The 72,089-nt window shown below is 46.5% G+C and overlaps 2 protein-coding genes across 2 annotated transcripts; both read left to right on the top strand.

Moving 5' to 3' along the window:
- Positions 1-28,975: 28,975 nt before the first annotated feature.
- On the top strand, positions 28,976-32,721 carry nfil3-6 (nuclear factor, interleukin 3 regulated, member 6). Its single transcript, XM_083648762.1, has 2 exons — positions 28,976-29,171; positions 30,137-32,721. Exon 2 carries the CDS (start codon positions 30,285-30,287, stop codon positions 31,434-31,436), a length of 1,152 nt encoding a protein of 383 aa, XP_083504888.1. The 5' UTR covers positions 28,976-29,171; positions 30,137-30,284; the 3' UTR covers positions 31,437-32,721.
- An 11,589-nt stretch (positions 32,722-44,310) lies between these two features.
- Positions 44,311-55,804, top strand: nfil3-2 (nuclear factor, interleukin 3 regulated, member 2). The gene is made up of 2 exons (XM_083649761.1): positions 44,311-44,441; positions 51,677-55,804. The coding sequence occupies exon 2, from the start codon at positions 51,902-51,904 to the stop codon at positions 53,663-53,665; it is 1,764 nt and encodes a 587-aa protein (XP_083505887.1). The 5' UTR covers positions 44,311-44,441; positions 51,677-51,901; the 3' UTR covers positions 53,666-55,804.
- Positions 55,805-72,089: the final 16,285 nt, after the last annotated feature.

Below are 72,089 nucleotides of genomic sequence, written 5' to 3'. Positions count from 1 at the left end.
GCATCTCCACAAAGGAGAGAGCATCATCATGCGTCTGTGCTGGAGGTGGACGATGGAGGTGGGTCAGAAACTCTGAGAGCCCCTGCGTCTTGTGGAGATGATGCTGGTGGTGGTGGTGCACCTGATGAGGACTGCTGGTTTTTGTACATGCTGCTGGGTCACAGCTGTGCTCCTCTTCAGGAACTTGCTCTTGTCCTCCCAGCCTTACAGGGAGACCACACCATATTGGAGACGAGAGGCTGAAGAAGACCATGCCATTGCCCAGGTTCATGGGGCTGAAATACAGCAACACTGACATACCAGCGTTCAGGAGAGAGTGGATTAGTCTGCCATGGAATCCAAAGTAGAGGGCCACTCTCTCCCCCAATGTAATCCCTTATCTGCTCCAGCCATCGTAGATGCTCATTCATTGTTGCTGAAAGTTTTGAGGCGCACACCAGCTAGCCTTTAAAGTATGCTGCCTGGAAGCCTTGTGAAGTGGGTAGCTGTCAGTGATGAGAGTGACACCATGGCAGCACAGAATAGCAATCACAGCATCTCCTGGAGGGAGATATGTGTATGTGTCTGTATGCTGGAACACCTGCACTTCCTCCCCACACACAGTGGATTCAGAATCCTTTGTAGCAGGGTCACACACAGCTGACAGTATTACACTCAGTCCATCAGTGTGGTGGTATCTGTCTCTTCAACCACCTACTGAGGGGGTCGTACAGCGAAGCCTGGGCCTGAAGAGTTCTTCAACTAATGTTACTTCCAAGAGCAGCCTCTCAAGAATTACTCCTAACACCCCCATTAGTGGAGCAGATTAAATGCACTTTTAATGTAAAATTGTTCACATCTGGAAATAAGTACCAAAATTGGCACAAATACTCCTTTTGATAAAAACCTATTATTAGCTACACAAAAATCAAGATTTTTCCAATATGGCCACCATTTCACCCCGGAAATACTGTTTTGGGGGCAACTTTGTGTAGAATTGTTCAATATGAATGCTCTTGTGATCAAACCATGGATTTATGACCACAGAGAAGCCAGATGTATTCCACGGAAATTTCAAAATGGCTGCCATTTTGAAAGATGCTGCCATTTCAGCCATTTCTACCATAGAATTTAACTGTCAACGGTGATTTTGATTATCCAAATGACAGGTTTTTAACTATGGAAGATTCAAAATTATACATCAGAAATAACTTTATATCTCCTGCCATTTACTCTGCCTATTGAAACAAAAAAAAATTGTTTCAAGTAATGTAAAAAACATGCATAAACATGTTATCAGTCATATTATACACCTCACGGTGCAACCTGGACACATCATCAGTGAAGGACCTGGTGTCATGGGGTGTTTCGGGTCTTATCTTCAGACACCCTCTTCCAGGCGACCCGGCCGGGGGTGATTGGTCCCCGACCTGTGTCCAGGTAGCTAACTGCGCCACTCGTCACCCCTCTTAATCCAGAGCCACCGGAAGCCTTTTCAGCGGCTTCTAGGATGTTCTTGGTGGCTCGTTGTCTCTGCTGCCCACAGATTCCTAAGAGTCCCAGGACCCGGTGTAAAGATCAATGACATCTGTAACCTTAATAATCTGACCATTCGAGGATCAACAGTTATGTTATAGAAAATGTGCATGTATAATCCTATGCTCTGGGTTGAAACGGCGCGTAATCTTCACATCTGCAGCTACACAGTGCTGTGCAATCAAGACCAAAGCTGTAGCATTTGCACCTTCCACGGCATTCAAATCTGCATGCACACTTGGTCAGTTGTTGGCAACTCTCTGCAATGGGGGGAGATCAGTCCACAAGATCTGACACATATCACCTTTCTTGATCCATCCCCAGTCGGAAAGACTTTGTGCTTCTGGTTGACACATTAACGATTGAGCCCATATGCATCCAGCCTGGTAGGCAGCAGGCTTTACATGCTGGAGTGGAGCAGCTTGAGTAGGAGGGATGGCTTCATATGGCCTCTGCTTCTGAGCAAACATGTCCAGCCTTGCATCATCAACAGCATCAGCTGTACTGGACCTGTCATACATCATGACCTTAACGTTTTCCAAGATCTTTATGTTGGCATCATCTATTGTTGGTAGATACTGGCTGAGTTTACTGAATACATTGGAAACCTCATTATAAATGTCCCAAGTTTGCCATGCAGTCTTCGGTAAATAAAACCACAAATGCCATAAACTGACAGCCCTTCTAGTCAGTTTTGGTAGAGCACAAAGTCCTTCATCACTTGTGTTAGTGGTAGGGAGTGGACTTGGTTCAGGCGATGTATGCCCAGCGCTTGGCGTATCCGGATCCGACACATGTGGGCCAGACTGTGAGAACATCTCTTGGCCTCCAGAAAGACCCTGAGAGCGTCAGGATCTGCCCTCTTCTGCAGCTGTGCCTGCTTCAAGGTCACCAGGGCCGGGTCGGCGCCGTAGTCCAGGAGCAGCTGGACGAAGGTTGCGTCGCACCTGCGCCCCAGCACCTCATGCAGCAGGCGAGAAGCCACGTCACGGGTCAGAACACCAGCGGCCTGGAGCAGCAGGCGTAAGCAGCCCAGGTGGTGGCGGGCGGCGCTGATGTATAGAGGATACCTCATGATGTCTATCTCAAAAGGAAGGGCAGGACGGAACCTGATGAGTTCCTGCAGTATGTCCAGCCTTCCATCCCGGGCAGCCCAGTAGACCGGGGTGTATAGGCGGTGTCCCCTTCCTTTGGGGTTGGCCCCGGCTTCCAGGAGGATCCGGACGCAGTCCAGGTGACCATGGTACACGGCCCAGTGGAGAGGTGTGTAGTCTAAGGCATCAATTAGGTCTACCTGGGCTCCCTGGGTGATCAGGTAGGCCACACAGGCAGCACGACCCGCCCTGGCTGCGAGCACCAGAGGGGCGCCACCCCACACGCTGTTGTAGTCATTGATCCGCCTTCTGGCGTGGTCTTCCTGCAGCAGCGTCCTCAGTTTGTCCATGTCTCCTGCCGAGGCGGCATCGTGGAGCAGCCAGTCACGATGCCATGCTTGAGCAGCCATTCCTTCAGGGAAGGCTTTATGAAGGGAACTGAAGTGTGTGTTGACATCTTAACATTATGACATCGCTCATGACATCACTCACTGGTGACATCACAATCACTCGAGTTACATCACAGATGACATCACAATTGCTCGAGTGACATCACAGCTCGAGTGACATCACTGATGACATCACAATTGCTCGAGTGACATCATTTGTCCTCAGAATCAGTCCGTCTTCCAAGTGATGTCACTCGAGCATTTGAGCATTGTCAGTGAGTAAGTCGAGCATTTTGTTAGTCAGCTTCCTTTCAACCTTCAGACAGAGCCAGATGTAGGCCGGCAGCCAGCTGCCTGAGTAAATGGCAGAAGATATATAAAAGGATTTCTGATGTATAATTTTGAAACTTCCATAAAAACCTGTCATTTGACACCAGAATCATCAAAATCACCCTGGACAGTGAAATTGTATGTCAAAGAATGGCAGAAATGTCAGCCATTTTGAAATTTACATGGAATAAATCTGATTTCTATGTGGTCATAAATCTGTGGTTTGATAGCAAGATCATTCATATTGGACAATTCTACACAAAGTTGTGTAGCATGGTTAATAGGTTTAATCCACAAGGAGAATTTGTGCAAATTTTGGTGCTTTACACTTGTGAATGATTTTTCTTTAATCTGCTCCACTACATGGGCCTTCCTGCCTGACTGAGTCCGGCCAATCACCATACCCCATGTCAGCTCCTCCTAGGATTTCCGATGCTAGAAATTTCCCAAGGATCCAGTCCACTGTGTCTGCCTCCACCTCTGGGGGGAGCTCCAACAAAACAAATCATTAAGCCAAATCAATGGCAACACAGAGGCAGCAATGTTTGTGTTGAGTAGGTCTTTCCTCCATTTGTTCCCTCCTCCTGAATGTGTCATCCCTGATGGAGACCATCAGCAGATATGTCCTCTCCTTTCTACCAGGCTGAAATAGACACAGGGATGTGTGTCATGGTCACCAGACCCCTGGTGTTTTCTCTGGACCAACTGTGTTTCAGGTTTTGTAAGGATAACAGCACAGTGGAACTCTGTCACTGTGGCATCATATAGCATCAGAAGGTCATAGTGAGCTCCATGCCATTTTAAATCAGTATGTCATCAACTTAACATGTTGGCGTGATATTGGAAATATTACATTATTCACATGTGAACAGACACCGGGAATTTTACATCAGTGGCAAAGGTTAACAAACAAATATCGGTTCTAAATAAAGGCTTTCAATTATTTAGCTTGAAGAAATGAATTGGAATATACGGCTTCATTTAGAATTTGGAGATGTGATGGTATCTTCTTCCAGAAGAGGGCAATGTTGTCATAATAAGGAAACAGGAGCGTTTACTGTATAGAGTCAAATGGTAAAGTGAGAATGGGGTGGGGGTGGGGGGTATCTTACCTTGTTAGCTTATCTTCCATGCCATAATATACACGTATGTTAAATTTAATTGACATTTACAAAACTAAAATCCATTTATGTTTCCTTCCTGGAAAACAGTGCATCCTTAACGGTTAATGATTAACTCATGCTCTAATCCACCCTCTAATCAAATAACACTGTCTTTATCTCCCTAACTGACATCCCATGAGTTTACACTTTTATCCCCCCCCCCCCACCCCCCACCACCACCACATTAGGTCATTATCCTATTTCATCGGTAGGCCTACATCAAAATGAGGATGCGAAATACTTTCAAAATGCTGTTTCATCGTGACTTTAAAGATAAAATCAAGCAAACATAGCTTAAGACATGATTCTGGATATTCCATTACTCGTTGAATTAGAGTAGCCAATGTAGCTACATTATTGTGAGCATTATTATGAATAAATAATATATTTTTTTTTTAATTTTTAAATCCTCCTGCTACCAACAGCCCTCAGACCTCTTTTCCACAACATCTGGGCCTTGAGTGAAACATATCACTTGATCCAGACAAATGTCTTCATGTTCACTTTTTAAAATGTATAAATTCTTCAAAGGCCACCATCTATATTGCTTATACAGTATGAAGTAAGAAGATGTAAGAAGAAGATGTAAGAAGATGTAAGAAGAAGAAGAAGAAGAAGTAGAAGAAGAAGTAGAAGAAGAAGAAGAAGAAGTAGAAGAAGAAGAAGAAGAAGAAGAAGAAAGGGATCGTAACTTATTCATCCCATGATGAGTTTACTTACAGGATTTCACGCACAGAGTCCGCGGCACCATGCATCATCATCCAATCTACTGTACACCATGTTGAGGAAATAAAAAGTTACTCAAGAGTACACCTGCGTCATTTTCGCCAGTGACAGGTGTGCGTTCATTGTTCATTTCTTCATAACACTCTGAGTCATACATGAGGACTGTCATGTGCAAAGCACTGTGGGGCTCTTTAAGGCTGTGGCGGTCTGAAAAACATCAGAAAACACTGCATGGGAACCAGCAGCCCAGTAAATGTAGAAATGGATAATTGGATATGGTCCTCCTTTCTAAGAAATGAGGCAGACAAGGGGACTGAATCAACTTTCTCTGAGTATACGCAGTCATTTCAACCGCTGGCAAGAAGATTCAAGGGGGAGAAAATAAATGTGTTCTGGGTGGATATTCAGGACCACGTAATGTTCCAACATTTCTTGGAAACTCCAAGTTGATTTTCGTTGCTTCAGTCCGGCCTTTTGGCAACGTTAATATGCACCCCTCCAGCCAGAAAATAGCCGAGGTAGAAAAAAACAAACAGTGGTTGGTAGCTGAGAAAGAAATGGGAAAATAGGACTAAACACGGCTTAAAGTATAGAGAGACAGCAGGCTAAAGGAAGACAGTACACTCCATTCATTGCTATTATTGCATTCCACCCTGCCCTGAGTGCACAAATACGAAGAGCTTTGTGAGTGGGTGCTGATCAGAGAGTAGAGCAGTGACAGCTCTGACATCACCTCTCCCTCGGTGCTGTGAGATGGTGCTGTTCACCAGCAGCAGTAACCTCGGTGCTGTGAGATGGGGCTGTTCACCAGCAGCAGTAACCTCGGTGCTGTGAGATGGGGCTGTTCACCAGCAGCAGTAACCTCGGTGCTGTGAGATGGGGCTGTTCACCAGCAGCAGTAACCTCGGTGCTGTGAGATGGTGCTGTTCACCAGCAGCAGTAACCTCGATGCTGTGAGATGGGGCTGTTCACCAGCAGCAGTAACCTCGGTGCTGTGAGATGGTGCTGTTCACCAGCAGCAGCAGTAACCTCGGTGCTGTGAGATGGGGCTGTTCACCAGCAGCAGTAACCTTTGTGCTGTGAGATGGGGCTGTTCACCAGCAGCAGCAGTAACCTCGGTGCTGTGAGATGGGGCTGTTCACCAGCAGCAGCAGTAACCTCGGTGCTGTGAGATGGGGCTGTTCACCAGCAGCAGCAGTAACCTCGGTGCTGTGAGATGGGGCTGTTCACCAGCAGCAGTAACCTCGGTGCTGTGAGATGGGGCTGTTCACCAGCAGCAGCAGTAACCTTGGTGCTGTGAGATGGGGCTGTTCACCAGCAGCAGTAACCTCGGTGCTGTGAGATGGGGCTGTTCACCAGCAGCAGCAGTAACCTCGGTGCTGTGAGATGGGGCTGTTCACCAGCAGCAGCAGTAACCTCGGTGCTGTGAGATGGGGCTGTTCACCAGCAGCAGCAGTAACCTCGGTGCTGTGAGATGGGGCTGTTCACCAGCAGCAGTAACCTCGGTGCTGTGAGATGGGGCTGTTCACCAGCAGCAGCAGTAACCTCGGTGCTGTGAGATGGGGCTGTTCACCAGCAGCAGTAACCTCGGTGCTGTGAGATGGGGCTGTTCACCAGCAGCAGCAGTAACCTCGGTGCTGTGAGATGGGGCTGTTCACCAGCAGCAGTAACCTCGGTGCTGTGAGATGAGGCTGTTCACCAGCAGCAGCAGTAACCTCGGTGCTGTGAGATGGGGCTGTTCACCAGCAGCAGCAGTAACCTCGGTGCTGTGAGATGGGGCTGTTCACCAGCAGCAGTAACCTCGGTGCTGTGAGATGGGGCTGTTCACCAGCAGCAGCAGTAACCTCGGTGCTGTGAGATGGGGCTGTTCACCAGCAGCAGTAACCTCGGTGCTGTGAGATGGGGCTGTTCACCAGCAGCAGCAGTAACCTCGGTGCTGTGAGATGGGGCTGTTCACCAGCAGCAGCAGTAACCTCGGTGCTGTGAGATGGGGCTGTTCACCAGCAGCAGCAGTAACCTCGGTGCTGTGAGATGGGGCTGTTCACCAGCAGCAGCAGTAACCTCGGTGCTGTGAGATGGGGTTGGGCACCGGCAGCAGATACCTAACCCAGTGGATGGATGATGGTTGACTCATTGCTTCCTCCCACACTGCTTCCCATCATCAGGATCCCGTCATCAAGGAACTCTCAGTGGACTCAATATGAAATCCTTCCACATGCAACACTGTCTTTTTTTCCTTTCTATGTTCACTTGTGAGTTTTTTTTAGGGTGAGGTCAAACACATAGTCGAGGGGTTAGGGTGGGGATGGGTGATATGGACCAAAAATCATATCTCGCCATTTTTAGGCTGAATGGCGATACACGATATATATCTCGGTGACTCCCACGGCGTTGATTTGCGCCTCTTTGTCAGTACCCTTTGGCTTTGTATTTGGACACACAGCACAGTACCCTGACACCCTTTGTATTTGGACACACAGCACAGTACCCTTTGGCTTTGTATTTGGACACACAGCATAGTACCCTGACACCCTTTGTATTTGGACACACAGCACAGTACCCTGACACCCTTTGTATTTGGACACACAGCACAGTACCCTTTGGCTTTGTATTTGGACACACAGCACAGTACCCTGGCACCCTTTGTATTTGGACACACAGCACAGTACCCTGACACCCTTTGTATTTGGACACACAGCACAGTACCCTGGCACCCTTTGTATTTGGACACACAGCACAGTACCCTGGCACCCTTTGTATTTGGACACACAGCACAGTACCCTGACACCCTTTGTATTTGGACACACAGCACAGTACCCTGACACCCTTTGTATTTGGACACACAGCACAGTACCCTGGCACCCTTTGTATTTGGACACACAGCACAGTACCCTGACACCCTTTGTATTTGGACACACAGCACAGTACCCTGACACCCTTGGACTGAGGCACCGGGACCGGCTTCCACCCCTTCCACCGCCTCCTGTTTGCCTCGGTTTAATCTAACCTCGACCCACATCCGAACCCCGACCACAACCAAGTGACTTTCCTTGCCTAACCCAAACCCAACCGCATGCGTCCAAATACAAAGCCAAAGTTACGTGACAAAGCCGCGGAATTCAACGCCATGTGAGTGAGCATCTGTTGCGATATTACAATATCCCAAATCTAAGACGATATCTAGTCTCATCATATCACGATATATCGATATGATATTGATATATTGCCCAGCCTTAGGTTAGACTTAGAGGGTTAGACTTTTAAATAAATGGGACATATTCCAAACATCAATATTGACCAACTCACAAGATCATTCCTTTGTCCTATTTGAGGGTGAGCATCTAGGGAACTCCTGCTTGGATTTTGAAGAGAATTAGGAATGACATTTTTATCACATTTGCTAATCCCGCAGAGGGAAGTGTTGGGATTGTTGAACTTGCCTGTGTTTATTTTTGAATGACTGAAATGAGTTGAATGGATAAACATTGGCGAGCAGGAGCATGAGGTCAGGACGTAATAAGCAGACCTCAGATGGCCCGGCGAGCCATTGTCCCGGCCATAGACCCTTCTCACAGGGGCCATTTTGTGTCGAAAAGGCAGGGTAAACACAGGTGCAAGCAAAACACTAATGAGGGTTTCCAACTTCCATGATTGGAATTTGCCTGCACAAAATGGCCCCCGTGAAAAGGGTCTATTGTCCCGGCTGAGTCGACAAACCCAGGGCCGCTGGAAGTCACTTTAAGCAGGGGGTGCTGGGAGGAAGGGACTCTCAGTGGGGCCCGCAAGGTTTTTTTTTACATTTTTTTGCCATATTTAGAGGAATATCTAGGGGGGAAGGGGGGGTAAAAAAATAATCTCGCCACTAGGGGGTGCTGCAGCACCTGCAGCACCCGTACTTCCCGCGGCCCTGGACAAACCATTTACAAAAAAGTAAATCGTCTAAATCCACGATCGCATAATATACAGAGCTAATAAGATGTAATGTATTCATAATGTAATGTATTATGTATAATATAGAGCTAATAAGATGTAATGTATTCATGTCATGTATTATGAATAATATACAGAGTGTGTTTGTTCTGTGCTGTCTCCCTCTTTCTCATTTTTCACCATGCCTTGGGATATTTGACCTGTTTTCAAAGCTCCTCTTTTGTAAAAATGATATAATGAGGAAATAGCTACGGTTACCTATTTCCTCCTGTCGCCTACAGTGAGACATCTGCTTGAGATGTCAACAGTCTTCTAAGTGTTGCTGCTGTGCACTGTGTGATATCGGAGTTAGGGCCGTCATGCATTTTAATTGTAGATCTAGCCAAGCATAATGTTTGATTTATCAGCTGCATAACAAGTCTGCACTGTTATAATATAGGTGGCAGTGTGACCCAGTGATTAGGGAGACCTTTCTGTGTCCTGTCAAAGCGCCCTGCAGCAAAACAACAACTCTATTAACTCACTCAGCTCATTCTCTGCATAACAGCGATACCTCAAATGGCTGCTGTGGAAATGCAACAAAATACTGTACAGCGCTAATAAGATCATTTGCATAATAATGCAGGAAAACAATAGTTGTAGTTAGTGTGGGTGGGCGATCAGTAGGGGTGGGAATCACCAGATGCCCCACGATACGGTATTATCACCATACTTGAGTCACGAGCCGATAGTATTGCGATTACCTTTTTCCACTGCAAATTATGTCCCAAAAAGAAAACTTTTGTCAACATCTGTTTTACCTAAGATAAAGTTTCCAGTCTGATCATCTCACTACAATCACTTTTTGCAGCAAAATTGTCAGGTAGACAGACTGACCAACGCTGTCATAAAAAACCTCTCATAAATGTTGCATGCACCTTATAATAAAAATATTGTGATATTGGCATTTGCGCAATACAACATATTAATTGCATGAGGAAAAAGTCAGTGGGTGAGCGATGTGGTCACACAAACCTCAGAGCTCATTCAAGGACAAATCCTCCTATTGACCAATCAAATGATGATCTCTGTAGTTTTTTCTTAGTATTGACCAATCAAATGATGCTCTCTGTAGTTTCTCCCTGCATCCTTGGCCGCTGGCCTGGGTGGTTGGCTCTGAACGTCAGAGGGCACTTTGGGTTAAGCTCTTTCCGCCAACTGTTCAAAGCCCTTTTTACACTGACTGTTCCTCTCGGGTGGCTGCTGCTGATCTGCCTCTGCTTTATTTTATTCTTACTCGACTCTCTCGATAAGAAAATCCTCTCAATCCAGTGTATATGGAACACCAGTGGGATTAGAATGCAGTCAGCATTACATACAAACAACAAAAATGTTTGAAGTGAAAAGATGGATATCACGTACTCCCTCCTTACCTCACCATATGTATCTGCACAACAAAGATGGGAGAGAGAGAGATGGGAGATAGATGTGGAGAGAGAGAGAGGCACTCAGGACAGCTACACATTGTACTTGTCTCTGCTCTCTGAGTCACTGTCCGTTTCTAGGAACTTAGGAGGAATTCTTTGATAAGTGTGTCATAACTCATAATCATGAATGATGCTCCATGCTGCTCTGATTAAGGACCTCTTTATTTCTGTCTCTTTCACAATTATAAACAGCTTTTTAAGAGTCCTATAAGAGCTCCATATTAAGCCCGAGTGGGTCTAGGATTTTGTGCAAAAATGATTTCTGGAAACCTGCCGGCCCTAATTGGTAACCACAGTCACCACTCTTGATCCACCATGTTATGCAACATAATAATCGGCTCTTCTTAGAACCAATTTTGCTGATTATATAAGTGATTAAATTAGGGGCGTGGCCACAGCAAGAGATACATAACTTTTCCAAAGAGGTTACAAAAGAAAGGAGCAGCCACATCATTTGGTCCAGTGTTTCACAAAGTAATCAGGACTAAAATGGGTCGTAGGAAAGTGTCTGAACATTTGTTTAGAGTTAGACTGTCATGTTGTCACAGCCTTTCAAACTGCCTGCAATGTGAAGAAATACAGTACTGAATAACTTGGAATCAGTGATCAGATGTAATTTTGATAAAGAAAAAAACTTGTGACCTTGTAACTATGAGGCTCAGTCTGACATTATTGTCAGAAATGAGAATTTCACTCTCATTCAAAGCTTTATTCGTCTCAGTAAAAATGTATTATGCTGTACTTCCTCAAAGTTACATCTGTGATCACATCAGGGGGAAATCTAGGTCACTAAACAAAAACTCACTCTGAACTGTGAACCGTTTTCATTCATTCCTTATGGGCTTACAACTGGCATTTCTGCTGCACATCGTGCATTCAAACAAAACCAATCTTTCAGACTAATCAGCCCTTAATTCATACGAACAAAACTAGCAGTTGTATGATTTCTTTCATGTTATACCATGGTCTGGGTGAATACTCATTTCTGATTGGCCGGCAGGTGTGCATAAAAAAGAATTGTGTAATATAATGTGTATAATACGAATATCGGCCGATATATCGATATCGGAAATGTTTTGCTCGCTAATATCGGTATCGGCCTCAAAAATCCAGGATCGGTCTGGCTCTAGATATTGGCAAGAAATCCAATATCGGAAATGTTACAAAAGATGAGGAATAGAAGGGAAAGACAAAGAAAGGGAAAATATCAGTAACAAATATCAGTAACAACACACTCTCATGTTGCGTGTGGACTTCAGATGTAATCTGTGGTGTGACATGGCTCAGAGCGCTTGCGGTGTCGTCGCTGTATTCATCCAGGGGAACAGACAGGTTCCTGTGACTGTTTCAAGATGGAGTTGACGGGGGAAAAGAAGTAGGTCAGGACTACTGGCATGAGGGAAACTCGACTGTATCGACGACACGGTTCAGCAGCGTCGAACCCGCTGCCAGGCCGCCTCGGGTGAACTTGAGCACCCGGGACACTGTTTCACTGTCAAGCTGGGATGAACAATGGAAAGTAGGTCATTTATATCGGTGCTACCCTCCCATTATGAAGGCGTTACGTAACCGCACAGCAGGCTTTATATAACCACAGTCATGCAACTGACGCTTTCTCTGTACACTCTCTGTTCGCCAATTCAACTATTCAATTACCCCCCCAACACCCCACCCCCCCCCAATCAGATTCCTCTTCCCAAACTCATCCTCAGCCAGGGATTTGTTATGAAATGAAGCTCTCATCCCTGATGACTGCAGCCATATTATGAGCATGTGTTATGTAAGCCTCTGCCTTGAGTATTACAGGTCGTTACACAACACATACAGGCCGTTACACAACACATACAGGCCGTTACACAACACATACAGGCCGTTACAGGACACATACAGGCCGTTACAGGACACATACAGGTCGTTACACAACACATACAGGTCGTTACACAACACATACAGGCCGTTACACAACACATACAGGTCGTTACACAACACATACAGGCCGTTACAGGACACATACAGGCCGTTACACAACACATACAGGCCGTTACAGGACACATACAGGCCGTTACACGACACATACAGGTCGTTACACAACACATACAGGCCGTTACACGACACATACAGGCCGTTACACAACACATACAGGTCGTTACACAACACATACAGGCCGTTACACAACACATACAGGCCGTTACACAACACATACAGGCCGTTACAGGACACATACAGGCCGTTACAGGACACATACAGGCCATTACACAACACATACAGGTCGTTACACAACACATACAGGCCGTTACACAACACATACAGGTCGTTACACAACACATACAGGCCGTTACAGGACACATACAGGCCGTTACACAACACATACAGGCCGTTACAGGACACATACAGGCCGTTACACAACACATACAGGCCGTTACACGACACATACAGGCCGTTACAGGACACATACAGGCCGTTACAGAACACATACAGGTCGTTACACAACACATACAGGCCGTTACACAACACATACAGGCCGTTACACAACACATACAGGCCGTTACACAACACATACAGGCTGTTACACAACACATACAGGCCGTTACACAACACATACAGGCCGTTACACAACACATACAGGCCGTTACACAACACATACAGGCCGTTACACAACACATACAGGTCGTTACACAACACATACAGGCCGTTACACAACACATACAGGCCGTTACAGAACACATACAGGCCGTTACAGAACACATACAGGCCATTACACAACACATACAGGCCGTTACACAACACATACAGGTCGTTACACAACACATACAGGCCGTTACACAACACATACAGGCCGTTACACAACACATACAGGCCGTTACACAACACATACAGGCCGTTACACAACACATACAGGCCGTTACACAACACATACAGGCCGTTACACAACACATACAGGCCGTTACACAACACATACAGGCCGTTACAGGACACATACAGGCCGTTACACAACACATACAGGCCGTTACACAACACATACAGGCCGTTACACAACACATAGGACAGTTACACAAATCAAAACAGCACTCTTCTGGGATGACTGGCATTTCTCGATTATACACTCAGCTGTCGTTAATGATTGATACCAATGTTCTCGGCTAAAAGTGTCTGTGTTTATCTGCCAGTGGGAAATAAAAGTAGGGGAACTGTGTGTTCTTCTCAGCAACGCGCTCGAACGGAGCCCAGTCTGAATTCTAGGTCAGCAGCAGAAAACCACTCCTCAGCGGATCATTAGTGTGTCACATGGTCACTGGCTCCTGGCCTAACCCTATAACGCCATGACAGGATGTTATACAGCTTGACCGATTCCTATAGTGTCAGATGTCGTGAGCGCCTATGGGACGACCTTGGGGCTGACCTAGAACAAGAGATGAGGAGAAGCTGCGCTTTGAGCTAACAGTCCAATAACTCTCCATGCGTGTGCGACATTAGCAAAAAGGCCGGAGAAACAGGCCGATTTGGATCAGTCCCTTCCGCAGACGTTTGCATGTCATTTGGATTGGCCTGTCATTTTGATTAATCCTTCCTCATTCTGCCGTGACTCTGTCCCCTGTAATCTATCTGATTTGTTTTATGAGCATTTCATAATGCCCCCCCCCCTCCGCCCCGCCCCCGCCCCTGAACTCCCCGCTCCCCCATTCGCCCCTCCCCTCCCCTCCCCTCCCCTCCCCTCCCCTCCCCTCCCCTCCCCTCACTCCTCGGTGGTTGCTTTGGAAACCGCGTGACGTATCTCAGAGTCCAAGAATAGCAGGCAGTATAAGGAAGGAAGAGCCTCTGAGGCTGTTGGCTTCTGAGTGTATTTTTCAACTCTTTTTCCTGTGATGTGTGTCACAGGCTAATGCTCAAACAGGCTCAGATGTTTGCCTCGGGACAGAGCCGACAGCAGGAGCATGTTTGCCTCGTAACAGAGCCGACAGCAGGAGCTTTTTCCCCATTGGGCTAATTTAGGGGTAACAACGTGGACTGATGGGTGCTCTCTGGAGGTTAGAGGTCACGCTTGATAAAGTGAACTCAGGATGGATTGAAACAGTGAGTTTGAGAGGTAACGGCCGGGGACACAAGCGCCTGCACCAGCAGCGTCATCATCAACGCACGCGCGGATGAGCACAGACGTGCGCGCGCACACTCTCTCTCACACACACACACACACACACACACACACACACACACACACACACACACACACACACACACACACACACACACACACACACACACACACACACACACACACACACACACACACACACACACACACACACACACACACACACGCACGCACCTCTCCTGGTTATGAAACAGCCCCCCCAAGTCAAACCCAGTGAGTCATAGCCTATTTATAGCTGCCGCAATACATCACATGCATATTGGAACGGGGGCTCGTCTGTCTGTGATGAGCTATTACATAAATGTGTTTCTGTATGCAAAGTCTCAGGGGGGTAATGATTCATAATATGAACTTACTCTCCATTTAACTGCATTTTTCTGAGTCATCATGCAGACAAAATGGTGAAGAAGAAGAAGAAGAAGAAGACTATGGCTAAATTTGGTGTTGGAGCAGAATGTTTTCTGCAGGGAACTTCCTCTTAGATGGATTTAGAAGCTGAGCAGAGCAGTTTCTGGGCTAAACTTTCATTTGTGCTCACTTATCACCACGCAGTGCAATTCTATAGGCGTCTCCGAGGTGGCATCCTGGTTACAACGTGTTCCATCCCAGTTAGGTTACAAGGTGTTTCCAAGACGGTAATGCAGGCACAGGCCGGAGGAGCAGGGATGCACCCATACCATAACCCATATTAACATTGCTGTCATGGCCAATAACCGATATATTTACCGATGTCGATATGATCGGTATAAAAACACGTTTCTTTGATCATCAAATTTTGTACATACCTGAAAAACACATGCAAACACTGTGAATTTGAAAAAGTAATGTCTTTCTTTATTTCCCAAGCATTTGGAAAAGCCCATAAATCATACTTTTACTACATTGTTTCCGCTCAATAATCCTATTTTGGCCTATGCGATAACTGATATTAACATTGCTGTTATTTTGCTCATCGTACCGATACCGATATATAAAAAAATGACTAACATCGGCCGATACCGATATGATTGCTGATATATTGTGCATCCCTACAGAGTGTGAGAATGTGTCTCTCAAAGCAGAGCTTGATTTGAAGTGGTAAACATGCAGGAGAAAGAGCTGTGTCAATTATACTGGTGGAATTTCACTCTCTGTGTGGACAGACAGTAACAGCGATGACTAGTTTCCATAATGCTGGCTGTGCTAGAATAGGATGTTACCACTTTAGACGATATCAAAAGCTGAAATGGGGTCAGTCTGTCAGTTCATTTGCAGCAGTGTGGTGCCTTCGTGGTGGTGCAGCACTTCCGTAGCACAATGTGACAATGTGTCCCTACAGAAAATAATGTGTCGCTTGTGAGGCACGCAACAATGCAACAACAACAAAACAGCAACATCCAAACACAGGAATAAATCCCTTTTCACAGCAACCGTTTTTGATGTGGTAAAGCTGGAAGTAAAGCAGGTGTAACCAATAACATTAATGAGGGCCCCGGCCACTGGAACACCTAAATGGAATGGAATCATCATTTAGTGTTATTGGTTACACCCGCTTTACTTCCTGCTTTACCACAATGGGTCAAGAGCAAAGAGGAAGAGCTGCTTTGATGAGCATCAACCCACTGAAGGTGAAGGACGTCTGCCTTGAGCAGTGGTTCTCAAACGTATTCACACCAAGGACGCCTAAACTCACACAAATTAGACCACGAACCCTCCATTTGATACGACTTTGTCTCAGGGGCCCCATCTGAAGATATTGTAGCTTCTGTGACGAGCCTCCCACTCTCCTGGCCCTGTCTGGTCTTGCAGGAGTCTGGTGTTGGGGTCGGTAGGCTGGTTGGGTGCACCTGGCCCTGGTGCACTCATGGGCTTACTGTAAGAAGACCTTCAGACCATTCAGTCTCTCTCCCTCCTCACAGATGCACCTTTTGTTCTGTTTGTAGTTTGTGTTGTCTTAGTTGTGTTCGTTTTAGTTAATAAATTATTGTTTGAACTTTTACTTTGGCATATGACTCCCTTAATTTGTTACTTCCTGGTTGTAACAATGAGGGGAGGCATACTGTACTGTACTCCTGCAAGACAGGGCCAGGAGAGTGGGAGGATCGTCACACTTTTAGACTTTTATTAGAGAAAGTGTATTACCCATGACCAAAATAGTCATACATTATTATGCCATTGTGTTACTTATGATTGGAATTCTAGTGAAAATAAATCATTGCCCTTTTTTGCTGGGGACCCCCTGGAACCCCCTCATGGACTCCTGGGGGTCCCTGGACCCCACTTTGAGAACCACTGGTCTAAGTGACCTCCTTGCTGCCACAGCTAACTGTGTCAGCGGCATGACGGCAGGCCTCCTCCCGTTCCGTGTCCTCCTCCCTGGACGCCCCCTGTGGTGTGTGGACTCCCTGTGGTGTGTGCTCAGCGGTGTATTTTAAGCTCGTCCCCGTCGGCGCCCCCTGCAGGGAGCCTTACATAATGTGCCTTTGTTTGGCCCTTGACTCTCGCTAACACCTCCCAGCTCGCCTCCCCGCCTCCCAGCGGTTGTTTCCGTAGAGAGCCGGTCAGCCGGTAAACAGTCTCGCTGTGAAGCGCGTCTGTGCCGCCCACTTGGCAAGAGCCAGGCGCCGGTATTTATACACACGCTGCTGCCCACCATCGCTGCTGCTGCTGCTGCTGCTGCTGCTGCTGCTCTGCTGCTGCTGCTGCTGCTGCTCTGCTGCTGCTGCTGCTCTGCTGCTGCTGCTCTGCTGCTGCTGCTCTGCTGCTGCTGCTCTGCTGCTGCTGCTGCTCTGCTGCTGCTGCTCTGCTGCTGCTGCTCTGCTGCTGCTGCTGCTCTGCTGCTGCTGCTCTGCTGCTGCTGCTCTGCTGCTGCTGCTGCTCTGCTGCTGCTGCTCTGCTGCTGCTGCTCTGTGTGTAATGAGCTGATGAATTGTGAAGTTGTGAAAAAGAAAGGCAGGATGCAGGAATGATGCTGTCTGTATGGGGCTGTGAAGTAACACTGAGAATGATGCTGTGTGTGTGTGTGTGTGTGTGTGTGTGTGTGTGTGTGTGTGTGTGTGTGTGTGTGTGTGTGTGTGTGTATGTGTGTGTGTGTGTGTGTGGGGGGGGGGGGCTGTGAAGTAACACTGAGAATGATGCTGTGTGTGTGGGGCTGTGAAGTAACACTGAGAATAATGCTGTGTGTGTGTGTGTGTGTGTGTGTGTGTGTGTGTGTGTGTGTGTGGGTGTGGGGCTGTGAAGTATGAAGTAACACTGAGAATAATGCTGTGTGTGTGTGTGTGTGGGGGGGGGGGGGCTGTGAAGTATGAAGTAACACTGAGAATAATGCTGTGTGTGTGTGTGTGTGTGTGTGTGTGTGTATGTGTATGTGTGTGGGGCTGTGAAGTCACACTGAGAATGATGCTGTGTGTGTGTGTGTGTGTGTGTGTGTGTGCGTGTGTGTGTGTGTGTGTGTGTGTGTGTGTGTGTGTGTGTGTGTGTGTGTGTGTGTGGGGCTGTGAAGTCACACTGAGAATGATGCTGTGTGTGTGGAGCTGTGAAGTAACACTGAGAATGCTGTTGGTGAATGTTCCTGTTAGGATTTTACAGTTGCTACAATGCTAACTCAAATAAAGTGAGTCTCCTCCAAATGACAGTGGAACTACAGAAAGTCTGTGGATGTGAAGACAGACTGAGCTGTCTTCAGGAAAACGGGGTTTTATAACTTCCACTATTAATACTATTAAATACTACTAAATAATATTATTAATACTAAAAGGAGGAGAGGAAGGAGATGCAGAAGGAATACATACATCCATTTGATTTGATTGTCAACAGAAAAGTGACAATTTAGTCTCCGTTTGTTTTGACAGCCTGTCAAAGGCCCACATCTTTATCTGAGCAGCATCTCTGCATTGCAGAACATCTGACTCATCCTTGCCTCCGCCTGTGATTGGTCATCTGTAGAGCCGTTAATTCAGCCTGTGATTGGTCATCTGTAGAGCCGTTAATTCAGCCTGTGATTGGTCATCTGTAGAGCCGTTAATTCAGCCTGTGGTAAATGGTAAATGGTAAATGGCCTGCATTTATATAGCGCTTTTATCCAAAGCGCTTTACAATCAGTAGGTACATTCACCCATTCATACACCGATGGCGGCAGGTTACCACGCAGGGTGCTGGCACACCATCAGGAGCAATTTGGGGTTCAGTATCTTGCCCAAGGACACTTCGACAGGCAGACTGGAGGAGGCGGGAATCGTACCACCGATCTCTTTTATCCAAAGCGATTAGTGGACGACCCGCTCTACCTCCTGAGCTACAGCCGCCTGTGATTGGTCATCTGTACAGCCGTTAATTCAGCCTGTGATTGGTCATCTGTACAGCCGTTAATTCAGCCTGTGATTGGTCATCTGTAGAGCTGTTAATTCAGCCTGTGATTGGTCATCTGTAGAGCCGTTAATTCAGCCTGTGATTGGTCATCTGTAGAGCCGTTAATTCAGCCTGTGATTGGTCATCTGTAGAGCCGTTAATTCAGCCTGTGATTGGTCATCTGTAGAGCCGTTAATTCAGCCTGTGATTGGTCATCTGTAGAGCTGTTAATTCAGCCTGTGATTGGTCATCTGTAGAGCTGTTAATTCAGCCTGTGATTGGTCATCTGTAGAGCTGTTAATTCAGCCTGTGATTGGTCATCTGTAGAGCCGTTAATTCAGCCTGTGATTGGTCATCTGTAGAGCTGTTAATTCTGGAAGATAACACGATCGTCTCTTACATGCGTGAGCGTGTTTGTCTATGCAGAATTCCATGCATCTATATGCTGGGCAGCGGGCAACATGTGTGTGTGTGTGTGTGTGTGTGTGTGTGTGTGTGTGTGTGTGTGTGTGTGTGTGTGTGTGCTGAAGGCCTCAATTCACCCCAGCTGACATGAACACTTGTGTGTCTCTGCCCGAGTACAGGAGAGCATGGACTGAATGTACTGGATCATATCAGGCATGGAAAGCCTTCTGAGCAAACCTGATCCAGTTGACAGTGAGATACACTCTGAGCCCCCTGCCCCCTATCATGTTTGGACACCATTGCTTTCTGATCGTTCTGACAAACACACAGAGAGGCCAGTGTCCTTAGACTGTACAGTCACAGATATGGAACCCATAGTACAGTAGCTAAACACACACAAACACACAGGCATGTGCACACACACACACACCCACACAGACACACAGAGACACACAGAGACACACACACACACACACACACACACACACACACACACACACACACACACACACACACACACACACACACACACACACACACACACACACATACAGACACACACACACACACACACACACACACACACACACACACACACACACACACACACACACACACACACACACACACACACACACGCAGAGGCTTCAAAGCCTGAACTGCAGGCCTCCCCTCGGCCCTCGGTCAAAGCATGGAGTCCTCCCCCAGTTTACTTAGTTTCGCTCAATTTCTAGATGCCTATGGGATCATGATTATGTTATTTGATCCAGTAGAGCAGACACTCAATCATTTAGCCAAGATAGCCTGATATTGCTGTTTGACTTCTGACTACGTCAAATACATAAAAAGGTCTGTTGGAAAGCAGTTATTTCTGACTCTGGGAGTGACACACATTTAGGCTGTTCTATGATGTGATCTGTGTTCTCCTTTTGATAACCAGTGTAACAACTCATCTCATATTGTGTCACTTCCATTCACTGAGCCTCCCCTGAAACTGTTTGAAGCCCCCCTGGGGAGGCCCCACCTCCCACTTTGCAAACCTCTGCCATAGAGCCATCCGTTATCACATTAGAATGATGGATCAGATCTTCATGTACACAAAATGTATCAAACTACAGAGTAACATGAGTCAAAGTGTTTCACAACAATCAGACAAACAAACCGTTTGAGACGTTACTCTCTTTGTCTTTTCTCCTGTTTCTGCTCAACGGCTGAGAGTTCAAACAGGGCTCTGCCATTGACAGGACCTGACAGGCTGATATTTATCAGACCGTTAAGGGCTTTGTCACTACCGGCAGCCTGCAGTCAACAGCAGCTAGTTGGCAAAGTCGCTGCAGGCAAAGAGGGTCAGATGAACTGCAGGTTGCATGTGATGCTCCATTGATATACTGTACATCCTCTCCGCCCACAACATTCCACCATGCATGAGGCCGCCTTCAACTACATGCAACATGCTCCACTAAGCCTCTGTGCACTTCCCACATCAACCAAGAGGGGTGCAGGCAGACAGTGAGCACAATATATCTATCAAATACTGTATCTGGCATATGGAAAACTAAATGATGGGCTACTGCTACAGTATATCGATGGGGGCAATGTTGCTTTTCATGATTATGAATTGCTTCTCTTCATTTGTCCATGTAGATTGATGAAATCAGATTTTTCCTACTGACTCGGGCATTCGTTTAAAATGGGCAAACAAGTTACATATTTTCACATATCTTTCAGTTAACTTCTGCAAAAGAGTCACGGCTAGGGATGCACCGACTTGAACATTTTGGGCGGTACCGATAACCGATATTAACATTGCTGTTATGGCTGATATGATAACCCAATATATAAATTTAGTGAATTTGAAAAGTAATGTCTTTCTTTATTTCCAAAACATTTGGAAAAGCCCATACAGTATTTACTGCATTGTTTCCTTTCAATATGAAGATTTGGGCCGATACCAGGCCGATAACAGTTATTTTGATCATTGGACCGATACTGATATAATCTATCTATCTACATGTATCTATCTATCTATCTATCTATCTATCTATCTATCTATCTATCTATCTATCTCTATACAATGTGGGCTCTCTCTGTTTCTCTGTTAAAAAATTTGTCCAACTGATGATGTCATCAGTGACGTCATAAATCACTGATGATGTCATCAGTGATGTCATGATATACAAAGTTGTGACATCATCAGTGATGTCATAAGAGCAGGTGAGCCCGCACAGCGGTCGAGCTGCAGGGTGGGGTCGGCCGTGGCATTGTCATCATCAGTGATGTCATAAGAGCAATTGTAATGTCATCAGTGATGCGAAGTTGGCACATCATCAGTGATCATCAGTGATGTCATAAGAGCAAGTGAGCCCGCACAGCGGGCGAGCTGCGTATGTGAGCTGCAGGGCCAGCGTGAAGAGCTGCAGGGCAGGCTTGCCCGCTGAATCGAGGGTGCGTAGTGCGATACCGATATGATATATCGTGCATCCCTAGTCACGAGGAAGTATAGTTAAAAACTGTAACAAGCATAGGTGTGAGGCAAGTAGGGGGAAACAATAAAACAAAAGCTAAAAAAGAAAAACTTTTTTCTTGCATTGAATGAATGGTACAATTCAGTAGCAGCAGCAGTCTTTGAATGGAGTTTGTGGAGAAACACACAGAGAAACATGCAGTAACGTCTGCTCTCATCCCCCACATCCTCTCTCTCTCCAAAACATGTATCTTCCTCCTCTCTCTCTCTCTCCAAAACATGGATCTTCATCCTCTCTCTCTCTCCAAAACATGGATCTTCAGCTTGTTGACGTTGCACCTAACCTCAAAACATCTATTTACATGTTTGTGCTGGCTGTGGGCCATGATGCCACACTACCTAAAATAGTCTCTCTCTCTCTCTCTCACTCACTCTCACACACGCACGCACGCACGCACGCACACACACACACACACACACACACACACACACACACACACACACACACACACACACACACACAGAGTCATCACAAACAATCACAAACAAGACTTGCTTGTTTTCATCCAATTTAGTCATGTTGAGAATACATTTGAATCTATGTACAGTATATTCATTCAACTCATACGTGATGTAAGGTGAAGCAACAGGAAAGCAAGTTGCACCATACATCTGGTTAACAGCTGGGCTTTTGAAATATGTGCATGTAACACATCTGCTTGAGAAAGCTATTTTGCGGTAGCCTGCTTGGCAGAGTAATAGCAACAACTATGTGATTCTTAAAAAGGTCATATAGTTAGTCTCTTGTTATGAATAGTTTGTACACAGAAATGAGGGGGGAAACGATGTTGATCTTATGAAGTTGCTTTGGTTGAACATAGATCTTGTGACTTTGTGAAGGCTTTCAAAAGAGAATGTGACATATCACTCCACTCTAAAGCAACTCTTCCTCCTACAGTTAGCTCTCCTCTGAGTCCTCGTAATGCAGCTGCTACTGCTAAAGTGACACTCATCCTTTGATAGTCTATTGTGTGGTGAGGTGAGGAGTGTGTCTTGTCTTGTACCAAAATGGCCGCTCATTGGAATATATATATGAATATATATATATATATATATATATATATATATATTCATATATATATCCCAAGTTATTTCATAATCCCATGGCCAAAATGGTCACCCCCCCAGCAGGTGTCAACTGTTACACTACTGTGTGTGTCAGGATCGGTGTTAGACATGTGGATCTATTCGCGGGTAGTTGATGGCCAAGGCAAACCCGGTAAGTGAAGTCTTGAAAAGCTGGGTGTTGTGGAACTTGATAGCTGAGTCTGCACCTGTTCGAGGTTGGGGAACGGTTGCAGATATCGATGTGATCCTTGATGTGAGTCTAGGTTATGAATCACTGGCCAGGACCTGCAGGAACAGGCCGTTATAGATCCGAATATGACATCACCTGTGTTATGACATCACCAGCGAAAGGCATGAAAGACACTTATGAATCATGACATCATCAGTGATCGATGACATCATAGTAGGAATGACGACGTCAAAGTAGGAATGATGACGTCATCCTAACAGTACCCTCCCCTCAACGGACGCCACCTGGCGTCCAATGAGGCCATCAAGGATGGCATCTGGGAGACAAAAATCCGCAGGTTCTGGTGGAGGTGCTCTTCTGCAGGTGGTTAGACGCAGGTGGTTAGGCCCCAAAGGGGGTGTAGGAGAGTGAGGTGCTCTTCAGCAGGTGGTTAGATGCAGGTGGTTAGACCCCAAAGGGGGTGTAAGAGAGTGAGGTGCTCTTCAGCAGGTGGTTAGATGCAGGTGGTCAGACCCCAAAGGGGGTGTAGGACAGTGGAGGTGCTCCTCCCTAATACTGGATATCGAAGCCATAGATGGACCGATACGTAGACAGAACTTCTACCGGGTCCGGTGGATCCTCTGGGGCCGGCCATCCCCCGGGGCACGATCCAAACATGGGAGGCTGGAGACCATCAAAAGGGTCAAATGCCGCCGTCTCCGAAGGCAGAGCCACAGGGGGATCTGACTCAGCGAGGCCTGCCCTCCCGACCTGTAGTTTGGGGAGGTCACCCACCGTCTCCTCCTTTAAATGCCTCTTATTTCTTCTTGCTCTTGACCGAGGGCTGACGACACTACGGGAACCTCCCAGCATGAAGCTGGAACCTACGTGTGGGTCAAGGACAGGAATTGGCTGCTGCTGGGGTACGGGTTCAGACTCGGCGAGGGGAAGGTCCACAGGTTGTGCCTCAGGTACGGGTTCAGACTCGGCGAGGGGCAGGTCCACAGGTTGTGCCTCAGGGCCAGCAGACTCGGAGGCCCCCTGCGGGGGGACGGAGCCGATCTGCAGGCAGCGATTGAACTTCCCAATGAGACGATCGACAGTCCTCTCCAACTCCTTAACCCTCTTGGAGACACACTGCCACTCCTGGGTCCTGCAGGGAACGCTACCCAACCGTACAGATTTCTTGGCTGGACACGTAGAGTCTTGATCCACTGAGAGTACCACGGGCCGGCGAGCGGTGGGACCACTTACTGGACGCCGGGAGCAGGAGGAGAGGTAATGCCCGGCTCGACCACAGTACAGGCAGCTCCGGGTGTCCAAACGGCGCTGCCTCTCCTCTGGTGTGATGCGAACCCTGCCGGTCAGATCACGGTACAGATGGCTGCTGGGACTCAAATGTGGCTGCCCCTGCTCTGGGATGACGCGAACTCCCCCCCAGAATATGCCCTTAGCAGCTGGAGGCGGCCGAGAGGCAGAGCTAGAAGCAACGGCCGCTGTGGCCGGGGGGGTAGTAGGTCTGGAAACCTCCGGAACGACGGTGCGCTCGGAAGCTGGGGCAGGAGGGGCAGAAGGCTGCGGAATGGCACCCTGGGGGCCTAGCCCGTCGAGACGATCTAGCCTGCTCGCCAGGAGGGCGAGCTGATCCTGGGCAGTGGAAGCTATATTCTGGATTGTGCTAACCAGGAGGGCGTCCCGATCATCGGCCTTGGAAACCAGAGCCTGGATTGTGCTAACCAGGAGGGCGTCCCGATCATCGGCCCTGGAAACCAGAGCCTGGATTGCTTTTTCCTGGTCGGCGTGCCGATCAGCGGCTTCGGAAGCCAGAGCCTGGTTTGCCTTGAGAGCCAGAGCCTGGATTGCTTCTTCCTGGTGGGCAATCAGGCGCTTAATTATTATCGGCAAGTCTCCGAACGTGATAGGACGAGTGGGGACATCAGGATGAGTGGAGATATCCAGCTGACCGCCTGGTGGGTCAGCTGAAGCGACCGGCCGGGTAACTGGCCTATCGGGGGCTTCCTCCTTGATTGGGGTACCCGCTAAATCCATTTCAGAGTGATTCATACTGTCAGGATCGGTGTTAGACATGTGGATCTATTCGCGGGTAGTTGATGGCCAAGGCAAACCCGGTAAGTGAAGTCTTGAGAAGCTGGGTGTTGTGGAACTTGATAGCTGAGTCTGCACCTGTTCGAGGTTGGGGAACGGTTGCAGATATCGATGTGATCCTTGATGTGAGTCTAGGTTATGAATCACTGGCCAGGACCTGCAGGAACAGGCCCTTATAGATCCGAATATGACATCACCTGTGTTATGACATCACCAGCGAAAGGCATGAAAGACACTTATGAATCATGACATCATCAGTGATCGATGACATCATAGTAGGAATGACGACGTCAAAGTAGGAATGATGACGTCATCCTAACAGTGTGAAGGTCATGTCCACACATTTCAGACCTGCACACCATCCAACTAGCTAGCACACATGGATAAACGGCCCAAAAACATTGAGGTGCTGTCACAGTCAGATTCAGACTTAGGGGAGCGTGACCAAAGGAAAAAAAGACTCCAAACCCACACACAAATTATATTCTGTATGGATGTACTTGTATGTCTGCAATACATATTAAACTAAAACTTTAATATGAGTTTAATCTTATCCTATAATAAGAACGTGAAGTGTCTGTCTGTGTGAGTGAGTGAGTGAGTGAGTGAGTGAGTGAGTGTGTGTGTGTGTGTGTGTGTGTGTGTGTGTGTGTGTGTGTGTGTGTGTGTGTGTGTGAGTGAACGAGTGAGCGAGCGAGCAGAATTGTGTTCGGCCACAGCTTCTCTATGCCATTTTACGTGGAATCGGGCTGAATATTGTGGGTGATCTAAAGGAGCCGGATTTTTTAATTAGGGCCGATTAAGGGCAAAAATGGCTAATTAGTGGCCAAAAGTCCTCAAAACACAGGTTCAGCACCATGGAGAGCCCTAGAGTGGAGCAGCACACAGGTGAGCGCAGTTCGAATCAGCCAGTGAACTGAGTGAGCAGCACAGCTATGCCCTTTTACGTGTGATCGCGCTGAATCTTTCAGGAAGTGTAAAGAGGACCCCTGCAGGTGACCTAACTAGGCAATTAGGGCCGACTAAATGGGCAGAAATGGCTAGTTAGTGGCCAAAATGACTCAACACAGGTTCAGCACTGTGGAGCGGCACACAGGTGAGCAGAGTTGCAATCAGTCAGTGAAGTGGACTATGAAAACCCTCTGGGGGGAGAGAGGAGAGGCTGCATGCCAACACATGTGAGCGAGCCCTGAGTAAATGGACAGTCACACGGGAACAGCTATTCTGCTAGTAGAACAAAATGAGGAGAATAACCAACAGGCATGAGTGAGAGGGGAAAAGCTCAGGGGTACATAAGACAAAAAAGGTTGGGAACCACTGTAGATCATTAAATAACTGACTGTTAACAAACTATAGTGAAGAGAGTATTACCAGCTGAAGATGCAATGCGCAATGACATTATGCTTTCCACAAAAATCATCATGAATATAATTATGCTAAGAAAGACATGGCCATTGGTCATGTCACCAAAGATAATTTGTTGTTTCACTTATTGCTAATTACGTGAAATTGTGATTTGTGTTTTTTTTTCAAGACCCTTACACAACACCAGCAATAGAGGTCATTGGGGCCTTACACAATGTTTGTAGGCTATTGGCTCTGTAGGGAAATAACAGGAGGAACCTTACTGGTTCAGAGAGTTCACGCTGAATTCTTGACATTCTAGACTCGAGCCACTTATGGAACAGCTCACCTTGTAGCTGTGACCTGCAGTGAGAGAGGGCCAGATAATCCCGCCCACAAAGCGTGTTTTCTTCAATGAAAAACATCTCGTGTCTCAAGGGACCTGGCAAAACATGGTCAGGAGACCTTTAGTCACATGTGAAGACCACCAGCTAGCAACAACAACAACAACGAGGGGATTTATCCAACTGAAATATTGAGCAATAGTGAGCTAAGAGTGAGCTAAGAGTGAACTAAGGTGAGTTAATTGTGAGTTCAGAGAAGCTTTGGGTGGTTTTAAAATGTTCAAAATGCAGCAATTGGAGGTTGCTTTGTCATTTATTTCCTGTTCTATGAGTTTTGGTATTTGTATAGTGAATTCTGGGACTGGTACTCAAAATATTTGTTTCACTGTAGGCTACTTGCCAATAATGTGACACTACACCATTCCTTTGTGTTTTAGGCAACTCTACTGTAGGTAGGCAGGCTAGCTTTAAAATGGTAATACTGTGACACCGTCAATTAACTATTGTCCTGCAATAGGTGTTAAAGATATTTTCAAATGTTTCCTACTCAGATTTTCTCAAAATGTTTCACTGACCGATATCTAATACCCATTGAGACAAAGGTCTCATTTGCGACGGTGCCCTGGTTACAAGCATAATCACATAAGCACAAAAGCATTGCTTTATGATTATGTTATGTTATGTTAAGCCATAGAGAAGTGACAACAATGTATGGAACACTTGCGTTTTCTTCTGTTTTAGTGTTTTATGGAGGTGTTTTCATGTCCCTTTTTGCTATTGATCTCTGTATGTTCACATAGACAGAGATAGATGAGAGAAGCAGTGTTACAAATGTATCCAGGATGATTTGCAGTTACCTTATGTTGCTGTCTGACTCACTGTTATTACCCAACATTGCTTCAGAGTAACTGCCTCACTGAGGGGAGGGAGAGAGGGAGAGAAAGAGAGAGGGGGAGTGAGAGAGGCAGGAGGGAGAGGGAGATAAAGAGAGAGAGAGAGAAACAGTCAATTGTTACGGAAAGATGACCCAGTCAGAGGCGTGTGGGCAAAGGAGGTCAGATGATGATGGCGATGATTATGACGACGCCTGAACAGCTAACGTTATGTCAGTGCAGATAAGAGCTTTAGCCACAATGTTGTTCACTTGTTTTGGTATTACTCGTAAAAAACTATGTGGAAAGATATCTCCAGATTCATAGTTGATATTTGTAAGGACTTTTCTCTTTGACTTGAAAATGTTTGGTTTGGTTTTACAGGCAATGATATTAAATGTAAGAACCAGACAGTGCTCTATGATCAATCTTATCATTATCCTTGCTACATTTCATATTCACAAATGTAAATTGACAAAAAGAACGTCACTATGTGCTGTCTTTGTAAAGGAAACTGGACAGTATTTAAAACGAATAGAAAAGCTCTGAAATCTACAAGAGATGTATTCAAGGTCTTTAGGCAGCATTATCAATGTCCCCTGGTGTATGTTTTGATTTATGTTTGTATTTTTAGTCTTTTTCTTATTTCTTTTATAGCCTATCTGTGATGCCATCACATCTGCATAGCCTATTACAAGTAATCCTTGGTGCATATTATATTTGTAATGCATGCATACATGCATTTCTGTGTGTGTGTGTGTGTGTGTGTGTGTGTGTGTGTATTGATTATTGGAGAAAAACATCTCTTGCAGAGGGGAAGGTACTTTGGCACTGAGGGAGGCAGTCTCAGCAAACAGTTTTTACAGTCTATGGCGCGGACACACGCACGCACGCACACACACACACACGCACACGCACACGCACACGCACACGCACCCACAGGGCCTGGCGGGTTCGTGCTAGGACAGGGAGCGTCCCTGGCTGAACTTACCAATAAGAGCTGCGGTATTCCAAGTGGAGCACAGCGCAGTGGAGGTGCGCCACACAGACCATAATATTAAGTAACAGCACTGAGCAGCACAGGCTCAGTGAGAGAGCAGGAAGGAGAGAGAGACACACACGCAGAGAGAGAGAGAGAGAGAGAGAGAGAGAGCGCCGCGAGTCTTACCAGCGCTTCCTCCTGAACCGGACAAAACACGTTTGTTGAGTCGGAGGACCCCTGCGTACTGAGAATTTATCATACATCCGAGGTAAAGTAATAACGATTTTTGTATTTCCTTATTTTAGCACTGTTAACGGTTTAAGTTCAAGTTTCGCTGAACAAATGTCCTCCTGCCATCTCTTGTTAGGGCTTTTAGGGCAACTGCAACGTGTTCGTTAACCATGATCTGTTACAATGTCAAGCTGTCGTGAACATTTACTTTCAAACAGACATTCTGCGTAATTGTTTCAATCTTTTCGCGCATTTCATTTGCTCCATTTCTGTCCTAACCATACCCTTTATAACTTTTTTTTAATAATACAGCCTCGCAAACAAATGTTGTTTTTTGTCCATATGCCTATGTGAATCTAGGCAGATACGCGTCCCAATAATAGCCTAATAATAATAATAATAATAACTTTAAACTGCCCTCAATTAATTCTAAATTCTTGATGGTGATACTCAGTGAGTGGCCGACTCTAATCATCTCAGACGTTTAATTGGAAATGATTTAGATGGACACTGGACACACGGGAGACAGCTCTCTGTCAGATGTAGGTCAGCACTCAGTGCCACTGACGTAGCTCCAGTAGCCTACATCCAGTCAGTCAGGACGGAAACCTATCATGGATTAGAATAAAGATAAAGGAAGGTTATGGGAATATTGACCGAGAAATAACAGAATAAATAAACATATGTCATACCAAGCCACTATATAGTTTTTGGTAGGCTATATGGAACTAAATAGAAAAAGTTAACTTCTCTAAAACAGTGCTACATTGAGCTGCTATTACCAATGCCAATTAATGCCAAAGATCTGCAATGGCTGAGAGCTGTGTTCACAACACGCATTGCCCCATATTGAATCTGTTATGAGACTTGCAATATGATGGTACACGTCGCTCCAGTTTTATTGGAAAGATGTAATAGGGTTACATAATATTGTGTTGTAATGGCTCTTGCATAACCACTAAATCCCCGCTCTCTCTTTGTTGTGCCACTTTTCATCACTAGGTGGCAGTGTTGCTGTACCATCGCCTCTCAGAGAGACTGTCTATCGACCACTACGGGGCACACAGCGGTGGTCTCAATTTAACACAGAGGGACGACTTCAAACTCGAGTGCCGTAAAGAAACATTTCATTCCCGAACGAGTACCAGGCATGATGTTTGATGAGGAGTCCCAGCAGCAGGTGGTGCTCCAGAACCTGGACTCCCCTGCAGCGCCAGAGGGAGGCGCGCCTCTGTCCTTCACAGACGAAGCCGTGTCCATCCTGACCTCCAGCAGCCTGCTGGCCCGCTCCCTGCTGGGCCGCACCTCTGCCATTAAACGCAAAGAAAGCCCGCCTTCTCCCACCAGCGCCATCCGACGCAAGCGCGAGTTCATCCCCGTTGACAAGAAGGACGAAGGCTACTGGGACAAGAGGCGGAAGAACAACGAGGCCGCCAAGCGCTCGCGAGAGAAGCGCCGCGTCAACGACATGGTCCTGGAGAACCGTGTCCTGGCTCTGCTGGAGGAAAACGCCCGTCTCAGGGCGGAGCTGCTGGCGCTGAAGTTCCGCTTCGGCCTGGTCAAAGACCCTTCCAACATCCCTATTCTGCCCCTAACCACAGCTTCTTGCACCAGTCAAACCCTGGCTCCTCACTATTATCTCCCCAGGGCGGATGCAGCCCCCAGTGCACCAGCCACACACGCCAGCAACCAGACGGTGTCGGAGGACTCTGGGTTCTCTACGCCAGGCGGCTCCAGCGTGGGCAGCCCCATCTTCTTTGAAGACCAGCTGAGCGACCATGGGAAATTATCCCCACACCGGGCGGAGGAGCTGAGCTACGAGCTCCACCACTCTCCTGCCGACATGCACGGGCACCACACGGTGGGGCCGGGGAAGCCAGAGCCGGCTGAGGGCATGAGAAACCTTCCTTACAAGCTGCGCTTCAAGATAGGCGGGGAGTGGACGGAGGCTGCAGGAGAGAGCAACAGACGCAGCCCCGCGCTCCCCTCAGCGGTGCGGGACGGCCCCAGAGAGGCCCTCAAAGGACAAGGAGCGAGCGGAGGGGAAACAGGGGCAGGGCACGCCGGGCGCTGGCCCCAGCAGCCGGAGCACGAGGAGAGCAGGAGAGGCAGGCAGTCCCCTCAGTACAACAACACCCCACAACAACATGCCAGTGTCATCCTCCAGCCTCAGAATGGACAGAGCGAGGGCCAGTATCAGCACGAGAACAGCTTCCTCAAGTCGCAGCTCAGCTGCCTCAGCGAGGAAGTGGCTCAGCTGAAGAAGCTGTTCACAGAGCAGCTCATGGCCAAAGCCAACTGACGAGCAGAACCCTACAGTAACCTCCCGATCAATGGTTACCCGCTCTCCAGACTGTAAAGGACACGATATGACAAGTTTGAAGTGAGCCGACAAAGAGTTGGTGACCAGGCAGAAGGCCAAAAAGGTCAAACAGACTATGACAAAACTCAACTTTTTCAAGTCTAACAAACTTTTTTATCCCAAATGTTGTATTTTATTGTATTGAGTGTCTCTAAGCACTCATCTCATAATGTGCTGTCTAGAGTTGAATAACCGCCCCGACTGCTTCAACAAACTCCAGTGAGGGCTGTGGCTCGAACAGGGAGTCTTATCTGTGATCATACTTATATGAATATTCCATACACTGTGACAACAGAACACGCACAGCAGCAAACTGTTTACATAGCTCACTATTACATAATGATTCTTATCCCATCATTACAATGAAAAGCTCAACTTCACTGCCTCACATGGTCTTAGCTGAAATGAACGGGCCTCGGTGGTTTAGTTACTGTCGTCGGCTACATTGTAACAATACATTTAGTTACTGTCGTCGGCTACATTGTAACAATACATTTAGTTACTGTCGTCGGCTACATTGTAACAATACAATCCAGCTGGAAATCAGCCAGCAGACTGTTAATATACCACATATAATACACCACAGTGGAACATGTTAATATACCACAGTGGAACATGTTAATATACCACAGTGGAACATGTTAATATACCACAGTGGAACATGTTAATATACCACAGTGGAAGTGCTGTTTACCATTTTGTAATGAGAAAGGTCTTGCTTGCTGCACGCGCACTCCAAGATCCCCACTGTTGAGACATTGCTATAAAGCCCATAGACATGACGACAGACAGTAAGACACACTCAGACACTCAGACTAGCAGTCATATAGCCTCCATCCATCGACGGTATGGAGTCCTGAAGGCTACAGGAAAGCTTTGATTTGTAAACCTTCTATCAGTTTTCTATTACACAAAACCAATATATGGGTTTTTTGCCTTGTTTTTCCATCACTTGTGTGTGAAACAGCATCATGTCCCACAGTCGTCGTGTCAAGAGAGCATTTGATTGAAATGTGATGACGAGCACTTGGGAAAGACGCTGTAACATCTACTTCCTGAAGTGTTTCGCCGCCCAGGTTACTCTCTGTTTGTGACCAGGTTCAAATGGAGACGTGGGCTACTTCCATTAGCGCACTGCATTATGGGAGTGATGATGAGAAGGATTTGTCGTCTTGTGCGTGTGTGTACATTTTTGTATCTGTGAATAAATCTTTGACAGCATCGACGTCTTGGTTTCAAGCGGATCATTACTGTGTTTCGAGGTGATCACTATTGTGCTTTTTGCGGAAACCTTTAAATAGTAATGATAGCAACAATAAAATAAAAATAAACATACACAACACATACACATATCATTATGGTAAATAACACACCGCGATCATACGGTGCTAGTGATCTAAGATGGGGGGCTTGTTCAGAACAATCAATCAAACTTCCATGGCAGTTATTGGCAGACTGATATATTGATCCAGAGGAAAGGTTATGGATGAGATGACATAAACCACCACATGACTCATTCTGAGTGACATAATCTCCCGGGTGATTGATGGTTTCTTGGAGGATGAGAGAGACAGAGAGGAGGGGGAGCTTTGACAGACAAGAGGAGAGGAGCTATGCACTTGGCAGGTGCTGTCTGTGTACAATCCCTGCAGGCGGGGAGACTGCAGGGATTAGACAGACTGACAGACACAGACAGACAGACACAGACAGACTGACAGACAGAGGCAGAGATGGGTGTGCCTGCAATTACCCATCAGTTTGAGTTTTATGGCTTCAATTATCCCAATAGGAGGGAATTCAGATCAAGCACGTATGGGGAGAAGGAACTCGCCTGGGCCTGAACCTCCCTGGAAAGTACTGTAATCACATTCCCAGAGTACATAATGATTAAAGTTTCCTGCAACACGCACGGACACGCACACGCACACACACACACACACACACACACACACGCACACGCACACACACACAAGCACCATGACTAATATCAGAGGTATTATGTAATTTGTGTTGTAACAAAACATAAATTACTGTCACACCATTTCCCTCACACATTTTGTTCACTCCTTTAGCTGGGATTGAGGGGGGGGGGGGGGGTCGTGCTACTTAGTAAACACCAGAGGGCAGCAAAGACAAGACCATACCTTGGCATCTGTATAAAGCCAGAGCCCTTGTTTTGTCATCCCACAGCAAGCTATTGATCATGTTATGGATCGTGACAAATATTACAATACATTACACGCATTACAGGCTGAAGTGCAATATACAGTGATAACCATGTTATCTCACTGAGAAAGAAAGACACAAAAACGCTGAGATAAACACCCTGAGGTTATGTGTGTGTGTGTGTGTGTGTGTGTGTGTGTGTGTGTGTGTGTGTGTGTGTGTGCGTGTGCGTGTGTGTCTCTCTCTGCAGGTTGTATAAGCTCGCATCAATGAATATTCTCAGTTTAATGGTTCATTCAGCTCAGCGTGTGTCATCCAATGCCATGACTACAGAGCTGCTCCCCTCAGCTTCTCATCCAGCCAAAGGGCCTACTCATTCTGTTACAAAACTGTGGCTTTTCATATCTGTTGGAGGAGCTGGGCCAAAGTTAGAGACAACCTGTTTGCAACGGTTCACAAAATTCACGGTCCGGTAGGTTTTTCATACAGCAAAAATCCCTAGAAATCCCAGATAAATGTCCTTGCTTTTATATTTATTTTTAATTATTATTTGTTTTACTTAATTTTATTATTTTCACAGTCTAGTTTACATTTTTCATTCAATCTACAACCACGTTTCGGTTTTCGGTTTGCAATGCGTATTGAACTCTAAAGCCTTGTACCTAAACGGTTCGGTACGAATACCTGTATTCTTTTTTCTGGATTTTCTCACATTTTCTGCCCAATTGTACTTGGCCAATTATCCCTGCTGTCCCGGTCGTTGCTCCGCCCCCTCTGCCGATCCAGGGAGAGCTGTAGACTCTCACATGCTTCCTCCGATACATGTGCAGTCACCAGCCGCTTCTTTTCCCCCTGACAGCGAGGAGTTTCACCTGCAGGACGTAGCACGTGGGAGGATCACGCTATTCCCCCCAGTTCCCCTCCCCTCGAACAGGCGCCATGAACGACCAGAGCGAATACGCCAGTGCGAATACGCGTATTGTTAAACCCATACAAAAGAAAAAACCCCATCATCTCACTTTGGCTGGAGTTCTTGGCAAAAGCAGATGAGAAAAGCAGCATCTATAAAGAGCTGCAATCTGCTTCTCAGTAAGAGTGGGCCTGTGGTGAAAGAGAGCCATAATAAGGTAGAGGCGAGGCAGAGGCTGCAGGTGTGGAGAGGAGAGAAGGGATTTAACCAAGCTACTGCAACATGGTGCTGTTACGCCATGCACCACCCTCGCCCACCCCCCGTCCACGCGCCCATGAAAAACCGCAAGCCCCACAACCCCCCTCTTCCCCCCATTCTGTTCCCCCCTTTTTCAGTGAAAGGATAAAGCCTGTTGCTAGGCAGGCAGTGCGACAGTTGCCATGGGAACCCTTGCAGACATAGCTGGAAGGTGGTGGTGGTGGTGGTGGTGGGGGGGGGGGGGGGGGTAAACGGTAGGGTGGGGACGAGGATGGGGTGCAGAGTGAGAGGGAGGTGGGGGGGGGGGTGCAGAGTGAGAGGGAGAGACGCAGAGACAGAGAGAGTGCATTATGGGGGAGGGGGATCCAAGTTCACGGCCAATGTGAGCTCTGCCAATGCTGTTTGCCTCGTGCAGCAAACAAAGAGGAGCCAGGCCGAGGGGAGAGGTGCAGTGGAGTCCTGCCCCATGTTTGCTGCTCAAATCTCGGGGTTACTCCACATTTGAGGAGGTTATACTCTGATAACGCAGTGTCACAGTATGTAGGTATGTGGCCGGTGGATACTAACTGACTGACTGACTGACTGACTGACTGACTGACTGACTGAATGAATGAATGAATGAATGGCAGTTTACATATAAAAGAAAACTGGCTGAAACTGCCCATTAGCCTTGTTGATACAACCGTGAGAAGACTGCTAGATCTTCACAGATCTGGATGGATCAAATAGGCAGAACTACAGAATGGACAGCAAAGTCAGACGTGCTCACGCCTTTGTTAAACAAATGAGCGTATGGAGACAACGTGGTGCGTAACAAATAATTGGTGCAGCGGGTCAAAGGTCAAAAGTCCCTGACATCCTGCAAGAATAGTATGTAAGCCAATTATGAGGAACAATAGCAGCAATTGCTGCATTACCAAGAAACATGTATTTGTATCTTTTTTTATATAGCGGTACTGTACAGTATACTGTATCATGGCATGTGGAGCATACTTAATTATTCATATCTTTGTACAAAAAGGAATGGGATAAAAGTGAAACATCAAGAGCATGAGTGATAGTTTGTTGAATACACACACACACACACACACACACACACACACGCACACACACACACACACACACACACACACACACACACACACACACACACACACACACACACACAATCTCCCATGCAAAGAAAAGCAAAGCCTTGAAGATAAAGGGGAGATAATAATGAAATAATTATTATTATTATTACATCATTATTATTATTCATTAAATGAACACATCTGCAGTAGAAAGCAGGCTTAGTTGGAGGCATCCATCTTGGCTCTGTTTTGTCAGGTTGACACCACTCTGTGGATCATGCACCACACGTTTACTATGGGAGATAGTAGTGAGCAGGCCACGTTACGCTGGCTGGGTGTCTGCAGCAAGCCACGTTATGCTGGCTGGGTGTCTGCAGCAAGCCATGTTATGCTGGCTGGGTGTCTGCAGCAAGCCACGTTACGCTGGCTGGGTGTCTGCAGCAAGCCACGTTATGCTGGCTGGGTGTCTGCAGCAAGCCATGTTATGCTGGCTGGGTGTCTGCAGCAAGCCACTTTATGCTGGCTGGGTGTCTGCAGCAAGCCACGTTACGCTGGCTGGGTGTCTGCAGCAGCAAGCCACGTTATGCTGGCTGGGTGTCTGCAGCAAGCCACGTTACGCTGGCTGGGTGTCTGCAGCAAGCCACGTTATGCTGGCTGGGTGTCTGCAGCAAGCCACGTTATGCTGGCTGGGTGTCTGCAGCAAGCCATGTTATGCTGGCTGGGTGTCTGCAGCAAGCCACTTTATGCTGGCTGGGTGTCTGCAGCAGCAAGCCACGTTATGCTGGCTGGGTGTCTGCAGCAAGCCACGTTATGCTGGCTGGGTGTCTGCAGCAAGCCACGTTATGCTGGCTGGGTGTCTGCAGCAGCAAGCCACGTTATGCTGGCTGGGTGTCTGCAGCAAGCCACTTTATGCTGGCTGGGTGTCTGCAGCAAGCCATGTTATGCTGGCTGGGTGTCTGCAGCAAGCCATGTTATGCTGGCTGGGTGTCTGCAGCAAGCCATGTTATGCTGGGTGTCTGCAGCAAGCCACGTTATGCTGGCTGGGTGTCTGCAGCAGCAAGCCACGTTATGCTGGCTGGGTGTCTGCAGCAGCAAGCCATGTTATGCTGGCTGGGTGTCTGCAGCAAGCCATGTTATGCTGGCTGGGTGTCTGCAGCAAGCCACTTTATGCTGGCTGGGTGTCTGCAGCAAGCCACTTTATGCTGGCTGGGTGTCTGCAGCAGCAAGCCACGTTATGCTGGCTGGGTGTCTGCAGCAAGCCACTTTATGCTGGCTGGGTGTCTGCAGCAAGCCATGTTATGCTGGCTGGGTGTCTGCAGCAAGCCATGTTATGCTGGCTGGGTGTCTGCAGCAAGCCACTTTATGCTGGCTGGGTGTCTGCAGCAAGCCATGTTATGCTGGCTGGGTGTCTGCAGCAGCAAGCCACGTTATGCTGGCTGGGTGTCTGCAGCAAGCCACGTTACGCTGGCTGGGTGTCTGCAGCAAGCCACTTAATGCTGGCTGGGTGTCTGCAGCAAGCCACTTTATGCTGGCTGGGTGTCTGCAGCAAGCCACTTTATGCTGGCTGGGTGTCTGCAGCAAGCCACTTTATGCTGGCTGGGTGTCTGCAGCAAGCCACTTTATGCTGGCTGGGTGTCTGCAGCAAGCCACTTTATGCTGGCTGGGTGTCTGCAGCAGCAAGCCACGTTATGCTGGGTGTCTGCAGCAAGCCACTTTATGCTGGCTGGGTGTCTGCAGCAAGCCAGAGGGAGCGGGCTTCGCGGCACATGGACTAACTTCCACAATTATCCAAACTGCACGTTGCTGTCGTCTCTCTAAATCACTGTGTCTAAGTGGTGGCTTTTATTATGCTGGTTTCCCCCTCCCATTAAATAGGAAGTGCCACTCTACCTAAAATGATTTGAATGGTTTCAGTGGTGACTCTTCTATTTATCCGGTTCAGTATATTAGTATAATGATATAATGTTTCAGTGTAAATGCTTCCAGACAAACTGCTACTTTATAGTGTTGCTGCCCCACCATTCTCCAAGAGGTCACTGTAACATCCACACAGTAATCTGCATCCAAACTGTTGTTGCTGTACAAAGAAGAACAGGACACAGTGTCTACAGAATACAGTTTGTCTCTCAACAATTATAGACACATCAACAATAGGCAATACAACATGTTGACTGTAATTCACCATGTTGCCACTCTTTTGTAACGATACATTTCAAGGTCTTTTCGAGCACTTTTCAAAAACAAGTTATTAAAGCTGCAAGCAATGATGATTGCATAAATCATCATTGCATCATCAAATCAGCATTGCATCTGGGGAAAACGGAGGCCATTTTATTTGGGTCAAATTTTAATTTAAAAAAGTCCCCCGAGTTTAAAATCATGGTTGGTGACGTAGTTGTTAACACCAAGGAGGAGATTACATACCTTGGCTGCATTTTAGATAACAAACTTTCAGGAGAAAGCATGGCCTCAAAAGTGATTTCCAAAGTTAGTCAAAGAACCAAATTCCTAGCCAGAATTTCTTCTTTCATTGACAAGAGCGCCCTTGAAACCTTGGCAAATGCTCTGATTCAATGTCACTTTGACTATGCTTGCTCCTCCTGGTTCACGGGAATCACCATCAAACTCAAAAACAGGCTTCAGACTTCCCAGAATAAATTAATTTGGGTTATTCTGAAGCTTTATCCCAGAGTCCATCTCCTCCCCTCCCACTTCCATAGCCTCAGGTGGCTCAGAGTGGAGGAGAGGGTTTCCCAAATCAAATTGTGCATGGTTTTTAGGATTTTTAAACGGGAGGCTCCTCGTTACCTCGCTGACTACTTTTGTAAAGTCAGTGAGGCACATGGCTACTCCACAAGAGGAAGCACCTCCAACATTGTTCCCCCCAAATTTAAAACCCTAAAGGGTAAATGCACCTTTTCCTACTCAGCAGCTATTTTATGGAACAAACTCCCTGAGAGTATTAAGACACTTAACTCCAGGTTCTCTTTTAAGCTTGCATTGAAAAAATGTCTGGTTGGCTCCCAAATATGGTCCTAAACCTTTTATTTTCCTTTTCTTATGTCCCCTGAATAGGCGGGGTTTTTAAATCCCTAGGTAGGTTCCTGTTTTTAGTATATGAGCTGGTCTCTATCTTATTATTTATTGATTAATGCATTTTTATTAGGTATCTAATTAACCATTCACGTAAGGTTTTAGAATTTTTGATTTGAGTGTTAAATGTTATCATCTGTTTGTGTATGTTCTTGTCCGCGCACACACGCGCTCATACCTGCATACAGATTCACTCGTCTTGTCCCACACACAAGGACCACAATGGAAACAAGCCCTCGGGCTTTATTGTGTTTTATTCCTTTTGAGCAATATGTTGATGTTGTGTTTGTCTTGTACATTCCTGCTATTATTGTTTCAATAAAGTTATCAATCAATCAATCAATGATTGGGCCCTCGCACCTTCATCCACCCAAGCCCCGCCCATATCAGATTAAAATCGTCATCCCTTCTGATTAGAGGTCAAGATTAATCGCCCGGCCAATCGTCCAGATTATTGGCATTCTGCAGCCATTTTGAGATTATCGGCATCGGCTATTATGCATGGGCAATTAACAAAAAATGCCTGGGACTAAAAACAAAGAGATGCTGCTATTGTGTGCACTATACTAACATTTGTTTTTTCATTTTTTATGTTAAATTGAAGTATTTATAAATTTGTGTTCTCTCTCAGAAACAAGGAGATGCTCTTATCTGCTGATAAATGCTGTTTTTTTTTTACAGTTTTGTTTTTTGATTACCTGTGGACATTTTAGTTGATGCATTTTTAATTTAAAATAAGTGCACTGCAGACAGAGTGCAGATCTTCTTAAGCAAACAGAGACAATGCAGACAATAACAGTGTTAAATACATTTTCATTTGAGTTCAGCAATTTTGTGTTTCATTTGTTATTATAAATTGCTGTATTTTATCAGATGCAAAAAAAGAAAAGACGAAGAAGAAGAAGATTTTGGCATTATATATCAGCTGTTCTCTAAATATCTGCATCGGCATCGGTCATTTTGTGAGTTTTCAACAGGTTTTCAAGCATCCCTAGCACATCAAAAACAGCCTGCTGTTTCATGGCGAATAATGTGTTGCCATGGCAACAGTGTTTGATGAAAACTCAAAAGCTTCACTATAGTCTTGAGACTTTAAACAATCTAAATAATGCAGGTTACTTAGGTGAACAGATGCATATTTGAGCTAAGAACGCCTACGAGATGAGAGAGCACAACAGCCAGCGATCAACAAAACACTATATGCTTGTAGCCTAGACGGAGAGTATTAGATAGGAAGAAAGTGCATCAAGCTTGGCCCAGATGTATAGTAAAAATGGCATCATAGGTGAATTTAGAGATGACGGAGCGCACAAGGCTCAAACTCAGAGATTCCGGTGGGCTAAGTCCAAGCACTTTTATGGACCTCTATGAATCCAAGAACTTTCAGGTTACTTTCCAGATCTGTGGCAACTCTGTGTATTGTCTATGAGAGGCAGTGGTAGCGCTGTCGCCTCACAGCAAGAAGGCCCTGGGTTCGATTCCCGCCTGGGACGCTGTGGCACAGAGCGTGCCACAGCCCCCCCCCCCCCCCCTTTGCCGCATGTCATCCCCCCTCTCTCTCCCCACTTACTGTCCGATCAAAATGACCAGCGACGACGACAGAAGGTGGTCCCCGGGTGCTGCCCACTGCTCCTGGATGCCCCTCGGAGGAAAGGACATGCCTTACCTGGGTTAAAAAAAAAATGGAGACTGTATTTCACCAACATGGGTGTGTGTGTGTGTGGCTGCAATGCATGCATGTGTTGTGGATGTCTGTGTGACAAATAAAGACGGGTTTATCCGTCCGGAAACTAACTATTAGCATGCAAACTGTATAGCACAACACTCACTGTGAAACAGCTAAGTAGGCTGCTGTCAATGGGCATCATAAAAAAGCTTATTATCAACATATATGTGGAGCTAATAGCATATAAAGTAACACCAACACAGACCTTTTCATAGTGCTGGAAAATCTCGTGTCACTAAAACTTTTCAGGAACAAGAAAGATAGCCTTTTTTCAGTTTGATGACAATGCATTTTTTTGACATTATCTGTTTTGAAATCAGCCCAAGAGGCTGGAGAGTCATCTCAACCCACTGAGATAATCATCGAAACGAAAACATGAAAATCACCAAAATTACATTCAAATATGTTGTTTTTCACACAACATTATGCCAATATGTAAGAATATGCATCGGTGCGTCAGTGTGTGTAGGCTAGCTGCCAACTGGGCCAACATGACATAAAAATGTGAGCTTACACTTTACATGTCAATATGTGGATAAGGATTTGTGCTTTTATGTCTTTTTTGCTGCAGTGACAGATTAATTTCACTCTACAATATCGTACCCATTGCCATTGTCGGTGCAATTTGGCTCTGGTCCAATTTCAGCTCAGGCAGCCACAGGCAGGCCATCAGGGTCAGGGTTAGGGTTAGACCCCGTTGTGGACCCCCGAGCTGAGCACATCCGGTATAGCAAATCCATACATATCTTTTTATACCAGCAAGGACCATAGCTCCCTCTGGGGGAACGTCTCTCTCCCATTTTGCCCCGTGCAAGCTGGCATGATGATGGCTAACATGCAACCACTTGAGCTAACTCAAAGCATGCTAATCAACAATGAGACAATTGATGAAATGAGTGTGATTAAGCATTTAGTTTAACCCACCCGCACGCAGAGTGAGTCTCTTTCAGTCTCTGCCTGTCAGCAGCACAGACAGCCATGCTAGTCACCAAGCTAAATCAAAGCAAAGAATTATATTTCTAGATAAATGGGGTTAATTAACCTCCTTATTCAACTCTGTGACACTAAAGCCGTTTTCACACATGCGCTTTTTACCGCTAAATGACCAGAAAGCGGTCTAATGCTTTCATGTGTGAAAGTTGTTTTCTGGTATAAGCGTTCCCCCGTCATCGCGGACATTTCACCAGTTTCGAGCCAGTCAGAAGAGCGGTATGCCGCGATAAGTGACACAAGTGTGAAATGGGTCCAGTCATTTGCCGGTCCTTCTCTCATGGGCGAGGTGTACACACGTTGCTGGTTCACTTCCAGCGTGCATCATCTAATCATTCGCGCACATCAAAGCAAACTACTTCCACATTTCGCTTCATGCATTTGCTTTCTCTACATACATACAAGCGTTGGGCGGCTTGCAAGCCGCTGCCATTCTCGCTGTGTCTGTCCTGTGTCGGGCTGCTGCGAAGTGCGGAGGACTGAAGGACTGGCCTCTCTCGAGCAGAGAGGGGAGGGGGGAAATCGGCTGTGTTTATTACGCTGGCATGACGCTGCCTGGATACTACTCTGCACTGCAGCCCATGAGCGAAGGTGAAGGATACAACATACTCTTAAGTCAAACAAGTGTGATTTATTGTGTGACAAGCTAACTTATTTCACCATCGGAGTTTTGCCGACCCCCAAAATAAGGACGATTCCCCATCGAAGTGCACACGTCACTCCCCACCCGCTCTGCAGTGCCCCCCCACCCCGACCCCCCTCAAATACAGGTAATTTGACTGCTATATTCACACATGTGAGCCCTCAGGTGTTAAGGGAAATTCCGGGAAATGGCCGATATTGATTTACAGGCAATTTTCCTGTACGCATGTGTGAAAACGGCTAATGACAGAGCATACCACAGCTGACAGTGAGTACCAAACCTATGATCGGGCAAGACTTATTAGGCCTAACATTTTCCACAAGATATAATGAAAGAAATAAGTTAATATTTTGCTATGATGTTTTTTTTTTTTTACAGTAATCTATCTTACTAAATTGGTAGGATGAGGGTTTTAAACGCAACAAGCGCAAATACCTTGAAGCCCACAGTGCAGTGGTGTGACCATTCAGCCCTATGGCACTTTAAGCAGTGTTTGGGGGTACCTCAACAACAACACGTCTGATTGTTTTCAACATGGAAAATGGTCCTACCCTAACCCCCACATCCCCCCAGCCACCACCCCTCGAACCTCAACCCTCTACGACCCGCCCCCTTACCTGACCACGCCCCGTCCCACCACCCACACCGCCCTAGGCACTCCATGACATTGGCATCTTCTGCCCCCCGGCCTGGCCTGCTGCCAACGCCATGGGAAAAAAGGATAAATATCTGGAACAGCAACCATAGACTATTCAAAAGTGAAATAATATGGGCATGGGTGCAAGAACATTGAGTGGGACCTCACGCTTTGATTATTGATCTGTTTTTTTCTGTGGCCATGACTGGTGTGTGTGTGTGTGGGAGGAGGGGGGGGGTAGTTGATTCCCTATATTTCCACCCCTCCCTCACTGATCACATTTTAGTGGCTACTAAGCACCCAGCTGCTGAGGTCAGCATGAGGACAAGTATTGCGCTAAGTCAAAGTGTGTTTGCAACTCAGACCAAATGTTGTGACAGTGAGAAACCACTTCTTTTTTTCTAAGACATTGACAGACACTTTCGTCATCGGTTCGTTAAAACCGTAGCATGTGCAAACAAATTAGGAACAAACTGATACTGTAGAATAAAGCACCTGTGAGCTATGACAAAAATATGGTCTGCGGGCACCCCGGTCGCTATGGATGAGGGCAATATTATTTATGACTCCACATCGTTCATAAGGGGAACAGGTTATCTGACTTGTTACATGCACTCAGCATGTGGCCTTTACCCCACAGGACCATTTAGAGGGCATTGAAAGCAGGAGATAACAGAGCTGGGCCACCCAGTGGTAGGCTACAGAACAACCCCCACATGACATAACATGGGCCTACAATCATAGAGGAAAAGCCAAACGACCCGATTAGACAAAGTTAGCTCTAGGCTAATTACAGCCTGCACAATAGACGAGAACCTGCTTTTCCTAAACCATCCGCTGTGGTGGGTAAAACAGGTTCTTTTTATAACTCTTTTGCTCACAGCTTGTTTCTATATGGGTCTCCGCGTTATATCACTCTCTTCCTCCCCCTCTCTCTAGTAACCTTATTATGGGTATCTTCGACCCACATCTGACTGAGTTTGGCATTGAGCCTAGACCCGCCCCCGCCCCCCCCCCCCCCCCCTACATCTCCTCCCTGCAACAGGATTTGAAGGCGCACGGAGAGGGAGGGGGCAGAGCCGAGAGAAACAAAAAACGTGACTAGGCACCCAAAGCGTCGTGTTATGCAACAACTGACCTACTAACATACATTTTGAGACTCCGAGAGAGGGAGAGAGAGAGAGAGGGAGGGAGGGAGAGAGAGAAATAGAGAGAGAGGAAAAAATAGAGAGAGAGGGGGGAGCTGGAGCAAGTCACCAACATAACATGAGGAGCGCAGTGAGAATAAGCGACAGTGTTCACTACATACCTGCACTAACGGAAGAGCTCGTGTTTTGAAGGTGACGGACAAACGCAGCATCTCGCTGAAGGCGGAACGGAGCGGAACGTTGAACGCGAACGACCCTATAGCATTGCTTTCTGTGGATTCTTATTTTCAGATGCAAAAAGGTATTTTATTATTATTATTATCATTATTATTATTATTATCAATATTATTATTATTGGGCAATTATTATTATTATTTGCTATTAGGCTAGGGCCTACTGTATATTTTATTTGTAGCCTATATTTTCTTTATTCGTGGGATTTTGGAGTTCGTTATGCCGCTCTGACTCGCGCTGCTGCAGGTCAGAGCATTTGTTTTGAGACTTGGATGTATTTTCTCAATGTCAAGGCGAGGCCGTTTTCCCCTTCTCCACTGTGGGTGGTGAAGTGTGTGTCGGGAGGGGGAGAGGTTATGGGGATTCCTACAGGGAAAAAAAGCGGGGGGCACTACTGGTTGCAGGAGCCACGGAGAGGCGAATATTTTTGGAGCGGTGCCATGGTTGTATAACGGGGTCAAACGAACCATTCCGTACTATTGTGCTGTTGTGATCATGGATCTATAGGTTGTGATCGCCTACATATTCAAATCATCTTGTCGAGGTTCGTTATGATGCTTTTGGTTGATTAACCCCATAATTTCAGTGATGTAACGCACCTGCCGTTCATATAACACACACACACACACACACACACACACACACACACACACACACACACACACACACACACACACGCACACACACACACACACACACACACACACACACACACACACACACACACACACACACACACACACACAGATCATTAATTAACGAATAGCCTATGCAGTTGTAGGCTAGTGTGATTTAACCATCATCATCATCATACTGTAATAATAGCCTAATCATGTTACTATGGAACAATTAACGTTATAAAGGAGAATGTCCCATGCTAAATGTATCCCATGCCAGATGTAGCCATATGTTCATGTTGAAAGACATGAGACATGAGTGTGCCACTTATTGCTCCTTTTTGGGGTTAGTAGGCTAGTCCATGCGGACAACTGGAAAATCCCAGGCAGGCTCTGAGGAGGACACACGTTCTCTGCAAAGGTTACGCGACTATGCTGCGCTCGCTGTGCTGTGCGCAGCCTTCAGGTTAAACCCTTCAGTAGTAGAGTGAACAGCGAGCACACCAGCGCGCACCGGTAGACGCACCGCTTTGGACACTTTGGACATACAGTTAGCCTACACAGCTTCTTTATTTACAACCACGGACTGAGAAATAAAAAGCAGACGGCAAAGATGACGAATGGTAAACTTCACAAGATCGGCTCATAGCTGCAAGGAAGGTGAGGTGTGATAGTTCAAAACATCTGGGTCAAATGTGGGTCACATGTGCTACTAGATTGCAAACGAGCGTGTGGCGGACAACTAGCCTATAGAACAGTAGCCTAATAGTCTGTAGACTTGTTGTGTTTAATATGATCGCAGAGCAACATCTGTAGGACTTTGTCGTTGACATGCGGCTGTTTTGGAGACGTGGTGAAATGCAGCATAGTGCGCTCCGTGCAGTTTCCCTGGACGACGCGCCTTGAGGATCCGATTAAATATGCATTAAGACGATTTGTCAGACTGCAACAAAGGAGCCATGTCTTTCTCGCAATGTGCTGATACGTGCGTAATGACGAACCAAGCAAGCGTGATTGTGTCTGATATTCAAACTCGAAAATGAAACAAGATGATAGCATGATTATGAACTTGAACGGCTTGAATGAAGACCAACAGTTGCTCAATACAGAGGTGTAAAAATGCTGTAATATCGGCTGTATTTGCCCAATCAAAATATTGTTACATATTATTAATATTGTAAATTACTGTTACAAATTACAGAGCAATCAAGGGCAACACATGTCTGAATTTTCTTTGAATTTTCCATGAGGATATTCCGCCTGATGGCCTTATCTTACACACCGGCTTTGTGGGTTACACACGTGGGCATGGTTATCCAACCCCCCCCTCCCATGCCCACTCCTCTCCCCTACACCGCCTTCCCCTTGCAGCATTTGTTCTCCAGCGGTGGCATGCGTTAGGCCATCATATGCATTAACTAGTCTATTTCACTGATGTCCTTACACACCCAAATGCCAACACGTGTTTATAGTGCTTAAATTAATTAATTACAATTTTAATTCCACCCATGAAAGTAGCCTAGCACCCTCCATCTCTTGAACGGGTGAAGCAGGGCGAGCATTTTACGCACTGAAAGTCACCTGCATGCAGTAGAGGCTATACACGCAGCATCTCTATACCATTGAAGATACCATTGTAGAGATTATGCAGGTTGCATAATAAATGAATTAAATAATTAAAATGGATTAGAGAGCAGAGGGGTGGGGGGGGAGAGGAGATTACACAAGCTGTGGAAAGCCATAGTCTGTGGCTATGCAGCACGCGCTTTGCTGCCAATTGGTTGACTGGGTCTCTATGCCAGCCACGAATGTAGGTCACATTAGTCCTCAGGGAGGGGGGATGAGACGCGCAACCGCCGCGCTGACTAGAAAGACAGACTAAAAACCACACCAAAATATATCCTCCACCCGCCATAACAAAGAGGGGCGAAGCAGTCAGGCAGAAGTAGACGATTGACGTGCCGATAAGAGACGCATGCGACCCATTTAGGGTACAGATTTATCCTTTCACTCTTTTTAATACAATACAGTATTTACAGGAGTAAATGATAGTGCTCCTTTTGGAGGCTCACTTTTTTTTTTTAGATGATTTCAACCATATTGCACCACCGAACTGTAATTTCAAAGACAAGAAAAACACACCAGGCTTAAAACACACCAGGCTTATCCATGAATTCAATGTGCTTTATTCATTCGGCTAAATGCGTTTCCCACTCATCATCTAAGGCTTGTTTAAAAACTTCACAAATAATAGACCTCACTTCAACTCAGGCAGTGAGTTCCTGGTCAGGACAGAAGTAGGCCAGCGAGTGGTTTCCATCCTGTCCTCGTTCTTTGCCCTCTTGACTTTCTCGGGGTTTCCATGGCACATCATGTAAGATGATAAAAGACGAGGGCCCAGGCTTTGTTATTGCGCTTGCGGTTTGGAGCCGGGGGAGAGGAGAATTACAGCGTTTAGTAGGCCAAGGGTGCACATGTGACTGGGTCACTGTGCCTTTTTTTTCTCTCTCTCTCTCTCTCTCTCTCTCTCTCTCTCTCTCTCTCGCTCCTTTTTAAGAGAGGGGCGCTATAGCTGTGTGTTCGTGGAACAAGGAACTGGCTGGGAGAGAGAGGACTCCGCCTCGCTGGCTTAGCGCCTGATTCCCTAGTTTAGCCCCCTCCTGCCCCCCCCCCCCCCCCTTTACCTTCTTTCCTGGGAAGATCAACTCAGCTCGAGACCTGGAATTTCAAGTCGACCCCACCCATGACATCGACCCCCCACCCCGCGTGCCATACATTGCATTCTTCTCGGGGGGGGGGGGGGGGGGGGGGGGTAACAGTTTCATCATCCGCCTTTCTCTGAAAGAAATCCCCCCCCCCCTCTTCTAACCCCTCGGCCAAACTTTTTTGTATTTAAATTATAGACCTGCTCCCATTTCCTGAACCCGCTAGACAGAAACACGTGCGTCGTTTGAACTCGCTCCACAGTTTCCGAAGCCCGTCGCCACATTTAGCCGGCTGCGGTGTGGTTCCCGGGCTATAGCTGTGTGTGAGCGAGTGCGACGGCATGGATTCTTTTCCTGTGCTATCATTCCACAAGTGCCGCAGAGAGCTCGCGACGACACGTGAACACTATGTGATAGATTGGGCGAGAGTAATCTAGGTCGAGGCATGTGACATGTCAGCGGAGGAGGTGAAAATCTGGCTGGGGCTGCAAGTGTAGGTTTTGCTCGCTTTGTGTGCGCTTTTGAACTGGGAAAATCGAGCAACTTCACAAATAAAACCGCCGTAGTTTTGTTGGCTTTTGAGAGAAATCATTTTAGCGCCGTTCATTCGTTGCCGGCGTTCTGCATCTCCAAAGCTTTTGGTACAAAAAAAGAGAAACCTTGAATGGAACGGCACACAAAGGACGGACTATAAAGGCTGCCACTTTGTTAAGGCAGAGTGCCGTGCACACCTGACTGGGTATGACTCACATTCATTCACATGGCTTAGCCTAGATAGAGAGAGAGAGAGAGAGAGAGAGAGAGACACACACACACACACACACACACACACACACACACACACACACACACACACACACACACACACACACACACACACAGACACACACACAGGTATGACTCACATTCATTCACATGGCTTAGCCTAATATCAAGAGAGAGAGAGAGAAAGAGAGAGAGACAGAGAGAGAGAGAGAGAGACAGAGAGAGAGAGAGAGACACACACACACACACACACAGCGAGGGAGAGAGACCACGCTGAGTTAATTGGACACTAGAGTTCATTCATGTCTCGTCTAGCCCACCCTGGCTTGCGGAGAGACATGCAGTTTACGCAACCAATGACGTCAATCGCCCTTCTTTTGTTATAAAATGCTGTTTTCTCACTATCTGCTTGTGGCCATGTCAGTTGGCTGGTTTAGAGAGAGAGAGAGAGAGAGAGAGACACACACACACACACACACACACACACAGAGAGAGACTGTCAGAAATATGATTGGCTGCCCCATCTGTTTTCTTCCCTTTTGTTGCCATGGGTGACACGTTCTCTCTATTGGCGCAATACCACCATCGTCGCCATCGCCACTGCCCCCCCCCCACCGACTATAATCACATCTCCGTTCCTTTCTTTGTTTTATCTCCCTCATTCATTCCCTTCACTTCTTTGTCCGTACACCACGAGCTCTATATACGAGCTCTGAGCGCGCTCTATATTTAGACCGTGCTCCGATCTCATTCCCTGCATCTCCCTCTTTTAACCTCTTCGTTTTTCCTCTCTTTCTCTCTCTTTATCTCATATCTCTCTCTCTCACCTCTCCGGAGCGCCGCGCTGACCTATATTCCTGGCAGGGAGCCGTACAGTGTAGGCAGCTATAGCCTGGTGTTTACCAAGTGCGGTCGGTCCCCAGTTTCTGGGTCAGTGGGACACGAGAGAGACCGTCTCTCCCCTGATTCCTTCTCCCCCGTGACCCAAATGGCACACGAAAAACGCTCACGGGGAATGACCTTAAACTACTCTTCCTCTTTAGCCAAGCGGAGGGAAACGCCAGACAGCCGCGTGGTTATTTTAAAAAATAAGTGTGAATCCAACGTGGAGATTTTAGTCCAAATCAAAAACCTCTAAAGTTGTGATGCGTCCGCGGGGATAAATGACTAAAACCTGCCTTTCTGATTTCAAGGATTGATATGGTCCTGTAGTATTCAATCAACCATTGTCAACTACATTTTTATCGGCAAAATAACTGAGCCATCCTGCTTGGAGAATCTGGGCTAAAAGCTATGTTGAACGTGTGCATAAGCCCTTGAGTTACATCATCGTGTCAAACCCCTAGGATGAGCAGAGTCTAACGCGGGTAAACAAGCTGCCAGATTATGAGATTACAGATGCAGACAGTATAATAGTGTTTATGCAGTTTAACCTCGGATTGCAGATGTTGAGTAACACACTGTTCCTGCTGCCGGCAACGTGGACGGAATGTATCAGGCTTACTCATTGGAGAATATGGATTACACCATGTAACCATTTAATAGGCCGACCTCATTCGGTTGATCAAAATCACATGAGGTCATATATTCCAGTTACAAAACGAGGGACTGATGGAAAACGAGCCGATGTGATGATCAGTAATATAAGTGTGTAATAGTAGTGGACCATAAATAATAGATTTCCCAATATATCAATCGACAGCTTTGATTGCAGTGCCTATATATTTACTACACTGAGGCCAGCATCAATCAGTAAGTCTCTTTGTACGAGCTGGAGAACTTACATTTCCCTCTCGTCTTTCCATCTTTTCATTGAGTTCTGAGCAGAAACAGAAGGGACCAGCTCGCCACCAACAGCACTTTACAGGCAGGGGCGTTTTCCGTTGAGCCCGTTGGTGTTGTGCCACCGTGCCACATGGCAACATGCTAAGGGCTTTGTGTGGAAGCACACCTGTTCAGCTCGTTACTGGAGAGGCGGGGCCTCCTGCTGAGCTTAATAAGCTCTCAGCCAACACATCTCCATAGTTAGGAGACTGCGTGACCACCCTGGTGTTTAGCTAAAGTCAGCTCCTCAGTTAACACACGCCTGCTTAGAAATGCCCCCCCCCAGGGGCCCTTGACCTATATTTATCAATGCCGGCCGCCCCCGCACTTCCAAATCTCTCGCCCTCGTCTCAGCCTCTTTATCCTTGGCCCCGCCCCGCTGCCCCCGGCCGCTGCCCTCGGCTGCTGCCTCCTTTTGTCTGTCTTATCTCTTCGCTCTGCATCATTGATTTGGCATCGAGTTGTTTTGGCGAAGAGAGTCGCCGCCACATTCCACAGTGCCGGGCCGGGCTAGCGTGTGTGTGTGTGTGTGTGTGTGTGTGTGTGTGTGTGTCTCAGTGGAAAGGCTGAGGCAGTCCTTCAGGATGTTGTTGTTATGAGATATTCGCCTGTGACCCAGAATTCTAAAATGGAACCCAGGGAACCCCACCCGGCCCTGCACCTGGTGCCCCCTCTGCTCTGTGTCCCAAATGCCCATAAGGCGGCAAGCCAAGAATAGAGCTAATCCGTAAACAGGCTACTTTTTGTAGTCTCAGCATCACAGGTCCCCTTTCATTCCATATGTCAGAATCACGCAAATTTAGGTGCAATTATGGAATTGACGTAAAAAAATAAAGTGTGCTCTGGCCTTGGCTGCCACATATGCAGTTATAATTAGAATTGGCTTTCAATCGAATGTGAGGTCAGATATTTATGTGTGTTAAAAGACTCGTGGAACTTACTTGGGGAAAAAACAGAATAAAAACGGCACCATTCGCTTTGGAATGAACTCAGTGGCCCAGATTACATCACAAAAGTCAACATCAACATGGCAGGCTAAGGGTCAAGGTTCACAGGCCACAGACAGAGCAGATCAATAGCCGGGGCCAAAAGGTCAGACGGTGGTTACTAAGGTCTGGAGACCATTCACTGGTTGCTAGGGGTGACACAGTCAATCAAAGCCAGACATGCCCAAACAATAGCGTCAAGCTGTAAGGATGTGAGAACGTTTTCCTCCCGTAAAGTTTCTTTGATCACTCTGCCTGCAAAAAAGACAAAAGAAAACAACTGAAACAGACATGGCAAACAATGCCTAAAAAGATCGAATTTACAACCTCATGTGAATGCACAGTGGAAGAGCAGGCAGTCCACATGGATTAACAGATTTTTTTTCTCTCTCTTTGTCTCCACAGCCTTTCATGTAGCAGTCAACTGAAGAGAGAGAGACAGAGCGCAAGAGAGAGAGAGAGCAAGGCTCCCCAAGAGACTGGCAAGCTGAGGTAGACAGACTGACCTACATCCTGCTACTCGCCTGGAGATCTGGGACACTTCTTGGCCAGCTCAGCTCAGTAGCCTACATTGCGCTCACGCAAAACAATTAAAAACAAGATCTATACTATTGCTGATCTTAGACAAGAATGGAAAGTCTGACAACATTAGACAGCGACTCAGGGAACTGCCTTGAGACCTTCGCAGGTTACGAAGAGTCTCTCCCCTCCCCCCAAGGGACACCATCTCGCCTGGGGCGCCCCTCTAAATCCAAATCCAGTATGAGCTGCAGGCGAAAGCGCGAGTTCATCTCTGATGAGAAGAAAGACGCCTCCTACTGGGAGAAACGCCGCAAGAACAACGAGGCCGCCAAGCGATCCCGGGAGAAGCGCCGCCTCAACGACATGGTTCTGGAGAACCGTGTCATGGCTCTGAATGATGAAAATGTGAGGCTCAAGACGGAGCTGCTTCAGCTGAAGCTACGCTTTGGCCTTATAAGCACTGCCTCCTACATGGAGAAGAGCCAGCAGATTGGTGCAGGCAACAACACTGGGAATGGAGGCTCCTCCTCCTCCTCCTCTTCTACGCACTACTACTCCAGCGGCTACTCCAGCGGCTCTCAGGTGATGATGAACTCGGACTCTTCGGAGACGGAGCAGTCGGGACACAGCGACAGTCACCGGATGGTGAAATACTCCCCGCACGGCTCGCTCTCCGACCTGTCCGACAGCTCCTCCAGGGACAGCCCTGAGCCAATGGGCTTTGAGATCAAGCAGGAGGGTGAGCGCCTGGAGATGGACATTGCCAACGGCACCACCACCCAGATCATGTTCAACATCCACCGCGGCCTGGCGGCGGCCAGCCACCACCAGATCCAGCAAAACTCTCAGGAACTGGAGACGGCCTACCACAGCCAACAGCAGCAACAGCAGCAGCACCTCCTTCACCAGCAACAGCAGGAGTCTGTCAACAGCATCAGTCAGCCCGCCCCTCAGACACCTGTTGCCCAGAGGAGTGTCATCCTGTGTCATCGCTCCAGCAGTGCCTCCTATCCAGTGGAGTCTCTGACCAGGCCTCAGGACATGGATCTGCAGAGCAGCAGCCGACTGCCCCAGTCCATGGAGGGGATCACGGAGAGCTCCACAGAGACACTGGCTGAGGTGACAAAACAGATGGAGAGGAAGACATTAGACTCCCCTCCATATGAGCTCCCAGACAGCCGTAGCGAGGCGGGGGAGCGACAGGCGTACAGAGTTAGCCAGCTTTGCCAGCAGCAGCAGGAGGGTGGCTCTTCTGCAGGTCTGGGCCCAGACCTCCTCCACAAACACGAGGGGGTCCCCCAGTCCCACCTGTACCACCATCTCCAGCAGCCTCATCACTCATACCTCAATGCCCAAGATGAGGAGCCCCCTGTACTGACCTACGAGGGTGGGCCCAGGAATGAGGCTTACTACCACAGCCTCTCCTCCTCCTCTAGCAAGGAGACGTCATCCAGCGATGGAGATCCCCGCAGCTCCGACAAGGAGGCCTCCACCGACGACGAGTCCCCGTCGTCGTCGTCCTGCTCCGACGCGGGCAGCTACCACAACCAGCATCTGTCCGGCCTCCAGCGGCCCGCCTCACCTCTGTCCTTCGCCCACGGCAGGGATCTCCATGGGGAGGTCAAGGGCACAGCATTACCCCACAAACTCAGACTCAAACACAGGGCCATGAGCACCAGCGGCTCTGGCCAGGACTCCCCGACCACCCCTCCCTGCGCCACACTGCCTCCCCCCTTGCCTCAGCATCCCTACTTGGCCCTGGCACCACAGCACAACGTTCTGAGAGACAGCATGAGCCAGTCAGGGGAGGAGACCAGGAGGGAGAATGGGAAGATGGAACAAGGTGGCCGACGAAACAAGAAGCTAGAGTAGGTGGTGATGTTGACTTTTAGAGCCATCTCTCCGATGCTCTATGAAGAAAGACACTGTTTCTCCTGTAGGAACCACCCTGCCATCATGCCTTTCCCCATATTCACATCCCTCCCTCAGGCCCTTTGGACAATGAAGCTGGGCTTTTCAACTCCCCCACCCCAGGTCACCAAACTGGGCTGGACTTGTTGGGGGGCTGTATCATGTATCATGTGTAAATATATATATATTGTACAGATGTGTAATTTCTTACATCCTCTCCATACTTACAGAAGCACTTTTGTTTATGTAATGAGAGGAGGAATGGAACTGCCCGCTTTTCTACTTGTGTCATCCAACAGTGTTCAGCATCAGCAAAAGCACATCTAGATCATTTTCAAAACAGAATGTAGTCAATCAAAAGATCTTCAAGCTTTGTCAATATTGTTAATTTGGTACATATCAATCCAACTGTAGACAAACACACGTATGGTTATCTGCCTTAATTCAAATCAAATGCAAGCATTATACTGGGGACATTCCCTTGACCAAAGAAGCAACAGCAACAACACTACAAATAAGTTCCATCCCTCTTCCAGGACCCTACCTCTACCAACCCATATCTCCCCCAAACATCTCCATTGTTTTTGCAAAAGACCGCCATCACCTTTATTTTTCAAGCACTTGGTTTGTATATTACTGTGATATATGAATATAATGTATCTTATTAAATATATATTTTACAAAGAACATTTTTGAAGAAAAACACAAAAAGAAAAAAAAAAGCAGCAAATCTGCAACGGTAAAAGAGGGTTTGGAAAGTGACCATCCTATTATTGATCACAATTACTGTACAGTCACATTGTGTCTACTGTTGCTACAGTAACCATTCAGACTCAAACGCCTCCTTTTTGATTGTTGACCTTTTAGCGTTAATCACTTGTTAATGCCGTGTTTACAGAGAAATGGCGTCCAGTTTGGAGAGCCACCAGCACTGAGGACATGTCGTTTCCTGAGGCAGGGACCTCATTCAAATGTTTTGATAATTTAACAAAACCTTTAACCAGCCTTTAAAAACGTCTGGTGGAGTAGAATCCACCTGCTGCAGGCTATAAGTCTATAGTCAATTTGAGCTTTATCAACCATATCCTGTTGTTGTTGTTACCATTCACTGGCCCAATGTATTTATTTCCCTGTTCTCTATACGCCCATCACTGCAGAAAAGCCCACAGGAACATAGACTACGAATGTGTACAGAAGTTCTTAGATATACAGACTGCAGCCACAGGGTTAGCGGTGATGCAGGCAGGCACTGTAGCAGTGCACTGAGCTCTGAACAGTAACGAGAAATACTCTCTTCCTCTCCTGCATAAAGAGCCGCTGCGGTTACATTTATTGATATGAAATGAGGCATTGACCATATGGCCCTTATTAAAGATGATGAGATAATTTATTAAATTGAATTAGTGAAGGGGAAAAATCATAATGCAATGCCCAAATCTCTGTAAAACTCCAATTGAAGCCAAGCTTAAGCTTTACTAATTAAGTCAAAATATGGACAATCTGTACTTTGTTAATGAAGAGAGGGATTTCCCTTGCTTCCTGTGTGCCTCAGTTATTCATTTCAGGGGAGACTCATCCCTTTCTCGTTGTAGTTCTGATACTGGGCGCTGATGAATTGCCTGCACTGGATCCTAGTTTTAAACAAGAGTCTATGTACCATGTTTGGCTTTTTGGCACTTGTGTATAAATGTAAAGTCCCCTTTCCCTCGAACAACACTGTAATGTTTATTATTTCATTGGTTTTATATCTTATTTTTTTGTCCAGGTGTTGTTCTGTTTTTTCTCTATACTGTCTTTCTCCTCTTGACTGTGATGACATGTATTTGCCTCATTCCTGCTCTGCCCCTCCCTTTTTTCAAGGTGTTATTAACCAGTAATGTTTGTGGTTTTGCTGACGGTTTTATGAAAAAGACAAAAGGAAAAAAAAGAAAAAGAAAAGAAAAGACAGAAGCAAACAAACGAGGATTGTGTGGTGTTTAGAGATGGGTGGTGGTTGGTCAATACCATCGCTTCCTGTTGACATGAATATGTATGTAAAGACTCTAATGTTCATCGTGGAAGATGGGAGCATTTCAAGATTGAAAATGAAATAAAAAAGAATGTTGACCTCCTCAACATATCATGTAAAAAGTGGCTTTCTCTGCGTTATTCCTCCGCTGTCTGTTCCCTTTGGCACAATGAAACCTATTTTGAAGGTCACACACATTTAAATGAACAGCTATACTCAGTAGCACTCAGCTGGAGCCTGCCAAAATCATGAAGCCCGGTTGTAAAACCGGGTTGGGGAATACCAAAAATACACAGTGAAAATAAGCACCATATAGTGACAATTTAATTTGAACTCGTAAAAAAACACCACACCATACCACACACAATACTCAAACACAAACGTTATCAACCAGCTTTTGACCATCCATTACCACTAGACTGATATGCCACTGAAGCGTTTATGATGAGAGTCATTTATCTTCTTCTAAAGCTGTTTAGGCTTAGGCAGCAGGCACTGCCAACATGGCAGCCACAGTGTGTAAGCAGTAAAAGCACAGCACAAGCTGTGCACAGCCTGGCTGATAGTCAACCTATCAAAAGTGATCACGCTCAACAAACCTTATGGCGGAACAAGTTAGGTAATGCATTACTCACTGATCGACCAGGAGATAACAAATCACTATTAGCAACTCAGAAAACAAAATAAACGTTTCGTAAGGGGAAACATTTTACATTCTACATCCTAAAGCTATGGTGGCCCTGGGCCATCAAAATCACAAACGAGGAACTGTGGAGGAATACCAACCAGGAAGACATAGCTACCACAATCAAAAGAAGGAAGTGGAAATGGATAGGTCACATCCTTAGGAAGGACACAAATTACATCACAAGACAAACCCTGGACTACAACTCCCAGGGAAAGAGGAAACAGGGTATAGGCCGAGAAACACTCGGCAGGAAGCAAAAAGCGGGGCCCAGAAGAGAGTGAGATGGATATGGTACTCTGGTGGATATGGTACTCTGGTGGATATGGTACTCTGGTGGATATGGTACTCTGGTGGATGCCCTATATGCCCTTAAATGGGGTAAAGCGGTTTAAGTCAAGGGGAAACATTTTAGACAATTCGAGGTCAGCCCGTCTGTGCCAGACGGTGCGGCTTGTCTGGCACACCCTGTTTCCAGTCATCAGAGTTAGCCTTGTGGGGTGTCCCAGTGGCTCAGTGGTCTAAGGCACGTACCATGTGAATGTGATGATCTGGGTTTGAATCCGGCCCAGGACCTTGGTTGCATAACCCCCCCGCCCCTTCTCTGTCCCAGAGTTTTTCCTGTCTCTCTCGGCCCTGGGCTGCCTAACTTATATAACTTGTCTGATGTAACGCTGGCCTACTTAGAGACAAGCTTAACGCATGCTATTATATCACATGTTGCACTGACGCACTCACACATAGCATCAGGCAGAAACCCTCAGACATGCATGCTCTCTCTCTCTCTCTCTCTCTCTCTCTCTCTGATTATAGAGCCAGGTTTTTAACATTGTGTTATTTTATGCCTGGTTACTTTTGACACACACCACATGACCTGCAGCCAAGATAAAAAGGGGCTCCAGGTTTAACAAGCTGAGACTGAACAAAACCCGTCCTCAGCCCGGCCTCTCCGACTTCTAAAACCCTTCTCTCTGGTCTCACATGATCTCACTCAGCAGGTATGCACTTCCAGACATGGGGCAGACAAAGCAGCACAAAGGAGCACTTCTTGTAACAACTTGGACAGGTGTGCTGTGCACCCTTCAATCCAGAACAGGCATGTCGGAAGAGGGTCGTGGACTGAACCGTGTTCTGATCTAAATATATGTGAGCTTAAAGTGTCCCCCCCCCCCTCCTCCTCTGTGACCTGTACACACTGAAGCCAGAGCAGAGCCAGTCTGAGCCTGCCAACTCCAACTGTCCTGCCAACCTCCTGGCAAAGTCCCCCCTGCATTCTTCATATGAACATAGAAAAGGCTGCTCTATTACAACAGTGCAAAGTCCCCCCTGCATTCTTCATATGAACGTAGAAAAGGCTGCTCTATTACAAAAGTGCAAAGTCCCCCCTGCATTCTTCATATGAACGTAGAAAAGGCTGCTCTATTACAAAAGTGCAAAGTCCCCCTGCATTCTTCATATGAACATAGAAAAGGCTGCTCTATTACCAAAGTGCAAAGTCCCCCCTGCATTCTTCATATGAACGTAGAAAAGGCTGCTCTATTACAAAAGTGCAAAGTCCCCCTGCATTCTTCATATGAACGTAGAAAAGGCTGCTCTATTACCAAAGTGCAAAGTCCCCCCTGCATTCTTCATATGAACATAGAAAAGGCTGCTCTATTACAAAAGTGCAAAGTCCCCCTGCATTCTTCATATGAACATAGAAAAGGCTGCTCTATTACCAAAGTGCAAAGTCCCCCTGCATTCTTCATATGAACGTAGAAAAGGCTGCTCTATTACCAAAGTGCAAAGTCCCCCTGCATTCTTCATATGAAGATAGCAAAGGCTGCTCTATTACAAAAGTGCAAAGTCCCCCTGCATTCTTCATATGAACGTAGAAAAGGCTGCTCTATTACCAAAGTGCAAAGTCCCCCCTGTATTCTTCATATGAACGTTAGAAAGGCTGCTCTATTACCAAAGTGCAAAGTCCCCCTGCATTCTTCATATGAACATAGAAAAGGCTGCTCTATTAGCAAAGTGCAATGTCCCCCCTGCATTCTTCATATCAATGTAGAAAAGGCTGCTCTATTACAAAAGTGCAAAGTCCCCCTGCATTCTTCATATGAACATAGAAAAGGCTGCTCTATTACAAAAGTGCAAAGTCCCCCTGCATTCTTCATATGAACTTAGAAAAGGCTGCTCTATTACAAAAGCGCAAAGTCCCCCTGCATTCTTCATATGAACGTAGAAAAGGCTGCTCTATTACAAAAGTGCAAAGTCCCCCTGCATTCTTCATATGAACGTAGAAAAGGCTGCTCTATTACAAAAGTGCAAAGTCCCCCTGCATTCTTCATATGAACGTAGAAAAGGCTGCTCTATTACCAAAGTGAGAAGTCCCCCCTGCATTCTTCATATGAACATAGAAAAGGCTGCTCTATTACAAAAGTGCAAAGTCCCCCTGCATTCTTCATATGAACATAGAAAAGGCTGCTCTATTACCAAAGTGCAAAGTCCCCTTGCATTCTTCATATGAACGTAGAAAAGGCTGCTCTATTACCAAAGTGCAAAGTCCCCCTGCATTCTTCATATGAACATAGCAAAGGCTGCTCTATTACAAAAGTGCAAAGTCCCCCTGCATTCTTCATATGAACGTAGAAAAGGCTGCTCTATTACCAAAGTTCAAAGTCCCCCCTGCATTCTTCATATGAACGTAGAAAAGGCTGCTCTATTAGCAAAGTGCAAAGTCCCCCCTGCATTCTTCATATCAACGTAGAAAAGGCTGCTCTATTACAAAAGTGCAAAGTCCCCCTGCATTCTTCATATGAACATAGAAAAGGCTGCTCTATTACAAAAGTGCAAAGTCCCCCTGCATTCTTCATATGAACGTAGAAAAGGCTGCTCTATTACAAAAGTGCAAAGTCTCCCCTGCATTCTTCATATCAACGTAGAAAAGGCAGCTCTATTACAAAAGTGCAAAGTCTCCCCTGCATTCTTCTATATGAACATAGAAAAGGCTGCTCTATTACCAAAGTGCAAAGTCCCCCCTGCATTCTTCATATGAACGTAGAAAAGGCTGCTCTATTACAAAAGTGCAAAGTCCCCCCTGCATTCTTCATATGAACATAGAAAAGGCTGCTCTATTACAAAAGTGCAAAGTCCCCCTGCATTCTTCATATGAACATAGAAAAGGCTGCTCTATTACAAAAGTGCAAAGTCTCCCCTGCATTCTTCATATCAACGTAGAAAAGGCAGCTCTATTACAAAAGTGCAAAGTCTCCCCTGCATTCTTCTATATGAACATAGAAAAGGCTGCTCTATTACCAAAGTGCAAAGTCCCCCCTGCATTCTTCATATGAACGTAGAAAAGGCTGCTCTATTACAAAAGTGCAAAGTCCCCCCTGCATTCTTCATATGAACATAGAAAAGGCTGCTCTATTACAAAAGTGCAAAGTCCCCCTGCATTCTTCATATGAACATAGAAAAGGCTGCTCTATTACAAAAGTGCAAAGTCCCCCTGCATTCTTCATATGAACGTAGAAAAGGCTGCTCTATTACAAAAGTGCAAAGTCCCCCTGCATTCTTCATATGAACGTAGAAAAGGCTGCTCTATTACCAAAGTGCAAAGTCCCCCTGCATTCTTCATATGAACATAGCAAAGGCTGCTCTATTACAAAAGTGCAAAGTCCCCCTGCATTCTTCATATGAACGTAGAAAAGGCTGCTCTATTACCAAAGTTCAAAGTCCCCCCTGCATTCTTCATATGAACGTAGAAAAGGCTGCTCTATTAGCAAAGTGCAAAGTCCCCCCTGCATTCTTCATATCAACGTAGAAAAGGCTGCTCTATTACAAAAGTGCAAAGTCCCCCTGCATTCTTCATATGAACATAGAAAAGGCTGCTCTATTACAAAAGTGCAAAGTCCCCCTGCATTCTTCATATGAACGTAGAAAAGGCTGCTCTATTACAAAAGTGCAAAGTCTCCCCTGCATTCTTCATATCAACGTAGAAAAGGCAGCTCTATTACAAAAGTGCAAAGTCTCCCCTGCATTCTTCTATATGAACATAGAAAAGGCTGCTCTATTACCAAAGTGCAAAGTCCCCCCTGCATTCTTCATATGAACGTAGAAAAGGCTTCTCTATTACAAAAGTGCAAAGTCCCCCCTGCATTCTTCATATGAACATAGAAAAGGCTGCTCTATTACAAAAGTGCAAAGTCCCCCTGCATTCTTCATATGAACATAGAAAAGGCTGCTCTATTACAAAAGTGCAAAGTCTCCCCTGCATTCTTCATATCAACGTAGAAAAGGCAGCTCTATTACAAAAGTGCAAAGTCTCCCCTGCATTCTTCTATATGAACATAGAAAAGGCTGCTCTATTACCAAAGTGCAAAGTCCCCCCTGCATTCTTCATATGAACGTAGAAAAGGCTGCTCTATTACAAAAGTGCAAAGTCCCCCCTGCATTCTTCATATGAACATAGAAAAGGCTGCTCTATTACAAAAGTGCAAAGTCCCCCTGCATTCTTCATATGAACATAGAAAAGGCTGCTCTATTACAAAAGTGCAAAGTCCCCCTGCATTCTTCATATGAACGTAGAAAAGGCTGCTCTATTACAAAAGTGCAAAGTCCCCCTGCATTCTTCATATGAACGTAGAAAAGGCTGCTCTATTACCAAAGTGCAAAGTCCCCCTGCATTCTTCATATGAACGTAGAAAAGGCTGCTCTATTACAAAAGTGCAAAGTCCCCCCTGCATTCTTCATATGAACATAGAAAAGGCTGCTCTATTACAAAAGTGCAAAGTCCCCCTGCATTCTTCATATGAACGTAGAAAAGGCTGCTCTATTACCAAAGTGCAAAGTCCCCCTGCATTCTTCATATGAACGTAGAAAAGGCTGCTCTATTACAAAAGTGCAAAGTCCCCCTGCATTCTTCATATGAACGTAGAAAAGGCTGCTCTATTACAAAAGTGCAAAGTCCCCCTGCATTCTTCATATGAACATAGAAAAGGCTGCTCTATTACAAAAGTGCAAAGTCCCCCTGCATTCTTCATATGAACGTAGAAAAGGCTGCTCTATTACAAAAGTGCAAAGTCTCCCCTGCATTCTTCATATCAACGTAGAAAAGGCAGCTCTATTACAAAAGTGCAAAGTCTCCCCTGCATTCTTCTATATGAACATAGAAAAGGCTGCTCTATTACCAAAGTGCAAAGTCCCCCCTGCATTCTTCATATGAACGTAGAAAAGGCTGCTCTATTACAAAAGTGCAAAGTCCCCCCTGCATTCTTCATATGAACATAGAAAAGGCTGCTCTATTACAAAAGTGCAAAGTCCCCCTGCATTCTTCATATGAACATAGAAAAGGCTGCTCTATTACAAAAGTGCAAAGTCTCCCCTGCATTCTTCATATCAACGTAGAAAAGGCAGCTCTATTACAAAAGTGCAAAGTCTCCCCTGCATTCTTCTATATGAACATAGAAAAGGCTGCTCTATTACCAAAGTGCAAAGTCCCCCCTGCATTCTTCATATGAACGTAGAAAAGGCTGCTCTATTACAAAAGTGCAAAGTCCCCCCTGCATTCTTCATATGAACATAGAAAAGGCTGCTCTATTACAAAAGTGCAAAGTCCCCCTGCATTCTTCATATGAACATAGAAAAGGCTGCTCTATTACAAAAGTGCAAAGTCCCCCTGCATTCTTCATATGAACGTAGAAAAGGCTGCTCTATTACAAAAGTGCAAAGTCCCCCTGCATTCTTCATATGAACGTAGAAAAGGCTGCTCTATTACCAAAGTGCAAAGTCCCCCTGCATTCTTCATATGAACGTAGAAAAGGCTGCTCTATTACAAAAGTGCAAAGTCCCCCCTGCATTCTTCATATGAACATAGAAAAGGCTGCTCTATTACCAAAGTGCAAAGTCCCCCTGCATTCTTCATATGAACGTAGAAAAGGCTGCTCTATTACAAAAGTGCAAAGTCCCCCCTGCATTCTTCATATGAACATAGAAAAGGCTGCTCTATTACAAAAGTGCAAAGTCCCCCTGCATTCTTCATATGAACGTAGAAAAGGCTGCTCTATTACAAAAGTGCAAAGTCCCCCCTGCATTCTTCATATGAACGTAGAAAAGGCTGCTCTATTACAAAAGTGCAAAGTCCCCCTGCATTCTTCATATGAACGTAGAAAAGGCTGCTCTATTACCAAAGTGCAAAGTCCCCCTGCATTCTTCATATGAACGTAGAAAAGGCTGCTCTATTACAAAAGTGCAAAGTCCCCCTGCATTCTTCATATGAACATAGAAAAGGCTGATCTATTACCAAAGTGCAAAGTCCCCCTGCATTCTTCATATGAACATAGAAAAGGCTGCTCTATTACAAAAGTGCAAAGTCCCCCTGCATTCTTCATATGAACGTAGAAAAGGCTGCTCTATTACAAAAGTGCAAAGTCCCCCTGCATTCTTCATATGAACGTAGAAAAGGCTGCTCTATTACAAAAGTGCAAAGTCACCCCTGCACTCTTCATATGAACGTAGAAAAGGCTGCTCTATTACCAAAGTGCAAAGTCCCCCCTGCATTCTTCATATGAACGTAGAAAAGGCTGCTCTATTACAAAAGTGCAAAGTCCCCCCTGCATTCTTCATATGAACGTAGAAAAGGCTGCTCTATTACAAAAGTGCAAAGTCCCCCCTGCATTCTTCATATGAACGTAGAAAAGGCTGCTCTATTACAAAAGTGCAAAGTCCCCCTGCATTCTTCATATGAACGTAGAAAAGGCTGCTCTATTACCAAAGTGCAAAGTCCCCCCTGCATTCTTCATATGAACGTAGAAAAGGCTGCTCTATTACCAAAGTGCAAAGTCCCCCCTGCATTCTTCATATGAACATAGAAAAGGCTGCTCTATTACCAAAGTGCAAAGTCCCCCCTGCATTCTTCATATGAACATAGAAAAGGCTGCTCTATTACAAAAGTGCAAAGTCCCCCCTGCATTCTTCATATGAACATAGAAAAGGCTGCTCTATTACAAAAGTGCAAAGTCCCCCTGCATTCTTCATATGAACGTAGAAAAGGCTGCTCTATTACAAAAGTGCAAAGTCCCCCCTGCATTCTTCATATGAACGTAGAAAAGGCTGCTCTATTACAAAAGTGCAAAGTCCCCCTGCATTCTTCATATGAACGTAGAAAAGGCTGCTCTATTACCAAAGTGCAAAGTCCCCCTGCATTCTTCATATGAACGTAGAAAAGGCTGCTCTATTACAAAAGTGCAAAGTCCCCCTGCATTCTTCATATGAACGTAGAAAAGGCTGCTCTATTACCAAAGTGCAAAGTCCCCCTGCATTCTTCATATGAACGTAGAAAAGGCTGCTCTATTACCAAAGTGCAAAGTCCCCCTGCATTCTTCATATGAACATAGAAAAGGCTGCTCTATTACCAAAGTGCAAAGTCCCCCCTGCATTCTTCATATGAACATAGAAAAGGCTGCTCTATTACAAAAGTGCAAAGTCCCCCTGCATTCTTCATATGAACATAGAAAAGGCTGATCTATTACCAAAGTGCAAAGTCCCCCTGCATTCTTCATATGAACATAGAAAAGGCTGCTCTATTACAAAAGTGCAAAGTCCCCCTGCATTCTTCATATGAACGTAGAAAAGGCTGCTCTATTACAAAAGTGCAAAGTCCCCCTGCATTCTTCATATGAACGTAGAAAAGGCTGCTCTATTACAAAAGTGCAAAGTCACCCCTGCACTCTTCATATGAACGTAGAAAAGGCTGCTCTATTACCAAAGTGCAAAGTCCCCCCTGCATTCTTCATATGAACGTAGAAAAGGCTGCTCTATTACAAAAGTGCAAAGTCCCCCCTGCATTCTTCATATGAACGTAGAAAAGGCTGCTCTATTACAAAAGTGCAAAGTCCCCCCTGCATTCTTCATATGAACGTAGAAAAGGCTGCTCTATTACAAAAGTGCAAAGTCCCCCTGCATTCTTCATATGAACGTAGAAAAGGCTGCTCTATTACCAAAGTGCAAAGTCCCCCCTGCATTCTTCATATGAACGTAGAAAAGGCTGCTCTATTACCAAAGTGCAAAGTCCCCCCTGCATTCTTCATATGAACATAGAAAAGGCTGATCTATTACCAAAGTGCAAAGTCCCCCTGCATTCTTCATATGAACATAGAAAAGGCTGCTCTATTACAAAAGTGCAAAGTCCCCCTGCATTCTTCATATGAACATAGAAAAGGCTGATCTATTACCAAAGTGCAAAGTCCCCCTGCATTCTTCATATGAACATAGAAAAGGCTGCTCTATTACAAAAGTGCAAAGTCCCCCTGCATTCTTCATATGAACGTAGAAAAGGCTGCTCTATTACAAAAGTGCAAAGTCCCCCTGCATTCTTCATATGAACGTAGAAAAGGCTGCTCTATTACAAAAGTGCAAAGTCACCCCTGCACTCTTCATATGAACGTAGAAAAGGCTGCTCTATTACCAAAGTGCAAAGTCCCCCCTGCATTCTTCATATGAACGTAGAAAAGGCTGCTCTATTACAAAAGTGCAAAGTCCCCCCTGCATTCTTCATATGAACGTAGAAAAGGCTGCTCTATTACAAAAGTGCAAAGTCCTCCCTGCATTCTTCATATGAACGTAGAAAAGGCTGCTCTATTACAAAAGTGCAAAGTCCCCCTGCATTCTTCATATGAACGTAGAAAAGGCTGCTCTATTACCAAAGTGCAAAGTCCCCCCTGCATTCTTCATATGAACGTAGAAAAGGCTGCTCTATTACCAAAGTGCAAAGTCCAGATTCACAGGCAATATGGTGCCTTATTCGATTACAAAGGCAGCGAGAGGAAAAGTCTAGAGTTTGGCACTGCTCCACTGTGTATGAATAGGTGGATACTGGACGCCAGTAACGAATCACGATCTGACCTCTTCTCCTTGTTAGGGATCGTACTACCTCGTTTGGACTCTTGCCTTTGATTACACAACCGAGAAATTAAATACAGCCAAAATACACCCATTCAGGGTGCGATGGCAATGTGAGATTGTGCTGGCGTTATTACGCAATCACTCCCTAAAACAGTGGGCCGATTATCCAATCGGCACCCAGAGCAGACGCCAGGGGCAGATGTGAGAGTTGAGAGACAGACAGAGCAATCGGGGCACTGTGTCTCTCTATAATCCATTTCTTCTGTCTGTCTGACTCTCAGTCTCTCGCCCCCTAACCTCGCGTCACCAGGCTCTTCTCGGCGAGAAAGAGCCTGGCCTCCGTTCACAAGTGATTTGGTCACCCTGCCTGCTTCCGGCCTAGAGCCCGCCCTAGACAGGAAACAACAGCGGAAATAGCTCGTTAACTTGACAATTAGACACAACGAATCAGAAAATAAAACGGCAAACAAAACAAAAGATGGACGTACCGAACAAAGTTTTTGAAGAAGTTCTTGTAGAAACATTGCGGATTCACAATCTCACATATTTTAAGCCAATACAGAAGCTTTACTTTTCAAACAAGTGGCCAGTTGATGGAATAGTTATAACACTAGTTGTCTGTCCGCTGTTATCGATAATGGAGGATCGAGTACAACAGTTGAAGCATCTCTGCTGCCTGTGCTGGGAAAGACATGGACATTGATCATAAGATTTCACATGGCGAGTACTCCATTGTCTTTGGCTCTCCAGAAACCTTCCTCGGCAGTGACTAGAAATGTGCTAACGCTACTATACAACTTGTGTTGTTGTTCTTTTCAGGCTCTAGCTAGCGTAACCTCGCCGCGTCAAGCTAACGGCAACAAAGACGTTTTTTGCCGCACTTATTCCCGGTGTTGTTTCCAGTTCCTTGGTTTACGCCCCCATGACAAAAAGCGGGGTGAAAGCTGCCCAGACTACTCGCTCCCCAAAAACGCCCAAACGGGGTCATGTTCATAACAACATGCAGGGGGAAAAGGAGGAGCTGTGCTGGGGTGTGAGGGAGGAAGGGAGGGGAGGGGCGGGGAAGCAGCGGTTAAACGAGTGCACTAACCTGATCTAAGCCTGCAAACAAAGCACCTCTTTGAGGCTGACGCATCAGTGCCCTTCACAATGCTCCCACTCACACACACACACACACACACACACACACACACACACACACACACACACATGCATACTGTACACGCACGCGCACACACACACACACACACACCTCCCTCTCCCCAGTCTTTTGGGTATAGGTCTCAGTAGTTGAGATAAGATTGCGTTCCTTAGAGCAGCCCACCCCAGCCCCCACGGGATCATGTCAAGGTGACACTCCCTTCCAAGAAAAGCACGGCTCTCTGGCCGTGTTTTGCTGCGTCCCCCATTTTCCTGATTTGACTTCAACAGCCGAGCTGCATAAACAGGTCAGGAGGAAAGTAGGTCATGGTGCGCGGGTAGGGAGAGGAGTGCAGAAGGAAAAGGGAAGGAGGGGGAGGGAAGGAGGGAGAGAGAGAGAGAGAGAGAGAGAGAGAGGGAGAGAGAGAGAGATTGCTGATGGATGGGTCGATGAAGGTTGTGGCTCTTTCTGCGTCACTCTGTGTTTGTCTCTAGCAGGATAGATGCTCTTGGCAAACAGAGCAGAAACAGGGCTCTCGTGTTACCTGGTTCCCTTCATAGCCTGGGGAAGGGGGTTCGTTTGGCAGCCAGCCGCCTGGGGAGGGGAGAGAGAGAGGGGGGGAGAGATGGAGAGAGAGAGATGGAGAGAGAGGGAGATGGAGGTAGAGAGAGAGAGAGGGAGATGGAGGGGAGAGAGAGATGGGGGGGAGATGGAGAGAGAGAGAGGGGAGATGGAGGGGAGAGAGAGAGGGGGGGAGATGGAGAGAGAGAGGGAGATGGAGGGGAGAGAGAGAGAGCGGGAGATAGAGGAAGAGAGAGAGAGAGAGATAGAGAGGGAGGAGATGGAGGGAGATGGAGAGAGGAGGAGATGGAGGAAAGAGAGAAAGGGTGGGCGAGCAGAAGGGAGGGATGCGGGGGGACCCCAGGATTACAGAGATCTGGCTTGTTTCCAAGGTGACACTGGAGAAGCTCCCAACACATTTCTGTGTCAGGTTCCAGGATGCCTGCGAGGCCAGGTCAGAGGTCAGGCAGGTCAGGTTCAGGTAATCATTCTGCAGGGCTGGACCCTCTCTCCCTCCCTGCCTCCATACACAGACATCCCAAAACTCAATTGACTTAGCGACGTATCCCTCATCAAATAGAACCTACTGTAACTAAGCAAACACACCTGCGCACGTGTTGCATGTGCATTGTGCGGATGCACACACACCCACCCCCCTCCCTACACACACACACACACACACATACACACACACACACACACACACACACACACACGTAGAAGACATACGCAAATGTGCAACACTTACGTGCAACTCTTCCACCACACTGCTGTTGACATGACCTAATTATCTACCATGCAAAAGGCAACAGCCTCAATTCCCCCATCGCCCATCATTACAGGGCCCTCTATAGGTCACAAGTAAACGCCGTCATTACATGAATTCACAATAACATAATATGGCTTTTAAAAACACACAATGGCCTGGATAACAGCTCTATGAGTCACGCATCACAGCCCAGTGCTGTAAGTCTCTTCCAAGAAAGCATGTCAGTGGAAAAAGTGAAGATTAACAACATTTCTGTTTTGCGTAACTGCTAATCTTCCAGCCTGAGGCTCAGCAGACATCTTTAGCCTGTGCAATAGAAAGGTTAGAGAGAGGGAGGGGGGGAGGGGAGGAGGGAGGGAGGAGGAGTGGGGGGGGAGGGAGGGAGGGAGGGAGGAGGAGGGGGGAGGGGGGTGCTGGCACAGGAGAGGTGGCAAAGAGAAGGACTGACAGCAATAAAAAAAAAAGTCAAAGGAAGGGCGGCGGAGACGGAGGGAAAGAAGGAAGGAGTGATGAATGAGAGGAGGAAACGCTACCAAAATAAAGTAGGAAGCACCATGTAAAGATGACGTTTGAAAGATGCTTTTAACTTCTAGTAGAAAACCACAAGTAAAAACAATAAATCACTATGTATTTGAAAGTCAACCACCAATTCGTAATCACTGTTTGGTCTATAGGGTCAGCAGTAAGTTGGTTTAGGTTTGTCATTAGGCTATAGGGTCAGCATGACGTTGGTTTAGGTTTGTCATTAGACTATAGGGTCAGCATGAAGTTGGTTTTTAGGTTTGTCATTAGGCTATAGGGTCATCATGAAGTTGGTTTAGGTTTGTCATTAGACTATAGGGTCAGCATGAAGTTGGTTTAGGTTTGTCATTAGGCTATAGGGTCAGCATGAAGTTGGTTTAGGTTTGTCATTAGGCTATGGGTCAGCATGAAGTTGGTTTAGGTTTGTCATAGGCTATAGCGTCAGCATGAAGTTGGTTTAGGTTTGTCATTAGGCTATAGGGTCAGCATGAAGTTGGTTTAGGTTTGTCATTAGACTATAGGGTCAGCATGAAGTTGGTTTAGGTTTGTCATTAGGCTATAGGGTCAGCATGAAGTTGGTTTAGGTTTGTCATTAGGCTATAGGGTCAGCATGAAGTTGGTTTAGGTTTGTCATTAGACTATAGGGTCAGCATGAAGTTGGTTTAGGTTTGTCATTAGGCTATAGAGTCAGCATGAAGTTGGTTTAGGTTTGTCATTAGGCTATAGGGTCAGCATGAAGTTGGTTTAGGTTTGTCATTAGGCTATAGGGTCAGCATGAAGTTGGTTTAGGTTTGTCATTAGGCTATAGGGTCAGCATGAAGTTGGTTTAGGTTTGTCATTAGGCTATAGGGTCAGCAGTAAGTTGGTTTAGGTTTGTCATAGGCTATAGGATCAGCATTCAGTTGGTTTAGGCTATAGCGTCAGCAGTAAGTTGGTTTAGGTTTGTCATGAACTTTTATTTAGGTCAAAACTGTGCCAAGTTTTAGCCTTTGAGTTTGGCCAGAAAGTAACGATGACAGATGAGAGGATCAGTGTTGGCCAATCAGAGTTGGTCTCATGCTGCAGTTGCTCAACCACAGCCGAACTGGTCTGAAGCGGCTGGCGGGCTGAATAGAGCTGGGGCAGGGAGTGGCCTGGCCCCCATTCACTGTAGCCCCCCCTTCACTGCTCTCCCTCAGCCTCTCTGGGTCATGCACACACACACACACAGCCACACACACACACACACACACACACACACACACACACACACACACACACACGATACACACATCCACGCAGCCCCAACTGTATCTCCCCTGCAAAGTGTGTTGACCTGCAGTGATGTAAGGGGTGCAGACTTTGACACAAACACCACAAATTCTGTTGTTTGTGCATTCACCCCCACACTGAAACATTCACCCCCTCACACTGAAACATTCACCCCCTCACACTGAAACATTCACCCCCTCACACCGAAACATTCACCCCCTCACACCGAAACATTCACCCCCTCACACTGAAACATTCACCCCCTCACACTGAAACATTCACCCTCTCACACTGAAACATTCACCCCCTCACACTGAAACATTCACCCCCTCACACTGAAACATTCACCCCCTCACACTGAAACATTCACCCCCTCACACTGAAACATTCACCCCCTCACACTGAAACATTCACCCCCTCACACTGCCTTGTAGCGTGTGTGTTTTTGCATGACAGTGACAGCCTGTATGAGAAGTCAGCAGATGATCAAGATGGTGCCTGTGGAACACAAGGTGATAGGGATGATGGAGCAGCCTGAGGCAAGAACAGATGGAATAAAGTCAAACAAATCCAACAAGCTTCCATCTTCTACTGACTCAGTTCATCCCCCAACCTTTGATCTACCTCTCACTACATTCATACCTTTCTTTTTCTTTTGGTAGTATTCCCGAGTCATGAACACTTCGCTGTACACTTGAATCACTTTACCTGTTGCACTGACCTCCTGCACACAATCCCCCCAAACACACACACACACACACACACACACACACGCGCGCACGCACACACACACACACACACACACACACACACACACACACACACACACACACACACACACACACACACACACACTCGCAAAACACACAACTCTAAGGTGAGACATCTGACAATATTTGACTTATAGCCTTGTTTACAATCCAGTGTGGTTTACATATACATGCTGAGACTGTACATAGATATACATTTATTTTCTTCTTATATACATATTTATAATGGTCAGAGTGCAGGGGAGACCCCCCCCCCCTACTGCAGTGTAGGGGGGATCCCCCCTGCACTGCAGTGTAGGGGGGATCCCCAGCACAAGTCCTCCCTCTCAGTGCAAATGCAGCATTGAACCTGCTGCTGGCTGGCAGTGCAGCCAACCTGGGCTGGGGCGTTATCTGCAATGCCAGGCTCTTAGCTTACATAACCACCACTCTTATTAGAAAGTAGGTCAGTGGAGAAAAGAACTGAGAGAGAGAGAGAGAGAGAGAGAGAGAATGAGAGAGAGAGAGGCGTATACAAGAATGCACAATAATCAGGGTGAGAGTGAGAGAGTGAAATGGTCGAAAGGGAGTGTGAGACGAGAGAGAGAGTGAGCGATGGAGGCACAGAGGGCACCGAGAGGGAGAGGGGGAGGAAAAACAAAGAGCTAGCTGTGTCTGTCGGGTCATTCCCCCACGGGCTGGTTTCCTTCCTGTTTGGCCAGAAGGCCATCCACCAACTCACCGGCTGCAGAGAAAACACTCTGCTCAGTGCACCACCTCCCTGCTGCCCCACCCAAACACAAACACAGTAGCCCCACCGGCATCTCCCTTCCACACAGCGGCTTGACTAATAGTGATGTAAGAGGTGGAGGGCGCAGGCTCCACACAAATACCGCAAATTCTGTTGTTTGTGCATTCATCGCTACTCTGGCAAAATTCTGACTCCACCCAAGCCACACAGAGAGAGGGAGAGAGAGAGAGAGAGGGGGGGGGGGAGAGGGAGAGAGAGAGGGGGGGGGGGGGGGAGGGAGAGAGAGAGGGGGGGGGGGGAGAGGGAGAGAGATTGGGGGAGAGGGAGAGAGGGGGAGAGAGAGAAAGAGAGAAAACGTATTACCCACCCAGCCACTTTCTCAGGTGGTGAACACTTAACTGTATATGGTGATGCAGAGATGGCGATAACATCTAGAGTTCATTGGCTCATCTCTAGATGTTCTGGTATATTCACATACCTTTAAAGAGTAAGCTCAAGCTATTCACCTTATTATTTGCCCGTATAAGGATGCTTCCGCCATTTTGTAATCGTCTTTCCGTTTTAGACACGGAAGTCTACCGTAATCATTTTTAGACTTGCCAAACAGCTGTTTTCAAGCAAAAAAACAAACTGTTTTAAAGTTTTAATATTTTTTCGGACGAGAACGTAACATTCCAAATATGTGACCAGCTTATCAGCATAACGCCTATTTGGAAATATTTAACGAGCAGCGAGGACTGAGAGCGCTGGCTGTGTGTGCCCAGTCGGACTAGCTAGTATCTGTCAACCCAGCTACTACTGGCAGTGAGAAAAACACTGTCGAGGTGCTTTTGTAACTAACGTTAAATGCCGACCGGGTACAGCCATCGGCTCCTCGCAGCAGTAACGCTGTGAACATGTAACTAAAGTTGGCCGCAGTGTAGCTTCTGAATGTTGCCAAACTTCATTCATAGTGACGTTTTGTTTTGAAATTGGCCGCCAACTAGCGCTGAACCGGAAGAACAAATACAATTGCGTCTAACACGAAAGAGAGAAAAAGTAGATCTGTGTTATACTCTAACAACA

Source organism: Poromitra crassiceps (assembly GCF_964638095.1).
Source record: "Poromitra crassiceps genome assembly, chromosome: 13".
Classification (NCBI taxonomy): domain Eukaryota; kingdom Metazoa; phylum Chordata; class Actinopteri; order Beryciformes; family Melamphaidae; genus Poromitra; species Poromitra crassiceps.
This window is presented reverse-complemented; position numbering and strand designations above follow the sequence as displayed.

What these genes read in the sequence shown, in the direction of transcription:
- nfil3-6 (XM_083648762.1), top strand. Translation starts at nt 30,285, where the DNA reads ATGATGTTTGATGAGGAGTCCCAGCAGCAGGTGGTGCTCCAGAACCTG.
- nfil3-2 (XM_083649761.1), top strand. Translation starts at nt 51,902, where the DNA reads ATGGAAAGTCTGACAACATTAGACAGCGACTCAGGGAACTGCCTTGAG.